The sequence below is a fragment of the Peromyscus eremicus genome, unplaced genomic scaffold (assembly GCF_949786415.1).
Source record: "Peromyscus eremicus unplaced genomic scaffold, PerEre_H2_v1 PerEre#2#chr22_unloc_1, whole genome shotgun sequence".
Taxonomy (NCBI): Eukaryota; Metazoa; Chordata; class Mammalia; order Rodentia; family Cricetidae; genus Peromyscus; species Peromyscus eremicus.
Genome location: NW_026734286.1, coordinates 9665204 through 9735655, shown reverse-complemented (window position 1 = coordinate 9735655; position 70452 = coordinate 9665204). Strand labels below are relative to the sequence as shown.

Sequence of the window (70452 nt, the reverse complement as noted above, 5' to 3'; positions counted from 1 at the left end):
TCACTTTCCCCCCTTTTTTTTTTTTTTTTTTTTTTTTTTTAGCTTTGGATCGAACCCAGGGCCTTGCACTTGCTAAGCAAGCACTCTACCACTGAGCTAAATCCCCAACCCTCACTTTTTGCTCTTTCCCTGAATCTGAATCTCTTGGTTTCACCTGGTTGACTGTCCACTGAGCCCCGGAAATTCTCCTGTCTCCACCCATTCGGCACTGGGGTTACAGATGTAGACAAAAGGCCACACCTGCTTTTATGTGTTTGTGGGAATCAGAACTCAGGTTTTCATGCTTGCACGAGGGCTTTGTGCCCTGAGACATCTGCACAGCCCTGACTATTACAGTCTTGTTTTATTTTGAAATTCTCGTGTGTCTCAAGCTGGTCTCAACCTCTGTGGTAGCGAAGGCCACTCTAGACGACACGAGACCCTGTCTAAAAGAAGATGGCGGTATGTATGCTTGTGTACGGGAGAGGTGGCTCCGCAGTTACGAGTATTTGTTGCTTTTGCGGAGAACTGGGTTAAGATCCCAGCACCACATGGTGGCTCACAAACTAACTCCAGTCCAGGGGAGTCTGATGTCCTCTTCTGGCCTGTTGGTACTGCATTCACATGGTGTATAGACATACATTTTAAAATATGGTTTTAGGGTTTCTATTGCTGTGAAGAGACACCATGACAACAGCAAATAACCCCCCCCCCTTTTTTTTGGTTTTTTGATACAGCGTTTCTCTGTGTAGCTTTGCACCTTTCCAGGAACTCGCTCTGTAGACTAGGCTGAGATCCACCTGGCTCTGCCTCCCAGGTGCTGGGATTAAAGGCGTGCGCCACCACCACTTGGCTTTTTTTGGTTTTTCGAGACAGGGTTTCTCTATGTAGTTTTGGTGCCTGTCCTGGATCTCGCTCTGTAGACCAGGCTGCCCTCGAACTCACAGAGATCCGCCTGGCTCTGCCTTCCAAGTGCTGGGATTAAAGGCGTGCGCCACCACTGCCTGGCCACAGCAACTCTTATAAAAGACAACATTTAATTGAGGTGGTGGCTTACAGTTTTAGAGGTTCAGTCCATTATCATCAATGGTGGGACATGGCAGTGTGCAGGCAGACATGGTGCTGGAGAGGTAGCTGAGAGTTCTATGTCTTGCAGGCAACTGGAAGTAGTCTGAGACACTGGGTGGTATCTTGAGCATGTATGAGATCTCAAAGCCCATCCCCACAGCAACACACTGCCTCCAACAAGACCACACGTACTCCAACAAGGTCATACCTCCTAATAGTGCCTGAAACCTTCTGGGGGCCATTTTCTTTCAAACCACCACAAACACCCATGCACATAAAAGTAGTAATTTTTTCAAGTTCACAATTCACATCTTAAACTCCAGGTAATCTCTTACCTGTGAGTACAATTTAAAAAATTAAGCTACACATGTGCAACAGACATTGGCACAGAAGAAATATTCCTATTCCAGGAGGGAGAAATGGGGTCACAGCTAAGAATAATAAGACCAAAGAAGACAGGAACCCTGCAGGATGGCCCCTACCCCTTAACTCCATGTCTGCCACCTGCAACTCGGACAGGATCATTTGGGCTACAGAAGGGTCAAGTGGTCTATGGTGGATTGAATGAGAACAGCTTCCATAGGTTCACATGTTTGAATGCTTAGTCAGTTAGTGGAACTGTTTGGGAAGGATTGGGGGTGTGGCCTTTCCAGAGGGGGTGTGGCACTGGGGTGGGCTTTGAGGTTTCAGAAGCCCCCACAGCAGGACACCAGAGAATCAGTAGTCCCAGGTCATCCTTGTCTACAGTGAGTTTGGGGCCAGTCTAGGCTACATGAGACTATGTCTCAGGTTATTGTTGGATTCTTTTTCCATCTCTCTCTACTTTAGGTCTTTAAGTTGGGGCCTTGCAATGAAACCGGGTCCCCTGTCAACCCTTCCAAGGCTAGAATTAAAGGTAGGCTGCCATACCATGTGCAATTTATGGACATTCTGGATATGTGAAGGCTAGTCCTTTGCTAGTGGGGTAAGGACTTTTAATTGCTGAGCCGTCTCCTCAGCTCATGAATAGCTCTCTTATTTATCTATTAATTTGTTTAGTTGGATAGTAAGTTAGTTGACTGTGTTTGGTTGCTTTGGTTGGATCGTGAGTTAGTTGACTGTGTTTGGTTGCTTTGGTTGGATGGTGAGTTAGTTGACTGTTTGGTTGCTTTGGTTGGATGGTGAGTTAGTTGACTGTGTTTGGTTGCTTTGGTTGGATGGTGAGTTAGTTGACTGGTTGCTTTGGTTGGATGGTGAGTTAGTTGACTGTGTTTGGTTGCTTTGGTTGGATGGTGAGTTAGTTGACTGGTTGCTTTGGTTGGATGGTGAGTTAGTTGACTGTGTTTGGTTGCTTTGGTTGGATGGTGAGTTAGTTGACTGTTTGGTTGCTTTGGTTGGATGGTGAGTTAGTTGACTGTGTTTGGTTGCTTTGGTTGGATGGTGAGTTAGTTGACTGTTTGGTTGCTTTGGTTGGATGGTGAGTTAGTTGACTGTGTTTGGTTGCTTTGGTTGGATGGTGAGTTAGTTGACTGGTTGCTTTGGTTGGATGGTGAGTTAGTTGACTGTTTGGTTGCTTTGGTTGGATGGTGAGTTAGTTGACTGTTTGGTTGCTTTGGTTGGATGGTGAGTTAGTTGACTGTTTGGTTGCTTTGGTTGGATGGTGAGTTAGTTGACTGTTTGGTTGCTTTGGTTGGATGGTGAGTTAGTTGACTGTTTGGTTGCTTTGGTTGGATGGTGAGTTAGTTGGGGTACATGTGGCATGCCTTGCATGTGGAAAGCAGAGAACAACTTGTAGAGTTGGTGCTCTCTTTTCCAGGGAATTAACTCGGGTCATCAGGCTCAGCAGCAGGGCCCTTTATGCATGGAGCCCTCTGGCTGGTCCAAATGTGTATTATTTCTAGCGACACATAATTCAACGTAATAACTGAACTCAGCTTTGAGAGTTCCATACGTTGGGCTCCATGTAACAGAATCCTCCCAGACCTGACCTGTGGGAGGGAGGGGGTCACCGTGCTTGCTGCGCCCTCCAGGGACAAAGTCACACATAGTGCCTGTGGTAGCAAAGGTAACAGAATTTTCCCAAGGCTAGCCCTGAGGAAATTCCTCCCAGAGTCCTGGGAAAGACCCTACATCTGGTGTGGGGTTTTCTGAGGGAAAGAAATCTACATACACCATGCTTTTTTTGTCCATTACTTTGTTCCTCTATGACAAAATTATATCTATACAGCTTCAGCTCCTTCCTCACCTTCAGCTCCTCTCTGTGCCCACTTTTCCTGTCCTCATTGTTTTAGTAAGCTCCTATGCTTTTGACCTCATCTTCGTCCTCTGTCCCTCCGTCCTCCATCTCGCCTTCCTAGTGAAGAACCAAAGCACCTGCATTTCTTTTTTTTTTTTCTTTTTTTTTTTTTTGGTTTTTTTTTTTTTTTTTTTTTTTGGTTTTTCGAGACAGGGTTTCTCTGTGTAGCTTTGCGCCTTTCCTGGAACTCACTTGGTAGCCCAGGCTGGCCTCGAACTCACAGAGATCCGCCTGCCTCTGCCTCCCGAGTGCTGGGATTAAAGGCGTGCGCCACCACCGCCCGGCAGCACCTGCATTTCAAGCAAGCCCCTCACCCTAGTTTGAAACAGGCCTGAGTTTCAAAAATTCTCAGAGCTGCTGACATAGGTCCCAGGACAAAGTCAGGATATTTGAAGAGCTATCTGGTAGCAACTGATTAACCAAATGCCCCAATGCCGGAGGTAGTCTATAAAGTTTGACAAACAACCAGTTAAAACTACAAAGTAAAATATCACAGAAATTCTGAAAAGCCCCTAAAACTTGAGCCAATCAGAATTGTACCGTACTGGCACCCCTAAATGATGTAACCTTGTGGTTTTTGCCTTTAAAAGCTGAGCGTGCAGAGGGTGGGCACCTCCTCTAGCCTCCGCTGTATTAGGGTGCTTGACTGAGGTCCCTGTCACGTGGCTTGAACTGCTTCAATAAACCTTGCTTTTGCATTTCGGTGAGTTCGTATCTCTGGTGGTCTCTTTGGGGGTCTTGCACTCAGGGCACAACACTAACTCCTTACCCCTGGCCTTGATAAACTCTACAAGAGATCTGCTTTACCCTCTACCAATCTCAGTCTTCCTCTCCTCTCTCTGGCCATGTGGTTCTGTCTTTCCTCTGGAATTCTGCTCCAATCCTTACTGCACCTGGTTATGCAAAAAGCCCTCTTGTCCTTAGTCAATCTCTCTGCCATGCCCCTAGCCTGAGGGAAGGGGATGGTCTGAGCTTCATTTGCACAAGAAACAAAGCTATGCATCTACAACCTGCTTGTCTCCTAGGTTCAGCAGGGGAGTTAGTTACCTAGAGGTTCAGTGGGTCTGAGAAGCTGAACTGTTTGCCAAATGGTCTAGTAGTATATGGGCACACAAGAAATTCATAGCAAGGCTCAGCTGAATATTAAAGCTGTATAACACTAAATATTCTGTGATAAATGGCTTCCCATTTGACGGATCCTTGGTCTGTCAAAATATAGCTTTAATACACAGCTGAATATAATACATTCTTGTGGCCAGCAAGATGGTAGAATCAGGGTCCCAGAGCCATGGGAAGTGTACAAAGAGTTAGACGTTTTAGCCATGCATAAATATCTAGAGAAGAGCCAGGCTTGGCCCACGCTTTTAACCCCAGCACTCGGGAGGCAGAGGCAGGTGGACCTCTGTGAGTGTAAGGCCAGCCTGGACTACAGATCGAGATCCAGGACAGCCAGGGCTGCACAGAGAAATCCTGTCTTGAAAACCCAAACAGAACAACAACAACAAAGAGCAGATGACGTACTTCCAACACACATTGGCACAGGATACACATTACCATTCCAATAGGAAGGAAAGGGAACAGAGTAAGGAAATACTGGATTAAAGCAAGACTGAAAACCAGCAGGGCAAACTCCAAACCTGCATCTCCCCGTCTGCTGTCCAAGTGTGCACAGCTCTGCCCCTTCCGTCCCTGCGGCTGCCGCCTCCCCTCTGGAGCCGGTTCTGTGCTGGGTCTGCAGCTCTCTCTGACCCTTGTCCCACGGTTCTGACATCTCCAACGTCACGGGGTCTGCACTGCATCCCAGGCTTCACTTTTACAGCTTCCCTTGATGGGCTCAGGGCCTTTTACACAGGGACTGCCCTCTGAAGCCTCAGGCTGAGAGACACTGTCAGTCTTGGGTCCTTCATGCCACTAAAGCCAGTGTCCGGTGGACGGATGACTCTGCCTGCTTGGGACGGACATCCCCCTCTTCCCGCTGTACAACAACATCCGGGCAGCTTTTGTTTGCAATTGCTCTTTAGGAACAGGAAACTCAGGTCAGGCCTTTTCATTTCTCCAGCTGGAACTTCGGCTGGGTGGGGTCCTGTCTGAGGATGCCCTTCCTGCCCCAGCGCTGGTGTGTGTGTGTGTGTGTGTGTGTGTGTGTGTGTGTGTGTGTGTGTATGGTGGTGGTGGTGGTGGGAGGCTTCCCACCAGCTGGTTCCCAGGCTCACCCAGAGGAGGCCACACATAGCTGGGTCCTTGCAGGTCGAACAATACCCCAGAGGCCAAGTTGAGATTCACCCTTCCCAGGTGTCTCTAAGTTTGTGTCAAGTTGATAAAAACAAAACCAAACCAACCAACCAAACAAAACAAAACACAAACAAACAAAACAAAACAAACAAACTAATAAACCCCGAACCATCACACCAAACCAAACACCAAATGTGGGATGCGGGAGGGCACCGTCTACACAAGACTGTTGGCTTTTCAAGTTTTGCATAATTTGGAATTTCTGATACTTCATAAACAAAAAACAAACTGCTCTAATTTATTTTAATAGATGAAATAATCCCAGCAGGAAAAGTAGAAAATGTGATGGACGGGCTCCCACATTTGTTATACTGAGTTCATGAAAATCTCAAGCTGAATAAAAGCTATCATTCATTGTCCAAACAGCTCCCTAAGAGATATTTTCCACTATCCACTGGATGGAAACTGAGCTGTTTCAGTCAGGGGTCACTAGAGCAGCACAGCTGTGTGTGCGTGTGTGTGTGTGTGTGTGTGTGTGCACGCACGCGCACATGCGTGCGCGTTCGTATGTGCGTGTGCTTGTGTGTGCGCACGCGTGTGTGCATGCGTGTGTGTGCGAATGTGCATGCGTGTGCATGCGTGTGTGTGTGCACGCGCGCGTGCGCGCGCACACGCACTAAGTCATCTCTAAGACGGTGACACCAGCCAAGAGCCACCAGACACAGAGAACCAGTTCCTGGTCATGCAGACTGGAGCCCCGGCTACACAGTATTCCACCATAGCTGTCTCTCTCTGGGGGCTGACAACCGGTAGTTGTCACAACGTGGGCTTCCTCAGTAGTCCCAATCTGGCACCAGAAGGTCCCTGGAGAGCCATCAGTCCCTATTCCACGATGCATGCTTGGGGACACCGGTCCTGCCACCACCAGCAGCGGTGGGCAGGTCAACCTGGCGGCCAGAGGGAGACGATGTTTCCCATGACCAACTTTTTATATCTGGGCTGCTGCCAACGGCGTGGACCTTTCCAGGCCAGTCAGGGCAGTCGGGGTAGCTCTTGAGGTGCACCCCCCACCCAGGTGGTTCTAATCTGTGACAGGCTGCCATCAGACAAAGCATAATTCAAGCCTACCTGTGTATCAAAGCCCACCACAGAGGCTGTAGCGGCCACGGCTCAAGCTGTAGACAGCTTGCTCCCCCCCGATCATGAGACGTGGGGTTTGGATCCCAGCACTCATGGAAAAGCTGGGTTTCTGCTGCGGCCTACAACCCTAGTTCTGAGTGGGCAATGGCATGGGGGTCATCGCACTTGCTTCTGGCCTCGCTGAGAAACACATGAGGCCCAGGTTCGGGGAGAGAGCCTGCCTCAAAGGGATCGATAGGGGACCCTGACACTCATTCTAGCCTCTGCATTTGGGCACATGGCCCTACACATGCATGAGCACATCTGTGCACACACACATGTGCACACTCACAGCCATGAATAAAAACACACATGTCAGGGCTGGGGATGCAGCCCGGTGGAGATGTTTGTTTAGCATTGCGCAAAGCTCTGGGTTCCATCCACGGCACAACTTCATGGGATTGCTTCTCTGGTGTCCAGCTGCCTCTGGAACACTGTGCAGGAGTCCCTTTGCAGGGTGACCCACACTGCATGCCTGGTGTTTTGCAGGGTGTCATTTCATGTGTCTTTTTTTTTTTTTTTTTAATTTTTTGAGACAGGGTTTCTCTATGTAGCCCTGGCTGTCCTGGAACTCACTCTGTAGCCCAGGGTGTCCTTGAACTCACAGAGATCTGCCTGCCTCTGCCTCCCGAATGCTGGGACTAAAGGCGTGAGCCACCACTGCTCACTGGTGGAATTTTCTTTGGGCCACTAACCCAAATAAAGACACAGAGACTTATTATTATGAATGCTCGGCCTTAGCTTAGGCTTGTTCTAGGAGGAAATCTGAGAGGAGAAAGATCAAGGAACGAGAGAGGAAGCAGGACCAAGAGGAGGAGGAGGACCTCAGGGGCCAGTCACCCAGCTACACAACCAGCAACAGAGTAAGAAAGATACAGAGAAACAAGAAGGTAAAAGTCCAGAGGCGAAAGGTAGACAGGCTAATGTAAAGCTAAGAAAAGCTGGCAAGAAAGTCAAGCTAAGGTTGGGCATTTATAATTAAGAATAAGCCTCCATGTGTGATTTATTTGGGAGCTGGGCTCCCCAAAAGAGCAAAAACAAAGAACAGGTGCATGTTACTATGTCTTCGAAAAGCTGAGGGATGGCTGATGGTCCCCCACACTCCTTACATAGACGACTTCTCTCCAGTGCGTGGTATCACGTGTCTTTGGAGTTTCTCTCCAGTGTTTTTAGCAAAGAGAGACACCTGTAAGTCTGACCTCAGTCCTGGCACTGTTTGGCTGTGTCCAGGGTGAACCTCGAGAGATGAATATTGTATGGAGACTTTGCTGGGTTTGGAATGTGTCACTCACGGTGGGGGACTTCTTGGTCCAGGTGAAGATTTGGAGCCATATATAAAAATGCCTCCAGGGGCTGGAGAGATGGCTCAGCAGTTAAGAGCACTGGCTGCTCTTCCAGAAGTCCTGAGTTCAATTCCCAGCACCCACATGGTGGCTCACAACCATCTGTAATGAGATCTGGTGCCCTCTTCTGGCATTCAGTTGTACATGAAGACAGGGCATTCATGTAAAAAATAAAGAAAAAAAGAAAAGCTGAAAAAAAATGTCTCTATAACAATTTCTGTGGTGTCTTTCCATTACAGTTGCCACTACAAATGGGAATTGGGGGGTGGGGGTGGGGCTGGGGAGATGTGGGGGTGGGGATAGAGCAGGGATCACTGGTACTCCCAGGGCAGCATTCAAGATCACCCACCCTGGACTCTGATTGGACCAAGCTGGTGATGTCAGTGCTCCTGATTGGGCAAGTGTCCAGTCCCCTCTACCCACCCCTCTGAGCTACTAGATATCACTGGATATAGTGACCAGGAGCTCCTGCCCCAAGCACCTATGATCAGTCGGTTCTCCAGGCTCAGCCACTGAAGACTGAGTGACCAGCTTGTCTAGATCATGGGTGGGTGGGGAACCCTCCTCTGTAGTGGGATGGAGCCCTGACCAGGCATCGAGACAGAGACACAGAGACAGCAAGAGATGGGACAGTCAGAGAGTGATGTAGCAAGCTGCCAGCTCACAAATAACGACAGAGACGTATTAATTATGAAATCTCGGCCTCAGCTTAGGCTTGTCCCAGTACCTCTTATAACATTAACCCATTTATAATCTATGTTTCACCTCACGGTTTTTACCTTTTTTTCCCATTCGGTATGTCCAACTCCCTCCATGTCTCGGCATCTGACGCACACCTAAATTCATCTCCTGCCGCCCCCCCCCCCCCAAGTCCTGCCTATTCCTCATGTCTAGCTATTGGCTGTTCGGCTCTTTATTAAACATATCACAGCAATATATCTTTACACAGTGTACAAATATCCCACAACAGAGACACGGAGAAACAGAGATAAACAGGTCAGACAGGCAGACAGACAGACAGACACAAGGGAGACAGCGGGAGAGCAACAATTCCCTGAGTGTCCTTACTTCTCTGACCTCGAAACAGTGCCAAGCTGGGCACAGCAGCTGGGTTGACCAACCAGACGCCTAAGAGCTGCTGGGACGTGGCTCAGTGTAAGCATGAGGACCTGGGTTCAAATCCCCAGGACTCACATAAAAAAGGCAGGCCTTGCCAGGGCATGGTGGGCCACGCCTTTGATCTCTGACCCCAGGCCCGCCAGGGATACATAGTGAGACTGTCTCAAAAGAAGAATGTGTATGAGAGGCAGGGGGCTGGAGACATGACCCAGTGGTCAGAGCATTGGCTGCTCTGGCAGAGGACCTGAGTTCTAGTCCCAGCACCCACATGGTGGCTCACAACCATCTGTAACTCCAGTTCCCGGGGACCCGACGACCCCTGCAGTCACCAGGCAGCCACATAGGAGGATCAGACATACATGTGGGCAAAACCCACATACCAAATCATAAAACCAGGCACGTCCTGGTAACCGCAGTGCGCAGGAGGTGGGAACAGGGGAATGCCTGGGGCTCGAGGGCCAGCCTAGCCTAAAGGGTGCGCTCTAGGCTCAGTGAGACCTTCTCAAAAACCATGTGTAGGGTGATGTGTAGGCATAAGAGACTCCTAGCAGACCCGTCCCCAGGCCTTAGGGAGGTCGGGAGGACAGCTGCAGAGGAAGATGTCACAGGAACGGTCTGATCCACAGATTTGACCATCTTGGGGTACAATGACTATAAAAAAACCTTAATTTTTTGGGACGGGCCGGCTGGGGACTCTAACACATTCAGGCAAATAGAGCAGGCCGGGGCTGGTGAGAAGGCTCGGCTGGGAAAGGCAGCCATGCCTGATGACCCGAGTTCCATTCCTGGGAGCCATCTGGTGGAAGGAGACACCTGACCCCTTCAAGTTGTCCCGACTGCCACACATGAACCGATACTGTACATACAGACACACAAACACAGGTGTGTAGACACAAGTACACACACAAACGCACACGTGCACATAAAGGAAATAAGTAAATGTAATAAAATTTAAAAGAAATGAAAGGAATTCTGTGTTTATTGCATTGGGGGCTTCTGGAAGCCTGGGGCCCTCAGTGCAGATGGGTCCCTTGTCCCTCCTATGCATAGACAGGTCCCCGGTGGCTCTGGGTCAAGGGGGTTGGGGTGGAGTGTGTGGCTGCCCCTCGGGCACATCCTGAGTCACAAGTGGGTTGTGGCGGGTGGAGAGGCACGCGAATCCCCAGCCCTGGGACACAGCCTCTTCCACCCGCCGTGGGACTCCCTGTGTCCCGCGATTCCACGGAGGAACCCGGACAAGGGACACAGTGAGACTCGGAAGGAGCTGTGCTGGGTCTGGTGGCGTCCGCATGCCATCCCTGCTACTGTGGAGGCTGAGGGTGGGCAGGGGGCTAGCTCCAGGCCAGCCTGGGCTACAGCAGCAAGTTCAAGGCCAGCCTGACCGACTTAGGGAGCCCAGGTCTCAAAGAAAAATTTGAAAAAGGCGGGGCATGGCATGTGCCAGTCTGGGCTCAGTCCCCAGCACATAAAAATCAAAACAAAAACCCCCAACATGTGTGGTTCCTACAAGTACCCCTCCCGCCCCACACACTCGGGTCAGCTGGGGACAGCCTCGGTCTTCACTCTTTTGGGGGGCCTGTGGGGTACAGGACTGTCGGGCTCTGGCTTACACGGAGCGTGCACCGAGCCATTGAAATGCGCAGGGGGCTCAGCCTTGGGTGCAGCTGGGCGCGGCAGGGGTGGCAGGGCCTTGTCCAGCACACGGGGTCCTTCCCAGGTGGGGATCTCCAGCCCCAGATGCTTCATGAGCCTGCTCATCACCTCGTCCACATAGCCGTGGATGCGCAGGTCAGCCTGGCGGTCCTGCGGGAATGAGGGATGGTCAGGCCGGGGCAGAGGACACGGCAGGGGAGACGGGGCCACAGGGCAGGGCACGGGCACATACGTGTTTTGTGGGCTGTAGGTTGACAATGACCAGACGGCCTCCCCGGCGCTTAGTGGCAAGGGGCAGGTTCCCACTGGGGCGGATCTGCAGCGAGGTGCCCAGGGTGACTGACAGGTCTGCGTTCCTGGGAGCAGGAAGCAGGGAGGGGCTGGAGGCGTGGTCAGGGTGAAGCCCCGCCCAGAATCCCCAGTGAGGGGCTGGGGGCGTGGTCAAGGTGGAGCCCTGCCTAGAATCCCCCAGTGAAGGGCTGGGGGCGTGGTCAGGGTGGAGCCCTGCCTAGAATCCCCCAGTGAGGGGCTGGGGGCGTGGTCAGGGTGGAGCCCCGTCTAGAATCCCCCAGTGAGAGGCTGGGGGCGTGGTCAGGTGGAGCCCCGCCTAGAATCCCCCAGTGAGAGGCTGGGGGCGTAGTCAGGTGGAGCCCCGCCTAGAATCCCCCAGTGAGGGGCTGGGGGCATGGTCAGGGTGGAGCCCCGCCTAGAATCCCCCAGAGAGAGGCTGGGGGCGTGGTCAGGGTGGAGCCCCGTCTAGAATCCCCAGTGAGGAGCTGGCTCTGTGCAGAGGACTTTTTATTAGTACACACAAGGCCCAGTATTCTCCCCAGTACCACAGAAACCCTGAAAACAAGAAACTAAACAAACCTTCCAGTCATCCTGTGTTCTCCTTTGCATCTATCCTGCCCAGGGTGTGGGTGACGCAGGGGACCCCTCTGCTGTCCCACTCCTGAGTCCTGACCTTCTGTGGAAGTCTATCCCATGCTCCCACCCAGGGAGCGCAGGGTGGGTCATACCTGCTGGCCTCGTCAGCGAGCATCAGGTCCCGGTCAGGCAGGGCGTCCTCCCAGTCCAGAATGGTGTCCCTCAGCTCCCCCCTGCGGCAGGTCAGGGAAGGGAGTCAGGGCCCTCACCTCCTGACAGGTGCAGGTGCGCGGCAAGTCACTCACCGACAGGCCCGGAGTCCCCTCGCCTTGGCCACCGTGCAGAGCCGGCCCGTGGCCTTGAGACCCATGGTGCCCACGACTGTGTCTCTCACGTACTGCCTGCACAGGGAGGAAGCGGGGTGGTGGAACCAGTGTACTGGGGTACAGGCTCAACCCCTGGGCCACACAGCAAGACAAACAGCTGAGGGACAGACAGGCTCAGTCTGGCAAGTGCTCGCCATGCAAACATAAGGCCCTAAGTTTGGGTCACCAGAACCTATGTATGGAAGAGGGCACAGTGGAGCAGACTTACACCCCAGTGCTGGGAGGCCGAGACGGGGACCCCGGGAGCTCACTGCCTACTCGGCTAAACCAGCCAGCGACAGGTTCTGAGAGGCCTCAGAACACAAGGACAGGGACTGAGTTAAGGCACCCACATGTGGGGGGCGGGGGAGGGAGGCAGCTAAGCCCAACACGATGGCTCACACCTGCGATCTCAGCACCCAGGAAGCTGAGGCAGGGGGATGACGGATTCCAGGCTAACCCAGGCAATTGAAAAAGAACCACTAAAGAGGGACTCAGGGGCACAGCTCTTGCCTAACACCCTGAGGCTCTGGTGTAAAGTCATGTTATCCTCCAGCCCGGAGCCACGGGGGGTGGGGGGTAGGGGGGAGGTGGGGGTGTGCGTGGGGGCAGGGAGACCCCTCATTTCCTAGGGCGTGGCTTGTGTCACCCCATTTTGTAGCTCCTTGCTTGGGGGACTGCAAAGGAAGGATCTGTCTACTTCCAGTCTGTTTTCATCGACTGTCCCTGGAGACAGGGCCACCTCCCAGCCTTCCCTAGGGCCGTTTTAGGGCCCCTTAGCCAGCTCAGGGGAGGAACCTGGGCGTGCCCCACCCTGGGAGAGCCTGGCTAGGCCCCGCCCCTCCTGGCCTTCACATGCTCACTCACTGACACTCACGTCTTACACTTGGGACATTCCTCTACAAACATGTTTCCGTGGAGCTCCGCCAGCTTGTCCCTGTGGAAGAGGATGCGAGTCAGGACCTTCCCCAAATCCTGAGGCTTGGGCCAGCTGCTCAGCCTGCCTCCTCCTCCAGAAAGCCTTCCTGGACTGCTCACCCACAAGGTCCATGGACTTCTCTTTCCTGATCCTCACATCAAGGGAAGATGCCCCAGCCTGTCCCAGTCTGAGGAATTGTTACAGAAAGAGCTGACCTTATTTTTGCAAACACACAAATACCTGCTCCCCACTACAAAAATCTGTTGTCCAGACGGACATGGTGGCACAAGCCCTTAATCCCAGCACTCAGGAGGCAGGCGGATCTCTGTGACCTCAAGTCCAGCCTGGTCTACACAGAGTGGTCCAGGACATCCAGGGCTACACAAAAAAACTGGCTTAAAAAAAGCCATTGGGGTTGGGGATTTAGCTCAGTGGTAGAGCGCTTGCCTAGCAAGCGTAAGGCCCTGGGTTCGGTCCTCAGCTCTGGGGAAAAAAAAAAGGAAAAAAAAAAAAAACAACAAAAACAAAACAAAACAAAAAAAAAACCAAAACACAAAAGCCATTAACGGGCTGGAGCGATGGCTCAGTGGTTAAGAACACTGGCTGCTCTTCTGGAAGGTTGCTGAGTTTAATTCTCAGCACCCACATGGTGGCTCACAACCATCTGTAATGAGATCTGGTGCCCTCTTCTGGCCTGCAGGGATAATGCAGACAGAACACTGTGTGTGTATGTAAATAAATAAATATTTAAAAAAAAAAAAAATCTGTTGACCTAAGAATGCCTGTCTAGAATCCCCAGTGAGGGGCTGGGGGCGTGGTCAGGGTGGAGACCCGTCTAGAATCCCCAGTGAGGGGCTGGGGGCGTGGTCAGGGTGGAGCCCCGCCTAGAATCCCCAGTGAGGGGCTGGGGGCGTGGTCAGGGTGGAGCCCCGCCTAGAATCCCCAGTGAGGGGCCGGGGGCGTGGTCAGGATGGGCGTGGTCAGGCAGAGTGCCCTGCTGACAAGTGCTGGCCTGCTTGGGCTCTGCCCTCTTTCCATCTCCGATAAAATCCGTGAGGACGGAGGGTGCAGCGGAGCCCATCTGACCTGGGGAAGCCGGAGCGCACGTGCAGCCCGTCCACGTTCTGGCTGACCAGGAAGCTGAGGAAGCCCACGCGCTCCAGCTGCACCAGGGCCATGTGGGTCGTGGAGGGCCGGGCGCTCTCGAAGGTGGTGTCGAACTTGGGGGCCAGGCCACGCTCCTCCATGGTCCACACGCCGTGGGGGCCTCTGAGGGCGGCGAGCAGAGCGAGGGAGAGAAATCGGTACAGAAGTCACGTTCCCGCCCGCGGACTCCTGCCGACCCTGCCCCACGGGCAGCCAGGTGGGCAAGGGCTCTACGGAGAGGGTGGGGCGTCTTCACGGAACAGGCCTGGGGGTAGGCGAAGCCCGGGACCCCACTGGGGCCGGGGCCGGTTTCCCAGAGTGCTTTGCAGCGTCCACTACAAACTCCAAAGGTGGCACTTGCTGGCATCCCTTGCAGCTAGGCCCTCATCCGGGTGTGTTCCGGCTGGTGGGCATGCCAACATGTGAGCCCTGCCTCAGTTTCCCCTCCGTGTTCACAGACCTGAAGTCGGGGATGCCAGAGGCGGTGCTGATGCCGGCGCCCGTGTGGAAGACCACCCTGGAGGACTCCCACATCAGCCGCGCCAGCTCCCACACTTTGTGCTCCAGCTCCTCGGGCGGGTCGAAGATCTGTGGGGTCAGAGGGCATAGGGTCAGCACGCGACGCCCACTCCCCTTGGCCCGCTTCGGGTGACACCCAGGGACGTCACTTCCGGCCCGACTTTGGATAACCTCGGTCTGTCCCAAATCAAGATGCGGGTTTGTCTACAGGCGAGACGAGCCTGGCACCTCAGCACTCACGCAGGAGGCTCGCTGCGAGTTCGGGGCCAGCCTGGGGTACCGAGCGAGTTCGGGGCCAGCCCGGGGTACAGAGCGAGTTCGGGGCCAGCCTGGGGTACCGAGCGAGTTCGGGGCCAGCCTGGGGTACCGAGCGAGTTCGGGGCCAGCCTGGGGTACCGAGCGAGTTCGGGGCCAGCCTGGGGTATCGAGCGAGTTCGGGGCCAGCCCGGGGTACAGAGCGAGTTCGGGGCCAGCCCGGGGTACAGAGCGAGTTCGGGGCCAGCCTGGGGTACCGAGCGAGTTCGGGGCCAGCCTGGGGTACCGAGCGAGTTCGGGGCCAGCCTGGGCTACACACAGAGACTCCTCTCCCACCCCAACTCCCACTTCTCAGAAGCCACAAAGACTGACCGCCCGGCCCTGGGGTCCCGGCTCACAGGGGTGGGGGCGGGGGTGTCCCCGGAGGGGTGCCGGCTTCCGGTCGCCACCCCGGGGCTGGCGTTCGGGTCCCGGTCCCGTGTGTCCCCCCGACGCCCAGGGGCGTCCCTCCCGCCCCCTCCCTGCAGGGAAGTCCTCCCCATTGTCTAGACGCTGTGCCTCCTGCTGTTCCCACAATGCCCCGCTCCTCGGGCCGCCCGTCCCGTCCGGGTCTCCCGTCCCGCCGGGGTCTCCCGTCCTTCGGCGGCCCCGACACCGCGGCCCTCACCTCCGGCAGTCCACACTTGCCCTTGTCCGCGTACGGGGACAGCCCGGCTGCATAATTCACCGACATCGTCGCCGGCACTGCCGTACGCGCGGCACAATAAAGTTTCCCTTGTTGAGGCCGCTTCCGCCGGAAGTGGGGAAGAGGACCCACCTTCCCTAGAGACACCGGTGTGTGTGGGTGTGTCTGGGGGTGGTGCTGGCGGCGGCGGAAGAGGCGTTCTCTCCAGAGTGCATGCGCCGCGCTGACGCCGCGCTGACGCCACGCGCGCCATCTTTAGTGCTGGCAGCTGACTCGGGCGCCTTCCCCAGGCCTGGCCGGGGGCTGTCCCGGACCAGGAAGTTGATGTGACCACTCACTGGAGCCGAGGCAGGAGGATTGCGAATCCCAGGCCAGCCCGGCTGTGTAGAGACCCTGTTTCATAAAAGGGACAAAATCACCAACAAAACCCATTAAAACAAACCCCTTTGGGGCTTTCGCTCAGTGGGCAGAGCCCCGCCCCGCGTGCATACAGCCCCGGTGGGAGTTCAAAGCCAGCCTGAGACCTTAGGGCGGCTTTGGGTCTCTGCTGTGTGACGCTCAGCCCGTCTCTGCCCCTCTCTGGGCCACAGGCCAGAATGAATGGGAACTTGGGGTTTGCAGGCCCAGCAAAGACCTCCGGACTCCGATCTTTTCTCGGCTTTGTTTCTGGGGTGCATCTCCCGGGATAGCACAGAGCATCAGGTCCCCCGAAGGGAGCGAGTCCCATGTGTGACACAGAGGTGCGCAGAGATGCAGAGAGACAGATGGGAAAGGAGATTCTGGGGTCACGAGGACTTCCCGTGAACCCCTCCCGTGGCCATCTCTGCAGTGGGAGGCACCGTCCTGACCCTTGTGCCTGGTGGTGGCCACAGACAGGACCAGGCCGCAGTGATGGTGCTGGGAACCCGGGGGAGGGGCGGCACGTGACCACGGGAGCCTCCTGATCCTGGCGGGGACCCCCGAAGGCTTCCCGGAGGTGGGAGCGCACAGGCCGGAGGGAGAGGCGGTCCTCGGGGCTGCCCAGCTGAGCACGCTGGCCAACGGCAGCTCCTCCCTCGGCTCACCCCATCCCCCTGGGCGGGTGCCCCCCCAAACCTGATCGGGTGTCACCCCGACTCCGCTACTGGCAGCTCGCACCTGGAGCGAGTAACCAGAGAGGCTGTGGTGGACGCAGGGCTCTGGCCTGGAGTCGCCTGAGGTAGGGAGATAGGCTGGGGAGGCCCGGGTGGACACGGCCCTGGGTCCCGAGGAAGGGGCGGCCTGGGGCTGCGCCACAGCGGGCTGCGTGCGACGCCCCGAACACACGCACCCACACGCTCGTGACAGGCGCACGCGTCCCACCAGACAGCCGCGGCCCTGGCTCAGTGCGCACCCTCCTCCCTGAACCATTGTGGGGACCCACAGGTCACTGGACCTGTGCTACGGTCACCTCTTCCAGGAGGCCTTCCCCATCTCCATGCTGCGATTCTCCTGACTGGAAACCGGTGGACGAGGCTCCTGGGTGTCCTGTTACTCACCCTTGGGTGTGATTGAACTTTATAGTTGGGGGGGTGAGAGTGAACTGTCACATTGAGTGTAGAGGAGGAAGGATGGACGGGTGGGAGGGTGAATGTGTGGATGGATGGGTGGGTGGGTGGTGGATGGATGGATGGGTGGATGGGTGGATGGATGGGTGGATGGATGGATGGGTGGATGGATGGATGGATGGGTGGATGGGTGGATGGGTGGATGGATGGATGGATGGATGGATGGATGGATGGATGGATGGGTGGATGGATGGATGGGTGGGTGGGTGGATGGATGGGTGGATGGGTGGGTGGATGGATGGATGGGTGGGTGGATGGATGGATGGATGGGTGGATGGGTGGGTGGGTGGATGGATGGGTGGATGGGTGGGTGGATGGATGGATGGATGGGTGGATGGATGGGTGGATGGGTGGGTGGATGGATGGATGGGTGGGTGGATGGATGGATGGATGGATGGGTGGATGGATGGATGGATGGGTGGATGGATGGATGGATGGGTGGATGGATGGATGGGTGGGTGGGTGGATGGATGGGTGGATGGGTGGGTGGATGGATGGATGGGTGGATGGATGGGTGGATGGATGGATGGGTGGATGGATGGATGGATGGGTGGATGGGTGGATGGGTGGATGGATGGATGGGTGGGTGGGTGGATGGATGGATGGATGGATGGATGGATGGGTGGATGGATGGATGGGTGGGTGGGTGGATGGATGGGTGGATGGGTGGGTGGATGGATGGGTGGGTGGGTGGATGGATGGATGGATGGGTGGATGGGTGGGTGGGTGGATGGATGGGTGGATGGGTGGGTGGATGGATGGATGGATGGATGGATGGATGGATGATGGATGGGTGGATGGATGGGTGGATGGATGGGTGGGTGGGTGGATGGATGGATGGATGGGTGGATGGGTGGATGGATGGATGGGTGGATGGGTGGGTGGATGGATGGGTGGATGGATGGGTGGATGGATGGGTGGATGGATGGGTGGGTGGGTGGATGGATGGATGGATGGGTGGATGGGTGGATGGATGGATGGATGGATGGATGGATGGATGGGTCTGCCCTGAATAGATTGCATTTGTTTACCAAGAGCAGTGACAAGTGTGACTGGCCTTCCTACCAGGGACTGTCTGTCCAGTGTCTCCTCCCCTCTAACTCCAGGAGTAAGAAGAGTGTTACTGGGCAAAGCCTGGTGACGGCTCCTTGCTTAGAAGGCAGGTTAGAGGTGGAGGAAGTGACCCAGCCGAGGAGAATGCAGGAAGTCCACTTGGGGAGGTAGAGTTCGTTCTGTCTGGGGGACAGCACATGGGGTTTCATGAACAGGAGTTCCACAGAGAAGGTGGGGGGGGGGATTATTGGCATCAGTGATTGTACAAGTTCAAGACTGCAGAGCAGTGTCATGGTGATGCCAGTTTACTGTCTGTCAGCCCCTTCTGGTGACTGCGCTGAGTACTCACAGCTATGGGTCCGAGGAGGGAGTATCTCCTCTGTTTACAGTTGAGGACAGTTCTCAGAGAGGGCAAGTAACCTGCACGGGGACACACAGCAGAGAGGGCTGGCAGTGTGAGATGAGCACAGAGGCTGTGCTGTGCAGGGTGCTGTGCAGGGTGCTGTGCAGGGTGCTGTGCAGGGTGCTGCGGTGACCGCCCCAGCACCCTCCCTCACTCCACCCACCCCTTCCCTTGAGACAGGACGAGAGCCCCCAGCCAGCGTGATGAAGACCCTCCGGGCACGGTTCAAGAAGACAGAGGTGAGTCTGCAGGCCTGGGGGGGGGGGCGTGAGCCCTCAGTCCCACCCCCTGCTGGAGCCCCTACTGTAACTCAGAACCCAGGGCTCCGCCTTTAGGCCTCCCCCGGACCCCCGCCCCCCACCCCGTGCCCCCAGTGACTGTCCCAGCAGCTTCATGGACCAGTTTTTATTTTTTATTTTTTATTTCTGTTAACCAAATGTTAACCCCCCACATGGCTCTGCTGACTCCATCCCCAGGCCGGGTCACAGTGGTCACCGTGACCTCCTCCAGGGATGGAAGCAGGGCCTTTGCACATGCCAAGGCGTCAGTGAGATACCTCCAAACTCTTCCCACCCCTGTTTTTATTTGAGTCCCGCGATCCCAGGGGGATTCCCAAGTGCTCTTCCCCGGGAGCCCCAGTCCCACCCTCACACTGGTTCTTCAGGGAATGAGCTTATATTGTCTGCATTTGAGAGACGAAGGGAGGGCTCAGAGAGGGTGTGGAAGCTGCTCCAAGTCACACAGCTCACAAGCGTCCTGCCTCCTGCGGGGGCTGGGCATCTGTGGGTGTGACCTGCATGGGGAATGGGGATGGAAGGGTTTGTTCAGAGAGAGAGAGGAGAGAGGGCAGGGCGGGGCGGGGGGGGGGAGAGAGAGAGATCACTTTCCTATACCGTTAAGGCTGGACTGGCCTCCCAATAGTTTCTGCCTGGTCCCTCAGTTCCTCAGATACACTTTTCACAGAATCCCTGGGAACCACAGCCGGTTGGAAACCCAGTCACCGCAAAAGCCGAGCAATGGGCTGGCAAGATGGCTCAGTGGGGAATGGTGCTTGCAGCCAAGCGTTTTCTGTGTAAATGAAGAGTTGCCTGCCTCCAGGGCTGAGGGCTGCGCACCACCTGTGTGCAGTACCTGCGGAGGCCAGAAGGGGGTGTCAGGTCCCCAGGGGCTGTACCACATGTGTGCAGTACCCACGGAGCCTGGAAGGGGAGGACTCTGGTCCCCAGAACTGGAGTCATAGGCGGTTGTGATCCCTGTGTGGGTGCTGGGAACCCAACCGGGTCCTCTGCAGGGGCAGCCGGTGCACTAACCTCTGAGGCACTTTTCCTGAGTTTGATTCCCAGAACCCACTGGTGGAAGGTAGAAAATGACCCCACAAAGGTGTCCTCTGACCTCTGCCTCCATGTACCTGTGCACGCACCCACATCAACGTAAGTTTTAAATTAAAGGAGAAAATACCTTTTGAAAAGCTGAATTGGGCCAGCTGTGATAGCGCACGCCTTTAATCCTAGCACTCGGGAGGCAGAGGCAGGCGGATCTCTGAGTTCGAGGCCAGCCTGGGCTACAGAGTGAGTTCCAGGACAGCCAGGGCTGCACAGAGAAACCCTGTCTGGAAAAAAGACCCACCTATTTTAAAAGCTGAATTATTTCGAAATCTTGCAGCCCACCCCTGATGAGAGATACCTAGCTTGGGATGGGGCGTGGGTGTGTTTCCGCGGGGCGCTGAAGGGGCAGCATCGGGGTGGGAGGGGCGGGGGCGCTGGGCCAGCCTGGGCAGCAGACGGGAGGCCTGGCCGGCCCCTGCCCGCCCTTATCCGGTTTCCGGCTGCAGCCAGAGTGGGGCTCCGCTTTTGTCATAGCAGCCCCGAGGGAAGAAAGAGAATACCCGTGGCTGCCTTGGAGGCCTCCCTGGCGCCCTGGGCTTCTGGGTTTCCTCCTGGGGTGGCCAAGCGCCAGGCTGCATCCCAGCAGGTGTCCCTACGCTGTCCCGCCAGGCTCCAGCAAGGGCGCAGCAGGCTGTGGGCCTGGGTTTCCCTTGGATAGAATGAGAACCACCTTATCTGGGGCCCCCTCGCTAACCTTCCGGCTTTATTTGAGGAAAATCCCTCCAGATTTGTTGGTCCTGACCTTGTAGCCCAGGCTGGCCTTGAACTACCAGAGATCACCTGCCTCTGCCTCCCTGGTTCTGGGATTAAAGGATTAAAGGCTTGCGCCACCATGCCCGGCTCTGTTCTCTCTCTCTCTCTCTCTTTCTCTCTCTCTCTCTCTCTCTCTCTCTCTCTCTCTCTCTCTCTCTCTCTCTCTCACACACACACACACACACACACACACACAAGTTGGCACATGTGTATGTGTGTGTGTGAGTGCGCTAGCATATGCAAGCATGTGCTAGGACTCCCCACAGAGAATGACACACCAACCCAGTGCCCAGTGTTGAGGGACAGGGAGGCAGGACTCGCTTGTTAGGGAAACCACATTTGTAACTGTGCAAGGTGACTGGGTGAGCTCCTCACGTCACCCCAAGTTCTGCCTGTCTGGGAACTCCACATCTCACAGTTCCTGTCGTGTGTCAAAGACATCTTCTATAGTGCCAGCTACACGCACAGAAGCCACGGAGCCTGCTTTGGCTCCGAGTCTCCAAGGCATCCAGTAAGTCACTCAATAAATGCTGCACAGCAGAGCCTCTGCCCGGGGTGGCGACGTGGTGCCCACTACTCTGCCCCTCCTCCCCGAGCGGCAGGTGGTGGGATGCCTCTGTGCGTCCTGCGTGCCAAAGCGGGACAGGTGCCCACAGACCCTGGAGACAGAAACGCGGGCTGCGCCCTATTCTTTCAGTTGATCTAATGATGTGCGCAGGCCCCGCTTCTTGCGTTGGGTGAGTGAGGCGCGGCTTTTACTGTGTTCTCGCTGTGTACCAGGCGGGGTGGTTCGTCCCGCTCAGCACGGCCCTCCAGAGCTGTGTCTGGCGAGTCCACCTGAAACCCGCTGCGCATGTGAGGAGGGCGGAGGCCCCAGCAGGTGAGGTATAAGTCAGGCCCATAGGTGGATAGTGGCAGGGCACGTGAGTGAGAGCCTGGAGGGAAGCGAATGATGGATGGATGGATGGACGGGTGGGCCAGAGGGGTGAGTGGGTGAGAGGATGTGTGAGTGTGGGGAAGGATGAGTGAGCCACCGGATGTGCCCATGAAAAGATGGGTCAGTGAATGGGGGTGGTGGTGAGGGAATGAACGAGAGAATGAAAAGGTGAATGAGAAGATTAACAAATGTGTGAATGAGTGTCGGAGAGAATGAATGTGTGAACGAATGAATGGAAAGATAGGCCTGAGTGTATGAATGAATGTATGAGACGACTCAGATGATGAGTGAATGAAGGATGGGCCACCTGCCAGGCAGGGAGAAGCCTGGTGAGGGGTGGGGAGAGGTGGGAGGGGCCTGTGCCTGAGGAGGAGAGCGGGGCCACCAGTCCTGGGGAGGTGGGCGTGGTCTGGTCTGGTCCTGCCCCCACCCATTCGCCATGAAGCAGCTGTGCCTGTGCGCAGCCGCCTCCTTCGCGGTAGGCATTTGGGTCCCTCTGCGCCTTCCCCTCCTTCCCGGGAAGATGCTCGGCGGGGGCGGGGGCGGGGGTGGGGCAGCTGCAGGGCGCGGGGCCGACGTGGAGGACCGTGCCAGGGCCTCTGTGCGGGCGCGGTGTCGGCCGGGCGTGGCGGGATGCAGGTGTCGGAGGACACTGCGGGCAGGGACTTGGGAACAGCCATGCTCCTGGGCAGGGAGTTTAGGAACATTTGTGGCTGCAGCTCTGCGGGCCAGGCCTTGATGCCACGGGGGACGATGGGACCTTGGCAGAGCGGTTGTGAAGGGCGGGGCGGGGGGGATGGTTTGGGAAAGGCTGGTCACCCTGGCATTCGGAGGCTGAGGCAGGGGGATCTTTAATTTGAGGCTGACCGACCACATAGTGAGACCCTGTCCCAAAAAACTTAAAAGACAGTAAAGTAACTGTGGACGAGGGGCGTGGCGGTGGGTCAGTGGGTTAAGCTTAGCACCCTCAAAGCCTCGGCTTCCCTCCCCAGCACTGTGTAAACCAGGTGAGATGGTCCACACCTGTCATCCCAGCCTTGGGGAGGGGGAGGCAGGAGGATCAGGAATTCAAGGTCATCCTTGACTCACAGGGAGTTTAAAGCCAGCCTGGGCTACAGGACACCCGACCCTGCCTCAAAAACAGAGCTGGGGCAGTGGAGACCTGCCTTTAATCCCAGCAGTTTAGGGGCAGAGGTAGCAGGCCTAGCTCTGTGAGTTCTAGGCCAGGCTAGCCTGATCTACACAGAGAGATGCTGCTTAAAAAAAAAAAAAAAAAAGGTGGGATTCTGTCTTACAAAACTGGCTTTGGCTTAAGGCACAGTGAGGGGAGGTGGTTTGAGGATTGACATTTGGAAGGCGCCTGGTAGTGGGCCTGCAGACACGTGCTGGGGGATGCAGGTTTTAGAGACGCTGTCTCGAGGCCCCCAGCCAGGACCACCTACCCCACAGCTCCGGCTCAGCCCCACCGACCTCGGCTCCTGCCCGCCCTGTGGCCCGTGCCCTATCCCGAAACCCGCAGCAAGAGGCAGGCGCCAGGCAAGTGCCCAGGAGTGGGTGGGTGAGAGCCCGGAGCAACTGCCCTTGTTTCTTGGTGGGGAGGGGACAGTGACCCACTCAGTCCCACGCACCGTTGGGTGTGCCACCGCAGGGCCAAGACTGGGGCAAAAGTGACCAGCGCCTGCTCCAGGCCGTGGAGAACAACGATGTGGCCAGAGTGGCCTCGTTGATCGCTCACAAAGGGCTGGTGCCCACAAAACTGGACCCCGAGGGCAAGTCTGCGTGAGTGCCCAAGCCCTGGGACCGGGTGGCCTTGGACACTCTTCTGGGAATGACCCCTAACCTACCCCTCCAGGTTCCACTTGGCAGCCATGAGGGGTGCGGCGGGCTGTCTGGAGGTGATGCTGGGTCAAGGCTCAGACGTCATGAGCACAGATGGAGCAGGTACTTCCGGACCTGCCCCCGGTGGACGGTAGGGTGCTCAGCTGTCCAGCTCAGGGACCACAGGGCCAACTGTAGGACCTCACTGTCCAGATCGAGGCTGTAGCTCAGTGAGTAGGACACTCACCAGACACGGGGCAAGTCCTGGGGTCCATCCTCTGCACCGCTGGCACACACCTGTCATCCCAGCACTTTGTGTGGCGGCGCAAGGATCGGGAATTCAGCTGTATATGAACTGGAGGCCAGCCTGGGCTGTGTGAGACTTTGTCAAAAATAAAAATTAAAAAAACCCTTTAATCCCAGCAGCATCTGGGTGGCAGAGGCAGGTGGTTTCTGTGAGTTCCAGGCCAGCCTGGGCTGCATAATGAGACCCTGTGCGGAAAGACAACAGACAGCCACAAAAAGATCTATGGGAGCAGCTGGTTTTAAGAAGTAGCTGAGTTTGGAAGTTCAGGCTTGGGAGGCACCTGGAGGACACTTCCCGTCTCTTCTCCCTTCAGGTTACAATGCCCTTCACCTGGCAGCCAAGTATGGGCATCCTGAGTGCCTGAAGCAACTCTTGGAGGTCCTGATGCCCATTCTCTGATCACACGGAACTCCAGCTACTTCCCCAAACCCCAGCTGCTCCTGGTCCCCCAGCCCTGTCCCTTCTGTTTACTGTCATCAAAATAGGGTCACCTGGGGGGCTGGAAGATGGGTTCTCAGGGGAAGGAAGATGGGGAAGGGTAGAGAAAGAGCCAGAGGGGCTGGTGAGGTTGCTCAGTGGTTATAACACTGGCTGCTCTCATAGAGGACCAGGGTTTGATTCCCAGCACCCTCATGGAGGCTCTGTGATTCCAGCTCCCAGGGACCCTACACCCCCTTCTGGTTTTCTTAGGCACTCGTGCACACAGACAGACAGACAGACACACAGATATCACGCAAAATTAAAAGTAGATCTTAAAAATAATGAATATGTGGGCCAGAGAGATGTCTCAGCAGGCGAAAGCACTTGCTCCAAGCTCGATGACCTGATTTTGTTCTCTGGGAACCACATGGATGGAAAGACCAGACTCCCACAGGTTGTCTTCTGTGCCGAGTGCCAGCGAGCACACACACAGAAACAAAGGCAATAGAAACTTAAAGAAAAGAGCCTGAGATACAGCAGAGCCCCAGGGAGCAGGGAGGGCTGGGGAAATCAGTCACTCAGGAAATAGAGATGACATTACCTGTCACTCCTTCCCAGGCTTCCTGCGTGGTGGACATTGAGGACAGCAGTGGGTGGACAGCCCTTCACCATGCAGGTGGGTGCAGCCAGGGCCTCCCAAATTCAAGGAAGGCTCTCTGCCAGTGGACCATGCCCACAGCCCCTCACTGGGGGGTTCTAGGTGGGGCTCCACCCTGACCATGCCCACAGCCCCTCACTGGGGATTCTAGGCGGGGCTCCACCCTGACCACGCCCACAGCCCCTCACTGGGGGATTCTAGGCTGGGCTCCACCCTGACCACGCCCCCAGCCCCTCACTAGGGGATTCTAGGCTGGGCTCTGTCTCTGATCTGAAGCTGCAGAACTTTTCTTAGCTTTTATGAATGTGTGTTCATGTATGTAGCATGTGGAAGTCAAAGTACAATCTAAGGGTCACAGTCATGCGTCTTCCACCTCCTCTGAGACAGTCTCTCTGAACCTGGCCTCCACAATTTAAGCTAGGTTGGGTGACGAGTAAACCTTGGATCCTTTTGCCTCTGCCTCCTCGGTGCTGGGGTCACAGGTATGCACCCCCGCACCTGACTTTTACCTGGGTTTTGAGGATGGAACTCAGTCTTTTATGGACTGAGCCATCTTCCCAGCCCTCTCCTTACTTATTTTGATACAGAGTCTCTCTTTGTAGCCTAGGCTAGCCTTGAAGTCTGGAGGCCTCTGCCTCAGCCTCTGAGTTGCTGGAGGACTGATGTGGGCCACTGTCTCCAGTTATTCCTCTTGTTCTGTGTGCAGCCCAGGGCTCAGCTTGAACTGCACTCACCATCTGAACCAGGCCCCTTTGCCACGTTGCACAAAGAAGTTGGGCACATGTACCAGTGGGGGAACCCTGTTTCTTGTACCTCAAAGCCTGGCCTGTGGGTGGACAAAGTAGGGTGCCCAGAACCCCAATTGTTTCCAGAATCTCCTGGGTGCCTTGAGTGCAGGCAGCTTGTCCAATCCAGACTCCGTCCTCAGAGCAGCCAAGGACTGATTACTGGAACCCAGGAGCGCAGGGTCCAGGCCTGCAGGACCCCTCCAAGCAGGACCTCCTGCTCCAGGGGACAGCACTTGGGTTTGCTCTGGGAGTGTTAGTTACTAAGTCCCCAGGTAGAGTGGCACCATCAGGTGGTGTTCATGCCCACAGGTACTCTAGGGATGTCTTAAAAAAATAAGTTGCATTTGCTTGTTTATTGTGGGGGTAGGGACATCTTTGTCACAGTGCTTGTGTGGGAATCAGGATGACTTTTGGGAGTGGGTTCTCTCGCACGGCAGGTGTGTCCTGGGGATTGAACTCAGGTCAGTAGCTTGGCAGCAAGCACCTTTACCAACTGAGCCATCTTTCTGGCCCACTTTTGAAAAAGTGGTCTTTGTTTAATTTTAAACTATTTATTTATTTATTTATTTATTTATTTATTTATTTATTTATTTATTTATCCAAGACAGGGTTTCTCTGTGTAGTTTTTGGTGCCTGTCCTGGATCTCGCTCTGTAGACCAGGCTGGCCTCGAACTCACAGAGATCCACCTGGCTCTGCCTCCTGAGTGCTGGGATTAGAGGCGTGCGCCACTACCACCTGGCAATTTTAATTTTTTTTAAAAAAATGTATTTAAAATTTTTTTATGTGTACGAGTGTTTTGCTTGCATGCATGTCTGTGCTAGGCCAGAAGGGGGCATCGGGTCCTCTGGAACTGGAGTTATAGATGATTAGGAGCTGCCTTGTGGGGGCTGGGAACCAAATCCAGGTCCTCAACAGCAGCCAGCTGCTCTAACCACTGAACCATCGCTCCGGCCCTGAGATTTGAGTTGAGGCGTGGTCTCATTCTGTAGCCCAGGCTGGCCCCTAAGGTGCAGCCATCTTCCAGCCTAGGCCTCCCAGCTGCTGGTGTGACCGGTGTCAGGCGCCACACTGCAGTGAGTTCCAGCCCGGCCCAGGCTACAGGCTGAGACCCCAACACTAAGGTGTAGTAGCAGGCAGCTGCTTCTCCCACCGACTCTCTCATCTGTCTTTCCCAGCGGCTGGTGGTTGTCTGTCCTGCTCAAAGCTGCTCTGCTCTTTCAAGGCACATCTGAACCCCCGGGATCGGGTGAGCTGCTGGGGTCTTGTGGGGGGATACAATACAGTCCTTGCGGTCGGTGGCCAGCAAGGGCGGCTTCCCAGGCATCACCTGCGAAGCGTGGGGTGAGACTCCAGGGCAGCCATGACTCATGCCGTCTCATCCTCCCTCCCAGTCGGGTGCCACACCCCTCATGATAGCAGCCCAGATGTGTCACACAGACCTGTGCCGCCTCCTCCTACAGCAGGGGGCTGCAGCAAATGACCAGGACCTGCAAGGCAGGTGGGCACCTCCCTCCCAACCTTCCATCATATGCTGTGTGACTTGGAGCAGGTATCTGGACCTCTCTGAGCTGGGGACCTAGGAAGCCTCTTTTTAACCTTCCTGGCCTGTGTGTAGAGAAGGGTTCAGGGGGTTGGGGACAAACCTCTGCCCCCTCAGCAGCCCCTTTACCCCCACAGGACAGCCTTGATGCTGGCATGTGAGGGGGCCAGCCCTGAGACCGTTGAAGTACTCCTGCAGGGTGGAGCCCAGCCAGGCATCACCGATGCACTGGGCCAGGACGCCACTCACTACGGAGCCCTGACCGGGGACAAACTCATCTTGCAGCTTCTACGGGAGTCTGCGCAGCGCCCTTCACGTCCCAGTGGTGTGCAAGCCATCCCCCCCCCCCCCCCCCCGTCTCCTTCTAGGCAGTTTCTGATCATCCCCTTATTTGCTTGTTACTGATAGTTTCAAGGTACCCCAATCTGCTGGGTCATGAAAATTTTCATGTTTCCTCAGCTCAGGGCAGTTTCAAGGAGCCCCAGAGGACTTAAGAGTGGTCTGAGGGTTCCCTGGGATTTCTTGGGTCCCCCTTAGTATGGAGACTGCCTTTCCAAACAGGTGACAACCCACACCACCCCCCCAACTTGGAAGATGCCCTGCCCGAGTCTCCGAGAGTTTTGAGGCCCTCCCCACACAGATCCCACCTCTGTAGGTTTCTACCTTAAAGTCCCTGATTCAGAGGCTAGGTTTTGTGGTGCATGACCAGGAGGCTAGAGCACGCAGATCTGAGTTTGAGGCTAGCCTGGGCTACAGAGTGAGACCCCCCTCAGAACAACAACAAAAAGCCCTAGTGTTTGGGAAGCTGAGAGAGCCCTCTGAGTACCCTGGGCTGGCCAGCAGCCTCCTGGAGCTGAGAACACAGAACTGGTCCTGACCCTGCTTTCCCTCTCCGCCAGCCTCTCTAGAGGATGACTCCGGAGAGGCATCGTCTCAGGTAGGAATCCGGAAGGAAGGCGGGACATTCCCTGCCCCTGCCCCATGCACACACTCACTCCCCCATCCCAGTCACCCCACCCCAAAGGAGGAGACAGCAATTCTATCACCTCTACTCTGGGATCTGCTGCCACCCAGTGGCGGTCACGTGAATACCAGCAATCCTGCACACCGGGACAGCGGGGCCTGGATGGGAGTTGCTAAGAGCTGATTTGGACAGAGGAAAAGACGAGCCTGGCCTCTTTCCCCGCCCCGCCCCGGGTCTTCTGTGTCTGAGGCTTCACAGGGGATAGAAAATGTCACAGAGGACAGTGGAGCCAGGGAAAGGGTCCTCAGCGAATAGTGGGAGATAGGATGAACAGGGTGGACTAGGGGTCCATCACAGGAAGTCAGGGGGGAGCTGAGGCTGCTGACGGCTGGGGGGCTGGTCACGGTGGAATCCCTGAGCGGATCCTGACTCAGGCCTCGTGTCCTACATCCCCCTGTGCCCACACCAGAACTCGGTGTCCAGCCACGAAAAGCGAGGGGCCCCCAAGAAGCGGAAGGCACCCCAGCCTCCAGCCAGCACGCCTGTTCCCGTAAGAGATGGGGTTGGCCTGGGGTGGGAGGGGGCTCTGCCTCACACTCAGGATGGTGCAGCCCTGGAGACCTCACCTAAAGTGGCTTCCCTTGGTGGGGAGGAGACAGGACGATCAGGATGCTTATGAGGAGATTGTCCGTCTGCGCCAAGAGAGAGGCCGCCTCCTACAGAAGATCAGGGGACTGGAACAGCACAAGGAACGGAGGAGAAGGGAGGTCAGGAGGCTGGAAGGCCCGCGGTCTGGGCGTGGGGAAGCATTCCCCTACACCATACCCCTACCTTCCTCCCCCTCCTTCTCCCTCTGCTCCAGACACTCCGTCCCTCACCGGCCTTCCACATGCCGGGCCTGTCCTGCCCCGGGGCCTTTGCACATGGTGTTTGCAGTAGAGAATTGCTGTCTGTCCGGCTGTCCCCAAGGCTCCCTTCCTCACAGTCTCTGCTTGTTACTGACCGACATCTCCCCAGCCCACCTTATTTAAAATCGTACCCTCATTTTCAGCTCCCTTCGTTTCCACCACATTCCTCCACCACTCAAAGGCATGCCCCTGAGGGCAGGCTCGGGTGAAGGTGCCAAGCTCAGGGTGGATAAATACTGGATGAATGGCTGGCCCATGGTGAGGAGTGAATGAATGAATGAGTGAATGAATGAATGGCCTGGAACAGGGTCTGCTATGGAGCAGGCACTGGGCTAACACACCTTGAGTGAGTGAGTGAGAGAACAGAATGGGGTCTGGCACACAGCATGAACGCTCAGTCAGAGTGGCACACAGTAGGTGCTCAGTGTATGTGGAGAACAGTCATGGCTGCCAGACACTAGGTGGTGCATGGCTATCCAGCTCTGTCCTGCTCCGTCCAGTCCCAACCACTTCTACCTGCAGCCCCTGGAAGCAGAGGCCAGCTCAGTGCACAGCCTGGAGAGGCAGGTAGGTGGGGAGGGCCAGTGCTTGGCAGGGTCCAGGGAGTTCGGGTCCTGGGTCGTCAGGTCCTTAAGTGCTGATGTCGACCTCTGCAGGTGCAGGAGCTGCAGCAGCTGCTGGCGGAGAAGCAGGAGGAGAAGGAGAGCCTGGGCCGGGAGGTGGAGAGCCTACAGAGCCGCCTGTCCCTGCTGGAGGTGAGCGGGAGCCCGGGAGGGCGGGGCCAGAGGGGTTAAGGTGCTGCTGAGTGGACAGGGCAAGAGTCTGGGTTCGCAGGAGTCTGGGGACGGGACCAGAGGCTGGGTGGGGGTGGAGTCTGGAATGGGAGTAGGGGTGTGTGGAAAGTCTGAGGACAAGGGCAGGCTGGGGCTGGGGTGGGCCATCATCAAAGTGTGTGGAGCCAGTGCTGGGAGGGGCAAGGGGCGGGGCCACTGCAAGGAATGGGAAGGACCATGGCAGGGGTGGGTGGAGCCGGGGTGGGTGGGCGGGGCTTGACAAGTGGGGCCCGAATCTCTGTCAGTGTCAGGTGGGATCTTTTGAGGTGCCAGAGTTTCATGCAGGCACCATGGTGCATCCACAATGTACTGGCCACACACGACTTCCACAAACCCACATAGCTATGGAGATTTCTCCAAACACGCAAAGATGGCCACCGCACTGACACACGCATCCCACATGCCCCACAGGTATAAATCTTCCAGTCACACACGGTTCACATCCCTCAAACCTACACCCACATACTGCTCAAAATGTGCAATTGGAATCAGCGAGATAGACCAGCTGATGATGTGGCATGCTGCTCACCCTGCTGACCTGAGTTCACTTCCCCACACGATGGAAGGAGAACCAAATCTCAAGTTGTTCTCTGACCGCCACCTATGCATGTGGCATGTGTGCATGCCCGTGCAGACACACACACACTAAAATGTGATAAAATATAAGTGAGTAATTACACAAACATGCATAGAGAGGATCCTCTATTGGGAAGGTGCTGGGATTCAAACCCACAGCCTTGATCATACATTAGGAATGTCCCTCGGTGGTGAGTGCATGTGCAAAGGCCCTGGTCCACGCTGGCATCGTAGTAGAACGTGGAAGGGCATGTTGGATGTCCAGTGAATAAAGCCACAACCAGTCGGGTGTCTCCAGGGTGCTGGGTAGATATATGAACACCCCAGTTTTGGGAGGTGATGGGGGTATCAAGGGGCAGGACCTGAAGGTCGACTTTGAACCACACACCTAGAACGAGAGGGAGAACACCAGCTATGATGTAGCCACCCTGCAGGACGAGGAGGGTGAGATGTCTGACTTTCCAGGTGAGTTCTGACCCCCCCCCCCCACACTGCTGCCCATCTGGGCTTCTGAGGGGGTGGGGAGGACAGAGCCATGGCCTCGCACGGAGGGGCGCGATGCCAGGGGAGTGGCACATGCACTGTGAGTGCCCCCGCCTGCCCGAGGCCGTGCTGGGTCCCCTGCTGAATGGCTCCTGACCCCTGTCCCTGATGGTGTGTGCTCCCAGCCCGACTCAGGGCTGTCCCTGACCCCGCCAGGAGCGGATGCTTTGTTGTCAAAGCCTCTCCGGCCGGCAGCTGAGGAGCTGGTGGCGTCCCTTCAGGAGCAGGTGGCTCGGCTCACCAGGCAGAACCAGGAGCTGCTGGAGAAGGTCCAGGTGGGGGAAACTGAGGCGGTGCACAGCTCTGGGGATGTGGGTGTGGGCGGGGAACGTGGTAAGGCTGCCTCTTAGCCCGCCTGCCTCCCCGTCCCCAGATCTTTGAGGAGTTTGAGAAGGACGAGGTGCAGACAGCGGAAGACAGTCAGCCCGAGGTAGTCCCTCTGGTCTTGTATGACTCCCTGAGGGCAGAGCTTGCGCAGCTCCGGAGGCAGCACGAAGAGGCCATGCATGCGCTGCAGCAGCAGCAGCAGCAGCAGCAGCGGGAGGTGACCAGGGGTCATGGGGCAGAAGAGACAGCACACAAGGAGAGCGAGGACAAGGACACCACCTCCCAGAATGGACCCAGTGTCCCGGAGCTCAATGGCACCACGTATCCAGAAACCACAGCCAATGGCACCGAACCCCAAGCCGGAGGCTCCGTGGGCGTCGGGAACACAGAAGCCAGTGCTTCAGAAGTGGCACCCACAGAGCCCGAGGCTGCAGGCTCAGAGGCCACGGGGAAAGATGGAGTGGCAGTGGAGGTCGTGGACACTAGAACCACCGTGGCTCAGGCCCTAGATGTGAACGCTGAAAGTGAGCTGGAGGCAGAAGTCACAGGAGTGAAGGAGAATCCAGGGATGAAGGCTAATGGAGAGCATGTGGTGCAAGATGGGCTCACAGGGACAGGGACTAGAAACATGGAGGCCACCGGAGAAGAGGCCACGGTAGTGAAGGCCACAGAACTGCGGGATACCGGAGTTCAGGCCACAGGAGCAGAGGCTGTGGCAGTGAAGACCACGGGAGTGCAGGCCACAGTGGCAGAGGTCATAGGAGTGAAGGTCACAGGAGTGCAGGCCACGGTGACAGAGGACACAGGAGTAGAAGCCACCGGAGCGCAGGCCACTGTGACAGAGGCCAAGGGAGCAGAGGCTACGGGAGCTCATGCCACCACCCTGGAGGCCACGGGGGCACAAGCCACAGACACCATAGGAGCGCTGGCCACCATGGCAGAGGCCAACGGAGCCGAGGCCATAGGACTCAAGGCCACGGAAGCGGAGGCCACCCGCACAGAGGGCCCCTGCACCGCGGCCCTGCACCCGGGGGCGGCGGCGGCGGCGCTGCAGGCCGAGCTGGAGACCCGGATCCGCGGCCTGGAGGAGGCGCTGCGCCAGCGGGAGCGGGAGGCGGAGGCCGAGCTGGAGGCCGCCCGGGGCCGGTTTGCGGAGGCGGAGGCGGAGGCAGAGGAGGCGGCACGGGGGCGGAGCCGCGAGCTGGAGGCGCTGCGGGAGCTGCTGGCCACGGCCACGGCCACGGGCGAGCACGCACGCGCGGAGGCCGCCGAGCTGCGCCAAGCGCTGTCGGCCTCCGAGGCCCGGGCCGCCGACCTCAGCTCCGCCCTTGACACGGCCCGCGAGGAGCTGGAGCGCATGCGCGGGGCCTCAGTGCCCGCGGACGAGCACGAGCAGGCGCTGGGCGCGCTGCGCGACCACGTGACCCGCCTGCAGGCGCAGCTTGCGGAGCTGGCGCGCAAGCACGAGAAGACAAGCGCCGAGGTCTTCCAGGTGAGCGCCGGTGTCAGGCCGCCCTTACGGTGTCTTTCCGCGTGGGCGTGGGCGTCTCTGCACATGCGCAGTACCCGCGAGGCCGGAAGAGGGCGTCCGATCCGCTGGGACTTTGGACATGAGTCGCAGTGTGGGTGCTGGGAACCGAACCTTGGTCTTGTGCAAGAGCAGTTGGTGCTCTAACCGCTTTGCCGTTTCTCCAGCCCTCAATATTTCTGTTTTGATTTAATTTGTTCTTCTTTTGTGTGTGCACACACTGTATGGTGGGGAAGTCAGATGGCAGCCTGTGGGACCCAGTCCTCTCCTTCCGCCGTGCGGGTCCTGAGGACCAAACCAAGGCCGTCAGGCTTCCGGCTGAGCCATCCCGAGCCCTGGTCTTTCTTTTCTTTCTCATTGCTTTTTGGGGTTTTGTTTTTATAACAGAGACTCAAGTAGTCCAGGCTGACCTTGAACTCATGACCCTCCTGCCTCCACCTCCTAATAGGGATGACAGGTCTCACCCCGACCTGTTTATACAGCGCTCTAACCACTGAGACCCATCTGAGCAGCAGACTTGGTGATTTACAGCCGCACGCGGAAATCTGTCACAACAAAACAAAACAAAACAAAATGCAAACAAAAATCTCCCTTACAAGGGAGATTTTGTGTGTTTTGAGGCAGTCTCTCTCAGTTGTCTGGGCTGTCCTTGAACTCACATGTAGCCCTCAAACTCCTGATCCTCCTGCTTCAGCCCCCTGAGTAGCTGGATCTCAGGTTTGCACCACCGAGTGTGGAAGCTAGGACACAGAGAAGCTTACCTACCTGTCCAGGGACACACAGCTAGTAACCAGAGGTGCATGGCAGGACCAGAATGTTCCTAGGGCCGGGTGGGAATTCAGAACCTTCCTGGAGGTGGAAAGCCATCAGCTCAGCATGGAAGGGTGGGGAGAGCCCCAGGATCCAAGCCTCTTTGGGGTCTAAATGTCCCGAGAGTCACGTGTGGGCTTGGGCTACAGGTGCAGCGTGAGGCATTGTTTATGAAGAGCGAGAGGCACGCGGCCGAGGCCCAGCTGGCCACGGCCGAGCAGCAGCTCCGGGGGCTTCGTACAGAGGCCGAGAGGGCACGCCAGGCCCAGAGCCGTGCCCAGGAGGCCCTGGACAAGGCCAAGGAGAAGGACAAGAAGGTGGGTTCCCTCGTGCTCACTGTTGGAGCCCCCTCAGCCGAGGTTACACAGAACGGAAGAACCTTCTAGCTGCCGCTGTCTGGTGAAACCAGCCCATTTATCACATGGGAAAGTCAGATGCTCCAACTGACCACTGTAACCATGGTAACTGGTGTGGCTCGCTCATTGTTCTAATTATCCATTTGAAGTAACAGGAACAGAGAGGCAGATCCACTCACACAAGGTCACGCCACTAAATGGATCATAAGTTGAGATTCCAACCCAGATTTCCCACCTGTAACTTTTAGAAGATTTTTAAATTAAATGTACTTCTTTAGTTGGGGTCTGGGGCATGCATGTGTGGAGGTCAGAGGACAACTTACCTGCATCTGTGTTCTCCTTCAAGCATGTGGGTCCCAGGGATCGAACTCAGTAGAGACACAGGCTTGTCAGCATGTGCCATTACCCACAGAATCACCTCACGGGCCCCCAGCCGTATCTTTTTTCCTGTGTGTTCTTTGTGTGCATGTGCATGTGTGGAGGTCACAGGTCATCCTTGGGCATCCCATAACGTGAGATTAAAATCCAATTTGTGCTTATGGGTTACTGAGCATCAGTTCCAGACCCTAGTGTTCCCCGGATGGGCCAACAGGGACTGGAAGAGCAGAGCAGGGTGGTTTTCTATGGAGGGCCAAAAAGACAAAGTATTTGCTGAGCTGTAGGTTGTCTGCTTCCTGTTTGCTGTGAGCAGACAGGGCCATGTGTCGATAAAACTTTATTGATGGACATCCAAATGTGATTTGGAATCCCTTCAAGGGTCACAAAATAGGTCTCTCTTTGGGTTTCTTTTTTTTTTTCTCCCCAAACATTTGAAAACTCGAGGAACGTTTTCAGACCTTTGGCTGTATAAGTACAATTGCCAGTCAGCTCAACTCCTGGCCCAAATCAGTGACCCTTTACCAAGCTGCCCAGGAGAGGTGCAGAGGTCCCTGGTCCCTGCCTGGCTGCTCACGGAGTTCCCCCACCCCTCCAGATCACAGAACTGTCCAAAGAAGTCTTCACACTGAAGGAGTCTCTGAAGATGCAGCAGACAGCCCCTGCCAGCGCCAAGGAGGAAGCCCTGCGCAGCCAGGTGGTAGCCATGCAGCAGCGGATGGAGGTGCCACTCTGCGGCAGGGGAGGGGTGATGGGAGCCACAGATGGAGCAGTCAGGGTACAGACGGGGATGGCTGGCAGGGTCCAGGCTGGTCAGGGCACCTCAGGGTCACTTCCCTGACTCAGGCATCAGCAACCACTGAACATGGGGTTTTACCTCAGGTGGAGGTATGTGGGTGTGTCTCGCTGTGGATGGGCCTCACCCTCCAAATTCTCTTCCCATTCCTCTCCTTCTCCCCCCTCCCACTCCCCTTCCCTCCCTCCCTCCCTCTCCACCTTTCTTTTGAGCCAGGGTCTCATGTGGCCCAGGCTGACCTTGAGCATCAGATCCCTCTCTCTCTCTCTCCCGTGTCCCCAGGAGGAGGCCCGGGAGCACGGTGCTGTGGTGACTCTATACCGCACTCATCTCCTGTATGCCATGCAGGTGAGTCCCCTGCCTCTTGACTCCATCTCAGGGTGCCAACCTGGCTTCATCATTCCTCTGCCACTGCCTGGGCCTCAGTCTCCCCTTCCTTTTGGGACAGGCTTGTGGGTTCTGGGAACATCTCTGTGTACAGACCTGTCTCGTGAAGTGTTGACCCCCTTGGGTTTGAGTGGGGGGGTTTCTAGGGCACAGGGGAGCACCCCGCTGGTGCACCAGGGTTTGTCTCTGCCTCTGTCAACCCCTACCCCACCACAGGGACAGATGGATGAGGACGTCCAGTGCATTCTCAGCCAGATCCTGCAGATGCAGCGGCTACAGGCTCAGGGCCGCTGAGGACACAGCTCAGCCGTTCAGTCTCCATCCTTCACCTCTGCAAGCTGAAGCTACAGAGACCACCTTCCCCATTCCCCCAGGGTGATGAATGGAACTCATCATGCACTGGGAGGCCAGCCTGGGACCTCACCAATGGTGCCCAGCTGACCTATCACTCCATGGCTCCCAACACTCCCCATCTGATATGTTACAACTACCAATATGCCACCTACATCACAACCGTCCAGCCAGGAGTATAAGCTCACTGCAAGAGGGAGACATAACCAGTGTGGGATACACAGTGAGGGCAGGGGAGTTCAGAAGAGAGTCTGATATTCTGGACCCAAAACACAGTTATGTCAATAAATATGAGTGTGATACGATATTTAAAGAAACCTGGAAATAGTGCTGTGGCTCAAGGGTAAAGCCCCTGCCTAGAATCCCCCAGTGAGGGGCTGGGGACGTGGTCAGGGTGGAGCCCCGCCTAGAATTCCCCCAGTGAGGGGGCTGGGGGCGTGGTCAGGGTGGAGCCCCGCCTAGAATCCCCAGTGAGGGGCTGGGGGCGTGGTCAGGGTGGATCCCTGCCCAGAATCACCAGTGAGGAGCTGGGGGCGTGGTCAGGGTGGAGCCCCGCCTAGAATCCCCCCAGTGAGGGGCTGGGGGCGTGGTCAGGGTGGAGCTCTGCCACTGCTCTAGAGGCAGTGAGACTTGGGACAACGGAGCTGATATTTTAGGTGAACTGAAATCTAATGCAATAGCCAACTTTATTCAGAGCCCCTGACAATATGTCAGAGGGTTAAGAAAGGTCACATGAGCACAGCCAAGACTGCACAAAGAAAGCCTTTCTCTTAAACCAAAACAAAACAACAACAACAACAACAACAACAACAAAAAGAATGTAGCTGGAAGTTTTCCGGTGTCCCTTCCAGCCCTGAGGTCCCACAGCTGCTTATAAAATAATCACTCAGAGGCTTATATTAATTACCAAGTGTATGGCCTATGGCAGGCTTCTTGCTAGATAGCTCCTTCATCTTAGCCCATTTTTATTAATCTGTGTATCTCCATGTGGTCTGTGGCTTTACCTGCGTCCCATTACATGTTGCTCCTTGGATGGTGGTTTGGTGTCTTCCCTTTACTCTCCTTTCTCCTTTCAGTATCTCTCTTGGATTTTCCCACCTGGCTCCATCCTGCCCTGCCATAGGCCAATGCAGCTTTATTTATCAACCAATCAGAGCAACACATATTCACAGTGTACAGAAAGATGTCCCACAACAAAGGAAGAAAGAAAGATCAACTGAGTAAAGTTCTCATGAGTCCCAGCTGTATACAATCACAAGGACATGTCACAAATGGCAAAAACATGTTTTCTGTGGGGACATAAACATTTATTTGAATAACAGCATCAAGCAATAATGAAAAATCTTAAGTAGACTCATTCCTACCCTCTACACCTGGGAGGAGCACAAAAACACATTCCATGTTTTGAAGAAAGTGAGTTCATAAGACTCTTTACTGTATTCTTAGTGTACTCAAATACTCAGAATCCTCCTCACATGACTCCATTCCAGAACTTTGTTCTGACAAGCATGAGCTTATGCAAGACTTACTTATCCCAAACTTTCTATCTTTTTCTTCTCATCCTGTTATGCCCAGATTGAGGGGACCCCCAAAAGACCACTACAGAGACTGAATTCCATATGTAAAAGCAAAGAGCTTTTCTTTTCTTTTTCTTTTTTTTTTTTTTTGTTTGTTTTTTTTGAGACAGGGTTTCTCTGTGTAGTTTTGGTGCCTGTCCTGGAACTTGCTTTGGAGACCAGGCTGGCCTCGAACTCACAGAGATCCGCCTGGCTCTGCCTCCCGAGTGCTGGGATTAAAGGCGTGCGCCACCACCGCCCGGCCTAGAGCTTTTATTTTCAAGCTCAGAGCTTGAACTCTGTCCGATGCAGCAGTGAGAGCAGAGAGCCCTGAGCCCAGGCAGGGTGGGATTTTCCAGGGTTCAGGACTCTGATTGGCTGACATTTGTCTGGGGGTATAGGGAATATTTGGAATGTCAGATATTCCCCCTTAGATGCAGGTTCTCCCTGGGTAGGGGTCAGCTTATGGCTTTTCCTAGGTCCAGGTGTTGCCGGCTAGAAGCTGTGTCTGAGCCTCTAAATCTGTCATGGCAGCTGTGTGGTTAAGCTGTTTTGGCCCCCCTCACATTTCCCCCTTCACAAGTACCAATGAGAGGACTCAATCATGAGTCCTATCTGCCCAGGGGTTTAAGGGTATTGGGACATAAGACTATTAGCTAACAAATTTTTCTAGCACAGTGACATCTGTATCTTGCCATTCTTAAGACCCCATAGTTCTGATCTTTGAGTACAACCAAATTATAATCTTGAATAATAATTTTAAGGCCATATGATACCTCTTTGGTTCTGCACAAAGAAGGTCAAGTGTCTTATATTATTGCAGAACCATTTTAGTTAATAAATTTATCAATTGGCAATTCTGAACCTAATTTCCTGGTATATCAATGGGCATTATAGTTAGCCATTTTGTCCCCTATGCCAGGGAGTTTCCTTTTGACCCAACATTTCAACTATTTTCAAAGGGAACATGGGACGATGTACTCTCTTCTGGAACTGCTTCTAGCTGACGTTGGGATGCCATTGTCAGGGCCCCCAAAAGGCCGAAAGGCTAGCCAAAGGCTGGGCAATGGGGCATCTGTCAGAAACGTGTGTCTATCTGACCCTGCAGAGACAGGGAACAATCAGATTGGCTGGGCTGGTCCATGTCAGCTTTTAGCAAGTCCAGAGCTCACAGTTGTCTGGAGCAGCGTAGTCAGCAACTGAAGCTTGGAGGTGTCTGCCAGCCAAGTGGAAATCTGTTGAGACAACTTAAACTAGAAACAGAAGTTAAAATTTATGAACTTATTTGAAACTTTTACTATAGTCATAGTAATTGGGAAGGGTAGGAGTCCCAAGACCAGGAGAGAGAAAAATACCATCCTTAGGAAGAGACAAGTGGGGAAAATTTAAGCTGTACTTCTCTAGAGTCCTTCTGACCTTTGTGAAGTGGATTCAAGTTTTATGACTCTTTTAATCCTCTAAGACCTATATGAATTATCTTACAAAGTGACATAAAACTTTTAGATACATTAGCATTACCAATCTGTACTGAAATTCATATCATAGACAAAGCAGGTAATGGGGATCTGTAAAACAGCAGAAGTGGACTCATACCTTTGAGTCCTAGCAAGAACTACAGATTTGGGTTAAAAACATGTGTATTTTCCTTCTGTCCAGAGAGCTAGGTATAAATTAATTTTTTTTTGCCTGATGAGAAGCATTTTTAAGTTTATATTTAGATGACAACCAAAATAAATCTAAAATGTTTAGCTTGTAACTGAACAATAAGTAGTCATTGCTCTACCACCTTATCATAACTCTATTAAATGTTAGGCTCTGAACTGTTATATATAGGAGGGGAAAGCAATCCAAAACATTTTTCATAATTTAAATCATTTTTTAAAAACTTTTTTTTAAAGATTTATTTATTTATTATATATACAGTGTAATGTCTGCATGTATCCCTGCAGGCCAGAAGAGGGAGCCAGATCTCATTACAGATGGTTGTGAGCCACCATGTGGTTGCTGGGAATTGAACTCAGGACCTCTGAAAGAACAGCCAGTGCTCTTAACTGTTGAGCCATCTCTCCAGCCCCCATAATTTAAATCATTTATTTATATCCTTATAACTTGCATTTATATCTTAAATCATTTTCTGAGATCCTCAAAGCTTATAAGCTTTCATGTCCTCAGACCTTTATATATCTTAAAACATTCTTAGACCCTCAAAACTTGCATAGACTTTTATGTCCTCAGACCTTTTTTTTTCCAGACCCATATTTAAACCTTTATGACTTACTTAAACTTTCATGTCTTAGAACATTTTCTTGAAAATGAGCTAACAAGCTGGCTATAGCCTTGCAGAAGGATCTGGTTGTCTGATGCTGCCAAGCCGACAAAGTTATAGCTAGCCTAGCCATCAGTACTATCAGAGATTTGTGAAGGATAAATTTAAGTGCAGACGAAGCAGCTTCCAATTCTACAAATGATAGGAACTAGTCCATACCCAGCTCTCCATAGCATTGGAGGCATAAGTATCAGGACAGCTTCCTGAGACACAGAATCCACCAGCTCTGATTGGACCAGAGCTAAGATTGAGCCCAGTGTGGCCCCCTGAGACACAGACACAGCAAGCACAGATTGGACCAAACAAGCAGCTTGCTCAGACACTGGCACCCCTTGCACCGATTGGAGGAAGAGATGGGTAGATGCCAGTGCAAAAATACATACAACAACATAAAGGGCAATATGGCATCACCAGAACCTAGTGGTTCTACAACAGCGAGACCTGAACATCAAAACGTAGAAGAAGCAGAAGAAAGCAACCTAAAAAATAACTTTATGAAGATGATAGAGGCCTTTAAAGAGAAAATGAAAAATTCCCTTAAAGAAATTGAGGAAAAGACAAACAAAAAAGGGAAGAAATCAATAAAAACCATAAAGAAGGCCAAGAAAATCATGACAAAGTAATTAAACATGTGAAGGAAACAGTGCAAGACTTGAAAACTGAAATAGAAAAAAATGAAGACACAAACCCAGGGAATGCTAGAAATAGAAAATCTGAGTAAATGAACAGGAACTACAGATGCAATCATAACCAACAGAATACAGAGATGGAAGAGAGAATCTCTGGCATAGAGGATACAATAGAGGAAATAGATTTGTCAGTAAACAACAACAACAAAAAACAAAAACAAACAAACAAAAAACACCAAAGTCAAAAAAGTCATAACACAAAATGTACAGAAAATCTGGGACACCATGAAAAGACCAAACCTAAGAATAATAGGGATAGAAGAAGGAGAAGAATACCAACTCAAAGGCACAGAAAATATATTCAACAAAATCATGGAAGACAACTTTCCCAACTTAAAGAAGGAAATACCTATGAAGATACAAGAAGCTTACAGAACAACAAATAGACTGGATCCAAAAACAAAGCCCCCTTGCCACATAGTAATTAAATCACTAAACATACAGAATAAAGAAAGAATATTAAGAGCAGCAAAGGAAAAAGGCCAAGTGACTTACAAAGGCAGACCCATCAGAATAACACCCGACTTGTCAATGGAGACTCTGAAAGCCAGAAGGTCATGGACAGATATAATGCAGACACTAAGAGACCACAGATGCCAGCCTAGACTAATATACCCAGCAAAACTTTCGATCACCATGGAGTGAACAAGACATTGCAAGACAAAACCAGATTTAAACAATACCTATCCACAAATCCAGCCCTACAGAAAGAACTAGAAGGAAAACTCCAACTTAAGGAAGTCAGATACGCCCGTGAAAACATAGGCAATAGATAACTCCATAGCAGTAAATCCCAAAGAAGGGAAATACATACATACTACCACAAAGATAACAGTAATTAACAATCATGGTCATTAATATTCCTTAATATCAATGGACTCAATTCACTTATAAAAAGATACAGGGTAACAGAGTGGATACAAAATCAGGATCCATCCTTCTGCTGCATACAAGAAACACACCTCAACTTCAAAAACAGACACTACTTCAGAGTAAAAGGCTGGGAAAAGACTTTCCAATCAAATGGACTTAAGAAGCAAATGGGTGTAGCTATCCTAATATCTAACAAAATAGACTTCAAACTAAAATCAGTCAAAAGAGATTGGGAAGGACATTACATATTCATCACAGGAAAGATCCACCAATAGGAAGTTTCAATTCTGAACATTTATGCCCCAAATACAAGGGTACCAACATATGCAAAAGAAACATTAGTAAAGCTTAAATCACTCATCAAATCCCACACATTAATAGTGGGAGACCTAAACACCCCACTCTCACCAATGGACAGATCTGCCAGGCTGAAACTTAACAGAGAAATAAGGGAACTAATAGATGTTATGACTCAAATGGACTTAATACATAGCTACAGAACATTCCACCCTAACAAAAAAGAATATACTTTCTTCTCAGCATCCCATGGAACTTTCTCTAAAATCGACCACATACTCGTTCACAAAGCAAGTCTCAACAGATTAAAAAAAATTGGAATAACCTCCTGTATTTTATCAGATCACCATGCCTTAAAGTTAGATTTCAACAACAACAAAAATTACAGAAAGCCTACAACTGCAAGGAAACCAAAAATTCTCAACTGAATCACCAATGGGTCAAGGAAGAAATAAAGAAAGAAATTAAAGACTTCTTAGAATTCAATGAAAATGAGTGTACTATATACCCAAACTTATGGGACACTATGAAAGCAGTGCTAAGAGGGAAATTCATAGCACTAAGTGCCCACATAAAGAAGTTGGAGAAATCTCACATTAGTGACTTAACAGCACACCCGAAAGCTCTAGAACAAAAAGAAGCAAACTCATCCAGGAGGAATAGACACCAGGAAATAATCAAATTGAGAGCTGAAATCAATAAAATAGAAACAAAGAGAACAATACAAGGAATCAATGAAACAAAGAGTTGATTCTTTGAGAAAATCAACAAGATAGACAAGCCCTTATCCAAACTAACCAAAAGGCAGAGAGAGAACATCCAAATTAACAAAATCAGAAATGAAAAAGGAGACATAACAATAGACAAGGAGGAAATCTAGAGAATTATCAGGTCATACTTCAAAAACCTGTACTCAGCCAGGCTGTGGTGGTGTACACCTTTAATCCCAGCACTTGGGAGGCAGAGCCAGGTGGATCTCTGTGAGTTTGAAGCCAGCCTGGTCTACAGAGCAAGATCCAGGACAGGCACCAAAATTATACAGAGAAACCCTGTCTCAAAAAACCAAAAACCAAAAACCAACCAACCAACCAAACAAAAACCAAAAAAAATCCCCCTGTACTCCACAAAATTGGAAAATCTAAAAAAAAAAAAAAAAAAAAAAGAACAATTTATTTTCTGGATAGGTACCACATACCAAAGTTAAATCAAGACCAGATAAACAATTTAAATAGATTTATAACCCCTATGGAAATAGAAACAGTCATTAAAAGTCTCCCAGCCAAAAAAAAAAAAAAAAAAAAAAAAAAAAAGCCCAGGACCAGATGGTTTCAGCACAGAATTCTACCAGATTTTCAAAGAAGAGCTAATACCAATACTCTTTAAATTGTTCCATACAATAGAAACAGAAGGACCATTAACAAACTCCTTCTATGAGGCTACAATTACTCTGATACCCAAACCACACAAAGATGCAACCAAGAAAGAGAATTACAGACCAATCTTTCTCATGGACATTGGTGCAAAAATACTCAACAAAATATTGGCAAACAGACTCCAAGAACACATCAAAACAATTATTCACCATGATGAAGTAGGTTTCATCCCAGAGATGCAAAGATGGTTCAACATACAAAAATCTGTCAATGTAATACACCATATAAACAAACTGAAAGAAAAAAAAAACCACATGATCATCTCATTAGATGCTGAAAAAGCCTTTGACAAAATCCAACATCCCTTCATGATAAAGGTGTTGGAGAGAATAGGGATATAAGGAACATACCTAAGCATAATAAAGGCAATTTACAGCAAGCCAACAGCCAACATCAAAGTAAATGGAGAGAAACTCAAAGCAATTCCACTAAAATCAGGAACAAGACAAGTCTGTCCACTCTCCCCATACTTATTCAATATAGTACTTGAAATTCTAGCTAGAGCAATAAGTCAACAAAAGGTGATCAAGGAGATACAAATCAGAAAGGAAAAAGGTCAAATTTTCTCTATTTGCAGATGATATGATAGTATACATAAGTGACCCCAAAAATTCTACCAGAGAACTCCTACAGCTGCTAAACATCTTCAGTACTGTATCAGGATACAAGATTAACTAAAAAACAAAACAAAACAGTAGCCCTCCTATATACAAATGATAAACAGGCTGAGAAAGAAATCAGAGATACATCACCCTTTACAATAGCCACAAATAATATAAAATACCTTGGGGTAATTCTAACTAAGTAAGTAAAAGACATGTATGACAAGAACTTTAAGTCATTGAAGAAAGAAATTGAAGAAGATAATAGAAAATGGAAAGATCTCCCATGCTCATTGATAGAATTAACATAGTAAAAATGGCAATCTTACCAAAAGCAATCTACAGATTCAATGCAATCCCCATCAAAATCCCAACACAATTCTTCATAGACCTAGAAAGAACAATACTCAATTTCATATGGAAAAAACAAAAAACCCAGGATAGCTAAAAGAATCCTGTACAATAAAGCCACCTCTGAAGGTATCACCATCCCTTACCTCAAGCTGTACTATAGAGCTACAGTAATAAAAACAGCTTGGTACTTGCATAAAAACTGACATGTGGACTAATGGAATCAAACTGAAGACTCTGACATTAACCCACACACCTATGAACAACTGATTTTTGACAAAGAAGCCAAAATTGTTCAATGGAAAAAAGAAAGCATCTTCAACAAATGATGCTGGCATAACTGGATATCAACATGTAGAAGATTGCAAATAGACCCATATCTATTGCCACACACAAAACTCAAGTCCAAGTGGATCAAAGACCTCAACATAAATCCAGTTACACTGAACCTGAAAGAAGAGAAAGTAGGAAGTATTCTTGAATGCATCGGCATAAGAGACAACTTCCTAAGTATAACACCAGTAGCACAGACACTAAGAGAAACAAATAATAAATGGGACCTCCTGAAACTGAGAAGCTTCTGTAAGGTAAAGGACACAGTAAATAAGACAAAATGACAGCCTACAGAGTGGGAAAAGATCTTCACAAACCCCACATCTGACAGAGGGCTGATCTCCAAAATATATAAAGAATTCAAGAAACTAGACATCAAAATACCTAACAATCCAATTAAAAAATGGGCTACAGAGCTAAACAGAGAATTCTCAACAAAAGAATCTCAAATGGCTGAAAGACATTTAAGGAATTGCTCAACTTCCTTAGCCAACAGGGAAATGCAAATCAAAATGAATCTGAGGTACCATCTTTTTTTTTTTTTTTTTTTTTTTTTTTTTTTTTTTAAAGATTTATTTATTAATTATGTATACAGTGCTCTGTCTGCGTGTATCCCTGCAGGCCAGAAGAGGGCACCAGATCTCATTACAGATGGTTGTGAGCCACCATGTGGTTGCTGGGAATTGAACTCAGGACCCTTGGAAGAGCAGTCAGTGCTCTTAACCTCTGAGCCATCTCTCCAGCCCTGAGGTACCATCTTACACTTGTCAGAATGACTAAGATAAAAAAACACTGAAGATAGCTTATTTTGGAGAGGATGTGGAGCAAGGGGAACACTCCTATACTGTTGGTGGGAGTGCAAACTTGTACAGCAACTTTGGAAATCATTATTTTAGTTTTTCAGAAAACTGGGACTCAATCTACCTCAAGACCCAGCTATACCATTCTTGGGCATATACCCAAGGAATGCTCAATCATAGTATAAGGACACATGCTCAGCTATGTTCATAGCAGCATTATTCATAATAGCCAGAACCTGGAAACAACCTGGATGCCCTTCAACCGAAGAATGGATAAAGGAAATGTGGTACATATATACAATGGAGTACTACTCAGCAGTTAAAAACAATGACATCATGAAATTTGCAGGCAAATGAGAGAAAGTAAAAAATATTATTTTGAATGAGGTAACTCAGACTCAGAAGGACGAACATGGTATGTACTCATTCATATGTGGATACTAGATATAATGTAAAGGATAACCAGACTACAACCTACAGCTCTAGAGAAGCTAGCTAACAAGAAGGTCCCAAAGAGGGACAAATGTATTGCCCTGGGAAGGGGAAATAGATGACATCTCCATGAGTAAACTGGATTTGAGGGGTGGGCAATGGAGGTAGGAGATGGGAGATGAGAACATAAGGGAATGGGATGGTTGAGATGGAACAGATGGAATGGGAGAGCAAGGAAAGAGATACCATGATTGAGGGAGACATCATGGGAATAGGGAGAAACTGGGTGCTAGGGAAGTTCCCAGGAATCCCCAAGGATGACTCCACCTTACACTACTAGCAATCCAGGTGCCTGAACTGGATTACCCTCGTAATCAGATCAGTGAAAACCCTAACTGTCATCATAGAGCCTTTCTCCAGTAACTGATGGAAGCAGATGCAGAGATTCACAGCCAAACACCAGGCAGAGCTCCAGGAGTCCAGCTGAAGAGAGAGAAGAGGGATTCTTTGAGCAAGGTAAATCAAGATCATGATGGTATCATCAAGGTAAATCTACAGAGACAACCAAACTAGTGGGAACTCATGAATTTTAGATCAACAGCTGTGGAACCTGCATGGGACTGAACTAGGCTCTCTGCATATCGAGACAATTGTGTAGCATGATCTGCTTAAGGGGCCCCCTGGCAGTACTGAAAGACCCTAACCCTTCAGGCTTACACCCCCAAGCTTCAGAAAGAGAGAAACTTCAAGCACCAGGAAATGAGAAAGTAAAAATCTAGTTCCAAGGGTAACCTGACTCAGCCACTACTCAATCACCCCTGCCACAATGTAACAATGTAAAAAGATTTCTGTTAAGAGATGTGCTCAACTGTAACTGGGATAGTTGCAGGTGTTCCAGGAAGGACCACTGTGACCTTTGTGTAAGCTCCACTCCTGCCCTGATACCCCCCTTGAGGTATCAGGAAAAATGTACATGCTGATGTGACTGTACCCACTCTGTGATCAGACCATGATCTTGTAAAACGAAATCGTATGGAAACTGTAATCTTATGGGTTTTGTGGGTTTTTCCTTTAAAAGCCCTCATGGGGCTGCAGTAAGATACGACTCTTGCTCTTGGAGCAGAGAAGCCCTTCTGTATAGAAGCCTTAATAAATTCCTCATGCTGTTGCATCAACTGAACTGGAGTCTGGGTTCTTGGGGCACCCACTTGAGGCCCTAAACCTTTGGGGTCTAACAGTAGGATCAGAATCCATCTCTGATGCATGAGCAGGCCTTTTGGAGCCCACTTCTATGATGGGACACCTCTCACAGCCTTGAGGCAGGAGGAGGGGCTTGGACCTGTCTCTATTAAATGTACCTCTTCATGGGATGCCTTACCTTCTTGTAGGAAAGAATGGGGACCAGGTTGGGAGGGGGAGTCTGGAGAGGCAAGAGGAGGGAAGAGGGAGATCTTTGGTATGTAAAATGAATAAAAATTTTTTCTTAATTAATAAAAGAAAAAGAGTCTTCAATCAATCTCTCCTGAGTTGTACCTTTTGTGTTCTAATTTTTTGTAACTCTATCTTGTGCCCTAAGTAATTAATAGAATCTCCTCTTTGTATTTTTTCAGAAGCAATTTGCAGTCCCCAGTGAGGCAAAACTTTCTTTATTTCTTCAAACTTGTTTTCTAAGGTACTTAATTTTGGATCAGCTAATAAGGTATCATCCATATAATGGTAGATTATAGATTGTGGAAATTGTGTGCAAATTATTTCTAATGTTTTTGCACAAAATATTGGCACAGGGTAGGGCTATTTAACATTCCCTGTGGGAGGACCGTCCATTGATATCTCTTGACTGGCTGGGAATTATTATAAGTATGTACTGTGAAGGCAAATTTTTCTCCATCCTTTTCTTGTAGAGATATGGTAAAGAAATAGTCTTTTAAGTCAATAACTATAGTAGGTCATTCTTTAGGTAACAGAGAGGGCAAGGGCATCCCATTGTATAAGGAGCCCATAGACTGAATTACTTTATTTTTAGCTCTCAGATCTGTCAGTATTCTCCATTTACTAGATTTCTTTTTAATAACAAATTTAGGAGAATTCCAAGGGCTGGTAGATTTTCCAGTTTGTTGAGCATTTAACTGCTCCTGAACCAGCTGTCCTGAAGCTTGTAGTTTCTCTTGTATCATAGGCCATTGTCCAACCCAGGTAGATTTATCCATTAGTCATTTTTTAAAATTACTTTATCTTTATATATTTAAATAATTTATTTAACTTTATTTTATGTGAAATGATGTGAAGGTATCAGATGCCCTGGAACTGGAGTTACAAACAGTTGTAAGCTGCCATGAATTGAACCCACATCCTCTGGAAGAATAGCCAGTGCTCCTAACTGCTGAGCCATCTCTCCAGCCCCCTCCATTAGTCATTTTAAAGGGCTGTTGGTACTTCTGAGAGTTCAACAGCAGTTGTGCTCTGTTTATGTACAGCCTGAATGGTTTTTGGCTGTTTTTATTTTAAAGTATTTTATAACATTATTCCCAGAAACATGAATTTGTGTATATTCCACTTTTGAGATTGGAGGAATTTTAATCTGGGTATTCCATTGCTGTAACAGATCTTGGCCCCAAAGATTCACTGCTATATTTGCCACATATGGTTTCAACTTTCCTCTTTGTCCTTCTTGCCTTATGCATTCAACCCATCTCCAACTTTGTTTAACCTGAGATAGGGTTCCAATCCCTGGACATCTACCTCTTTAAGAGGCCAATTTAGATGCCATGATTTTGGTGTAATTATTGTCACATCAGCACCTGTGTCCACTAATCCTTCAAAGACAATGTTATTAATCTGCAATTTAAGCTTTGGTCTTTGTGTATTTTTAGAAGTTTGCCAAAATATTTGTTTTATGGTGTTTTTTGGAATTTTTGATTCATCTATCAAAATTGTTCTATCATCCAGTGCAGTATCATTCTTTACATTAGGCACTGGGTTATTTAATTGTCCTGGGGAGTAATTTCCTCTACAGTTATTGGAAACTTTTGGACCACGTTTGATTTTGGGGCTTGCAAGAGGCCCCCTGAGGTGTTTCCCAATGGTAAAGGGTTGCCTTGTGTGTCTCTTGTTGATCTGCATTCATTGGTTTAATGTTGACCTTTGCCACATCTTCAGCATAATCCAGAAGGTTTGGGTCTCCTGTTTGTGTTATTTCTATAAGAAGCATTGCTTCTAGGAGCACCCCATGTATAATTTCTTCTTATATGACCTGGTGTACCACAGTTCAAACATTTGTTACCTTGATACCTCCTTGCACCTTTGGAAATTGCCTCTTCTATCCAAGCCTGATTACCACAGTTAAGAGACTCAACACCATTTGTATGTTGAATCCATTCCTCCATAGATGCTGACCTGACCTTTGAAGGTATAGGTATTCTTTTGCTTTCTGTATTATCATTATCAAAAGCAGGATTGAGTTAATACTTGTCTTAATTGTGGGTCTAATATTGCCTTGTTTACAGTCCTGGTCAGCCTTGGTAAAAAAAATCAGTAAATGGTTCTTTTGACTCTTAGAAAACTTTTGTATATAGCTCAGTTGGTTTCCCTGGTTCTGGAATTTTTCCCCAAGCATTTAAAGCTGCTGTATGACATAGGGATAATGTATGCTCATCCAAGGTAGTTTGTACATTTAAATCAGTGAAACGGCCCTCACCAAGAATTTGATCTTGGGAGATCTCAAAACCTCTGATTTTACCTTGCTGTTCAAGGGCCTTAGCCTCTTCTCTAAACCAACTTTTCCATTGTAATGCTGGCTGTACTCTAATACAGCTGAAATTAACTGATTCCAGTAATCTGGTATGATTCTATTTCTAGAAGACCACATATTTAACACCTGTTTTACATTTGTTGAATGTATTCCATAGGTGACTGACTACTGCTTCCTTAATTTTTTTTAAAATCTCTCATATGAATAGGTTGTCTGATATATTCTATATATTCTTCAGGATGTGTATCATCTGCTGGCTTCTTACGGATGGTGATAGGATAAGCCATTTTATAAGAGCCACCTGGCAATGTTATTACTTGTATGACTCTGCCCTTCTGTTTATTAGTTCCTTTATTATCCTTACTGAGAGACTCCTCCAGAGCTTGAAATCAATTAACTTCTGCCTGTTTCTGTGTTTGAACTTCCTCTGTTGTGAAGAATTCTAGTGATTTAATGGAATCATATGATCTTTTATGTTCATCACAAACATATGATTCCACAGACTTTATTCTATCAATTAGTGATGATATTTCCTCCTTAGAAATTATCTAAATGGCATTAAGATTGCTCTGAAGAGTTACTGTGTCAGGAGCCAAGTAGCCTAACTGATTCTCATGGGAAAAAGCTGTGTATCCAACCTTCCATTAACACTTTCAATAGCAACCATTTTTCAACAAGACCACAGTATGTACCTTTTGATCGACTCCCTGAAACATAATGGTTTGCTATATGGTCTGTTGGTTTGCTATATGGTACCTTTTGATCGACTCCCTGAAACATAATGGTTTGCTATATGGTCCGTTGATCAGGCCCTGGAACAAAGAGACCTTTTCCTGAACCCTACCTTACCCTAACTTCCTCCTAGTAACTTTCCATACCCCTATCCACTTCTCCTAGCTCCCAGCATATGTAAGCCTGACTCCCCCTGCAATAAACGAGACCTTGACACAACTCAGACTGACTTTGTCTTCCTTTACGCGCCTGGTCTCCTTTCTCTCTCGCCCCCATTGATCTTTCAGGAGGTGCCTCCTTGGGTCTCATCAAATAACCTGGCCCGTGGGATGGGTCAAGTGGCGCCCGAACGTGGAGCTCGAGGCACGGTGACCTGCCGGACGATGGACAATGGCAGGGGCCCCGGAGAAGATCAAGGTAGAGACGCCTGGACTGCATCACTTGTGCAACGCGGGAGAGTCTTGAGGTAAGTGTGTCGTCCCATCGATCATGGGCAAAAATTTATCTAAAGAGGCTGTTTTTCTAAAGGAGATGAAAGGTAATCTTAGGGAGAGAGGAATAAGAGTTAAAAAAAAGGATTTAATAAAATTCTTCCAATATGTGGAGGAGAAATGTCCCTGGTTAGTGATTAATGGACCAGGAATTCACCCTTTGACTTGGAACAAGGTTGGAAAAGATATTAACAAATTGCTCAAAGACGGGGAAAATGTCCCCGATGCCTTTTTTTTTAGTTTTTATGGTGTGATTAGAGATGTTTTAAAGGAAGCAGAAGGAGACGGGCGTGTTTCACATTTACTAGCCCTTGCAGAGGATTTTCTCTCAGCCTCCCCCTGCCTGACACTCGATAATGAGTCTGGAGGTGCGGTAGCCACTCTGTTAAAAAATGAAAGTAAAACAAAAATGGCCGCTTCTCCCCAATGGAGGCTCAAAAGAACATCGAGATCACGGGTGACCCAGCAGCCGCCCCGGTCTCGCGTGCCCCCTCTCTTATCGATGAGCCTGTCCCTAATGAGTTAACACCCCCCAATAAAGCCACCCACTGCCACTCAATCTTGTAAAAAGATCTACCCTGTCATTTATAAAAATGCGTCAGGTGATGAATGGCTTGACCCCTCGTCTGAAGTAAGCTTGGGAGAGGAGGCAGCACGCTATGAAAAAGAAAGATATGACCCCTCTCCTTTTACTCAGTCCCAGATCCTATTTGGTGAGAGGCGCCTTCGTTGGCCCCCCCTGCCTCCCTATGTCCCTCCTATTCCCAATGCCCTGAAAGCCCCTACTCATAGAGAAACAGTGCTGGGACAAATGGGCTGTGCTATACCAGGAATGCAGGGTCTCTTAGAGACCAAGGAATCTTTTCTAAACCAGATCACCAATTTAAAAGATGTTCTTTCTATGAAAAGAGAGTTGAGGGATCTTGCCCAACAGATACAGTAGTTACAAGCTGACCTTACAGGAGAGGCCAACACCACCTTTCCCACCGCCTCTGGTAATTCCCATCACTCAGACTCCCAGTCGAAGGCCAAACCAAAAGTAGAAAAAATCAAAAAGACACTGCCCACTGTTTCCCTCTCCTTCCCAGTAATGACACGCTCTGGTACTCAGTCCCAGGACGCAGGGGAACAAGTTGACACCACTCAGGATAATGATGAGGACGCTGAGGGTGCAGAGCAAGGCGCCTCAGCCTCCGAAGGGGAAGAGGAAGAACCAACAGAGGAACAGGGGGGTGGCACTAATGGCCAGGTCATATATAGAAAGCTAAAAATCAAGCCGGGCGGTGGTGGCACACGCCTTTAATCCCAGCACTCGGGAGGCAGAGCCAGGTGGATCTCTGTGAGTTTGAGGCCAGCCTGGGCTACCAAGTGAGTTTCAGGAGAGGCGCAAAGCTACACAGAGAAACTCTGTCTCGAAAAACCAAAAAAAAAAAAAAAAAAAAAGAAAGCTAAAAACCAGGCATTTAAAAGATTTGCATTCAGCAGTGAAAAACTATGGTATCAACGCCCCCTTCACAAGTTCAGTCCTTGAAGGGCTGGCTCAGGGGGGAAATTTGTTGCCTCATGAATGGAACAAAGTGGTACAGTCAGTGTTAACTCGAAGTCAATTTTTGACCTGGAAGGCTGAATTTATAGATAGAGCTGAAACACAGGCCATCATAAATAAAAAGGGCTCCCAGACGGCCTCATGGTCTTCAGATAAAATTATGGGAAGGGGCAAGTATGCCACAGAGGAAAAGCAACAAAAACTCCTAGCAGGGCTTCTGGTATAAATAGCCCAGGCAGCGATGGCTGCCTGGGGGGCTGTGCCCGCGACAGGGGCAGCCACTACTTCACTGTCTAAGATAGTCCAAGGCAGCAGTGAACCTTACGCCCAGTTCGTTGCCAGGCTACTAGAAGCAGCTGAACAAATCCTGGGAGAGGATGGGTTGGAAAATATTATGGTTAAACAATTGGCCATAGAAAATGCCAATGCAGCCTGCAGAGCAGCCTTAAGAGGCAAAACTAAGGCCATGGATCTCAATGGCATGATCAAGCTATGTAATGAGGTAGACTCCTTTGATCACAAGATCTCTAAATCCATTAGTATGGCCATAGGTGCCGTGCTTCAGGCGCCCAGGACATTTCGCCAAAGAGTGCCCTGGCACCCAAGGTGAAGGATCCTCTTTTAATAATAATCTAGATAATCCACCCCCAGGGCTCTGCCCTCGATGCAAAAGGGGGCGACATTGGGCCAAGGACTGCCGTTCCAGGACTGATATTAATGGCCAGCCATTGTCTGCGGTATTGGGAAAGGGGATGCGGGCCCCGTTTTGGGGCCCCACCCATCCATTACAACCCCGTGTAAACCCCAATAACCCCTTCAGCAACAATCAGGAACACGGGATCCCGCTGCCCCAGACAGCCTTGGCTCAGCTTCCTCAGGCCTATCCCAAGCCACACCAGGAAGTGCAGGATTGGACCTCTGTTCCCCCACCGCCCGGGTTGTAACTCCGGAAGAGGGCACGGTGATTATAGAAACTGGGGTCCTTGGCCCTCCCCCGCCTGGTATGTTCTTCCTAATTATAGGCCAAGCCTCCAGCTCACTACAAGGGCTCTCCATTGTTCCCTCCATAGTAGATGCTGATTATCAAGGAGAGATAAAATGCCTGGCCATGGCCTCTCGGGGTCCTATCACCATCCCCGCAGGCCACCGCATTGCACAGGCCCTTCCTCTCCCGATGGTTGGATGATTTTCTCATAAGGGTCCAACTCGTGGTCACTCAACACCAGGATCTTCAGATATATTTTGGGTACAACAATTAACAGAGGGCCGGCCTATACTCAACCTCTCCTTGGAGGGGAAGCAATTTTCGAGTATTCTTGATACAGGCGCTGATGCCACCATTATAGCGAAAAAATACTGGCCTGATTCATGGCCACTGGAACCCACTGCCACACATTTAAAGGGAATAGGCCAAATCCAAAATACATTACAAAGCTCTAAATTCTTAAAATGGAAAGACCCTGAGGGAAATACTGGAACAATAAGGCCCTTTATAGTTGAGGGGTTGCCAACCAACCTGTGGGGAAGAGACATTTTGACACAAATGGGGGTCATTATGATGAGTCCCAATGATAAAGTGACCCAAATGATGCTAAAGACAGGCTTTCTGCCTGGCAAAGGGTTGGGGAAGTTTGAACAAGGACGAACTCAGCTCATCATGCCCACTCCTAAGCTGGATAAAAGAGGATTGGGGACAGACCTTTTTTCCTAAGGACCACTGTTCCTCCTGCACGCCAAGCCGATAAAATAACTTGGAAGTCAGACGATCCGGTTTGGATAGACCAGTGGTCCATGCCTCAAGAAAAGGTACAGGCTGCCCTTCAGTTGGTGCAGGAACAATTAAAACAAGGGCATCTTGAACCTTCCACATCTCCATGGAACACTCCTATTTTTGTGATAAAGAAAAAGACTGGAAAATGGAGGCTATTGCAGGATCTCAGGGAAGTAAACAAAACCATGGTCCCCATGGGAGCGTTACAGCCTGGGTTGCCATCTCCTGTGGCCATTCCCAAAAAATATTTTAAGATAGTCATAGATATCAAAGATTGTTTTTTCTCTATCCTCCTGCATCCTCTGGATTGCAAACGCTTTGCCTTTTCTATACCCGTTGTGAATCATGTTGGGCCTAACCCTCGATTTCAATGGAGAGTATTGCCCCAAGGAATGGCCAATTCCCCTACACTATGTCAAAAGTATGTAGCTCAGTCTATAGATCCAGTGAGGGTCCAGTACCCTGAAGTTTATATTATACATTATATGGATGATTTGTTAATAGCAGGAAAATCTGAAGAAAAAACACAAAATGTAGCTCAAAAGATAATTACCACATTTCAGGACCGAGGATTTCATATAGCTCCAGAGAAGATACAAACCCAATACCTGTAGCTAGAGTTTTCCTGCCTGGCCCACGGTCAGGGCAAATCTTTCTCACCTGCCAGTCCCACAGCCACTCAGACCCAACCAAGTAAACACAGAGACTTATATTAGTTACAAACTGTATGGCTGTAGCTAGAGTTTTCTCTCAATTCTCCTCTCTGTTAGTCCCGCCTATACTTCCTGCCTGGCCACTGGCCAATCAGTGATTTATTTATTGACCAATCAGCAACACATTTGACATACAGACCATCCCACAGCACTTCCCCCTTTCTTTTCTTAAAAAGGAAGGTTTTAACCTTTATACATCTCCAAAGTCAGCTTGGTACATTTGGGAATTTGGGCGTAGCTTCTCTTACTACTTCCTGCTGGAGAGGGGCGCTGTATCTTATGGGGACACAAAGAATATTTTAGAATTATGGAGTAGTCCATGAGGGTGTATCGTCTGAGCCAGTTGCCTTGAAATGGTTCTGGATGTTGGATCATCTGGGCCATGGTGTCATCGGAGACCTTTCAGGTGGTCTTGGCTGGTCAAACCTGATGTATCTTAATCTGGAACAAATCCATAGCCTCTGGCTTTCTGTGGAAACAAAAGCAGAGCCTCCTTTCCAAAGCAACATATCCTTACATCCAAATTTTGAAGTCAAGGTACCTTTAAAATATACATTTTGGCATAACTCAACAGCTTTTGTAATCAAATGTTTTTCTTCAGTTACGAATATCAAAGAGAACATAATCCAGATTCTCTGTGTGGTAGCCATCTTTACGTGGCTTATTTTTTTATATTAGCTTGAGCCTATTGCTTTAAACTGCAGCCTTCTTAACCTGAAACGGCACTGGCGCTATGGCTGCTGGCTCCGCCCACTTCAGCTTCCCAACATGGCGGTGGTACGTTTTCCGCCAGCTCTGGGAGCCATCAACTCTCAGAAATAGTGGGTCTATGCTTCTATCAAAGCAGCGTGTAGCCCAGAAACCTCTTTTTTTTTTGTACTAGCAAAGGCTAAATCCACCACACAGCTTAATGTGCCACTTGTAGAGGCCTCATTCCCGCCATACTGCAGGTCGAGTATGCACACCAGGAACCCGCCATAGTAGCTGAAACACGCAGGCTGCCACTAGCTTGAAAGAGACAACTAGGAGCTGTTTTTAGCTCCGTTTTAGAATCTTTTTACTCAGGTTTTAGGTGGAAACTCTTGCCAACACGTTGGGCGCCATTTGTAGCTAGAGTTTTCCTGCCTGGCCCACAGTCAGGACAAATCTCTCTCACCTGCCAGTCCCACAACCGCTCAGACCCAACCAAGTAAGCACAGAGACTTATATTGGTTACAAACTGTATGGCCGTGGCAGTCTTCTTGCTAACTGTTCTTACAGCTTAAATTAATCCATTTCCCTTAATCTATGCCTTGCCACATGGCTCGTGGCTTACCAGGATCTTCACATGCTGTTTGTCATCATGGCGGCTGGCAGTGTCTCTCTCACACAGCTTCCTGTTCTCTCAATTCTCCTCTCTGTTAGTCCCGCCTATACTTCCTGCCTGGCCACTGGCCAATCAGTGATTTATTTATTGACCAATCAGCAACACATTTGACATACAGACCATCCCACAGCAGTATGGCCATGGCAGGCTTCTTACTAACTGTTCTTACAGCTTAAATTAATCCATTTCCATTAATCTATACCTTGCCACATGGCTCGTGGCTTACTGGCATCTTCACAAGCTGTTTGTCATCGTGGCGGCTGGCAGTGTCTCTCTGACTCAGCCTTCCCCTTCCCAGCTTTATTCTCCTCCTTGCCCCGCCTATACTTCCTGCCTAGCCAATGGCCAATCAGTGTTTTATTGACTAATTAGCAACACATTTGCCATACATCCCACAGCACTTCCCCCCCCCCTTTTTTTTTTTTCAAAAAGGAAGGTTTTAACCTTAACAAAGTAAAATTACATATAATTTGGGAATTTGGGCGTAGCTTCTCTTACTACTTCCTGCTGGAAGGGGGCGCTGTATCTTATGGGGAAACAAAGAAAATTTTAGAATTATGGAATAGTCCATGAGGCTGTATCGTCTGAGCCAGATGCCTTCAAACCATTCTGGATGTTGGATCATCTGGGCCATGGTGTCATTGGAGACCTTCAGGGGGTCTTGGCTGGTCAAACCTGATGTATCTTAATCTTGAACAATTCCATAGCCTTTGGCTTTCTGTGGGAACAAAAGCAGAGACTCCTTTCCAAAGTAACATATCCTTATATACAAATTTTGAAGTCAAGGTACCTTTAAAATATACATTTTGGCATAAGTCAACAGCTTTTACAATCAAATGTTTTTCTGCAGTTAAAAATCCCAAAGACAACACAATCCAGATTCTCTGTGTAATATCCATTTTTACGTGGCTTATTTTTTATACTACCTTTACTGTCTCTTTAATGACTTTATTTTTTAAAACTATGTATTTGTTTCTATAACTCTATATATCACCTTTTTTGTCTCTTTCAAGCCTACGTATCTTTTACACACATTGTAAACTATTACATCTGAATCTGTCTTATTGTGAATCTCTTGCCTTAAACTGCAGCAGCTGTGGCTGCTGGCTCCGCCCACCTCAGCTTCCCAACATGGCTAGTTTACCACCAGCTCTGGGAGCTATCCTGGGTCTATGCTTTTATCCAAGCAGTGTGTAGCCCAGAAACATCTTTTTGTTTTGTTTTGTACTAACAAAGGCTAAATCCACCATGCAGCTTAATGTGCCACTTGCAGAGGCCTCATTCCTGCCATACTGCAGGTCGAGCACACACGATAGGAACCCACCAGTAGCTCAAACCGGCAGCTGCCACTCATTTGAGAGAGACAATTAGGAATCGTTTTTAGCTCCGTTTTAGAATCTTTTTTCTCAGTTTTTAGGTGGAAACTCTTGCCACCACGTTGGACGCCATTTGTAGCTAGAGTTTTCCTGCCTGGCCCACGGTCAGGGCAAATCTTTCTCACCTGCCAGTCCCACAGCCACTCAGACCCAACCAAGTAAACACAGAGACTTATATTAGTTACAAACTGTATGGCCGTGGCAGGCTTCTTACTAACTGTTCTTACAGCTTAAATTAATCCATTTCCATTAATCTATACCTTGCCACATGGCTCGTGGCTTACCGGCATCTTCACAAGCTGTTTGTCATCGTGGCAGCTGGCAGTGTCTCTCTGACTCAGCCTTCCACTTCCCAGCTTTATTCTCCTCCTTGCCCCGCCTATACTTCCTGCCTAGCCAACGGCCAATCAGTGTTTTATTGACTAATTAGCAACACATTTGCCATACATCCCACAGCAAATACCCCTTCCTGTTTTTAGGGTTTGAGTTACACCCGGACCTCCTCTATACACAAAAAATCCAGATTAGAAAAGGTACACTTCGTTGTCTCAATGATTTTCAAAAGCTTTTAGGGGATATCAATTGGCTGCGACCCTATTTAAAAATAACCAAGGGAGAAGTACGCCCCCTTGAGGATATCCTCAAAGGAGACTCCAACCCTCAATCTCCTAGATACCTTATGGTGGAGGCAGAGAGGGTATTACAAAAGGTTGAAACGGCCATCACTCAACAACACACGGGATATTTTGACCCAACTCTCCCATTGTATTTGATCAGTTTTTCTACAGATTTTGCCCCTACAGGCCTGCTTTGGCAAGAGCCCGTACCCTTACTGTGGATACATCTTCCTGTTACTAAAAGAAAAATCCTTCCCACCTACCCTTCCCTGGTTTGCCAATCGATAATGTTAGGAATAAAAGCCTCCACTCGATACTTTGGGCATGACCCTGATATTATTGTTATGCCATATGATAAAGAGCAACTTGAATGGTTATGCACCTGTAGTCCTGACTGGGCCATCCTTGTCTGCACCTATGAAGGAAAACTTGACACACAGATGCCCAGTAACAGACTCCTACAATTCTCCTCCCTTACTCCTTTTGTTTTTCTTAAAAATACCCGAATGGAGCCCATCCCGGACTCGCCTGTGCTTTTAGATGGGTCAAGTAATGGTAAAGCTGCTTATGTCCTCAATGGCCAAAATAAGGTTATGACAACCCCTTTTAAGTCAGCTCAGCTGGTGGAGCTATATGCTGCCCTCGCTGTCTTTAAAAATTTTGAAGATTGCCCCTTTAATTTGTATTCAGACAGTAGATATATGGTAGGGGCTTTACTGGCTTTAGAAATAGTCCCAATAATCCAACCCATTACTCCCACCTTCCAAATGTTTCCTGAATTACAAAAATTAATCTGACAAAGGTCGCTACCCTTTTATGTTGGCCATATTTGTGCCCACACAGGCCTACCTGGACCTCTAGCTCAGGGAAATGAACTTGCCGATTCTGTTACACGTTCTATCTTGATTTCTCACTTGGAACATGATCAGGTAGCAGCCGCTCGTGAGGTGCACCGCCTTCATCACCTCAATGCTCAAACTCTGAGACTAAGGTTCTCAATTACTAGAGAACAGGCTAGGGAAATTGTAAAAAACTGTAAAAATTGCCTGATGCTCTTACCCGAACCTCATTATGGAGTAAACCCCAGAGGGCTTATACTTGGACAGCTATGGCAGATGGATGTCACCCATGTTCCTTCTTTTGGCAAATTAAAGTTTATACATGTTACTGCAGATACTTTCAGTGGATTTATTTGTGCCTCTGCTCATAGTGGAGAAGCCACCAAAGATGTTATCAATCATATGTTACATGTCTTCACAGTGCTAGGTCAGCCGAAATGTATAAAAACTGATAATGGTCCTGGATATACTAGTAGCAAATTTAGACAATTTTGTTTACAATTAGGAATTAAACACATCACTGGAATATCCTATAACCCTCAAGGCCAGGGTATTGTGGAGAGAGCTCACCAAACTTTAAAAAATACTCTTAATAAACTTAGCTCACAAGAGACACTATTTCCCCTTAAGGGAAACCACAAAGCTTTGCTTTCTCACGCCCTATTTGTATTAAATTTTATGACATTGGATGCTTTCGGAAAATCTGCAGCTGAGCGACACTGGCACCCAGAAACCAAACAAGGATATGCACAGGCTCTTTGGAAAGATCCAATAACTGGAAAATGGGGCGGTCCTGATCCAGTTATAATCTAGGGAAAGGGGTCTGCATGTATTTATGACTCCAAGGGAAATGGGGCTCGTTGGCTACCAGAAAGACTGATTAAGCCTTACTCTGCACAGATTGCCTCCCTAGACTAAGGAAAAAATAACTGTTATGTCCAGGACACAACCTTGAGACAAAAATTCTCTCTTTTTCTTTCAGAAATGCCTCCGGCTTGGAAAATAAAGGGAGCCACGGACATCTCAATGGCAGGACCTGTTCATCACGAGCCTCGGAAAACCAACCCCTGCTTCATCATTTGCTTACTACTCTTCCCCTTCCCCTCTCCTGCATCTCCAAGGAAAGCCCCCATGCTATTAAAAAGCTTACCTGGCGAATTTTCACAGTAACGGGAGAGGAGGTCTGGAGGGTTACTGCAAACCATGCTCCCTATTCCTGGTGGCCATCACTCACTCCTGACTTCTGTCAGCTGGCTGCAGGATTGGATTCTTGGGATATACCTACTATTGGCCAACACCAGTTAAATGGTACAGGAGGTCAAATGATTCCAAACTGCCATCAATTTCCTCACAGTCCTAAAACTACTTGGACAAGCCCTTGTGGGACATTCCATGATAATAACCCTGCCGTGATGACTGCCCCAGGCTGTGTTAGTCCTACAGCTCATTGTAGGTTAGCACAATCTGACTTTTATGTCTGCCCTAAGGATGGTAGAAGCCGAGCCACGGCTGCCAGATGTGGGGGATTCGAGACCTTCTTTTGTGCTCGATGGGGTTGTGAAACTACAGGGGCAGCTTACTGGAAACCAACTTCATCTTGGGACCTTATTTAAGTTACAAGGGGATACAGTAAGCCTAGCACAAATAGACATTTTTGCTTTAGCTCCTATACTGGGGCAGCCCATCATCCCGGGCTATCATTACCTTTAAACATAACCTTCACCCCTCAGGGTAGGGCGAATCGAGAATGGCCCTCAGGAAAAACATGGGGACTCCGCTGGTATCTTGATGGCACAGATAAAGGAGTCATTTTCAAGATCTTGCTAACAATAGAAAACCTGTACCCAAAGTAGGTAGGACCCAATGTAGTTCTCTCTGACCAAAAAGTTCCCTCCAATCATGAAAAGGTGCCATCACCTCCTTCCCCCTCACCTCATCCTCTTCCCTTTCCCTACCATACAAGCACCATGACTACCATCGTAGACTCCAGTAACGGCACTCTTCTTACTCCTTTTGGAGGAACAGGAGATAGATTGTTTAATTTGGTCCAGGGAGCTTATCTGGCCCTAAATGCCACAAATTCAAACAAAACCTTGGGTTGCTGGCTCTGCCTTACCTCCAGTCCCCCTTATTATGAAGGAATCGCCTTTCAGTCTACTACCAACAACCTCACTTCCCCGAGCAATAGGTGTCAGACTAAGCCACATAAACTAACACTCCCTGAAGTCTCCGGACGAGGTTCTTGTTTGGGCAAGATTCCATCGACCCATAGTCACCTCTGTAAACAAACTCTGACACCCTATAAAGGGAGCTATTATCTCGAAGCCCCCAACGGGTCCTACTGGGCTTGTAACACAGGATTGACCCCTTGCATATCTGCTCAGATATTTGATGATTCCCATGAATTTTGTGTGATGGTCCAGTTATGGCCTCATGTTACTTATCATCAAGAAAGCTCAGTGATGGAATTCTTTGAGCAGAGAGGCAGATACACCCGAGAACCTGTGTCTATGACTATTGCCCTATTGTTAGGTGTTGGAGGCATCGCTGCAGGAATTGGTACAGGAACTGCTGCCCTCGTGCAGAGAAACCACCTTATGCAGTTACAAATGGCTATGACTACTGACCTAGAGGCCATAGAAAGATCCATCTCTGCCCTGGAGAAGTCTTTAACCTTGCTCTCTGAGGTTGTGTTACAAAATAGAAGAGGTCTGGATTTACTATTTTTAAAGGAGGGGGGATTATGTGCAGCCTTGAAGGAAGAATGCTGCTTTTATGCCGATCACACTGGGGTAGTCAGAGAATCAATGGATAAACTAAGAGAAAGATTGGCACAAAGAAAACGTGATTTTGAAAATCAAAACAATTGGTTTGAGGGCTGGCTAAAGGTGTCCCCTTGGCTTTCTACTCTGATCCCCACCCTCTTGGCCCCCTTGATCATTTTCCTTCTCCTCCTTACCTTTGGTCCTTGGGCTTTTCAACGACTAACACAATTCATCAAAAATCAGATCGATTCGGCCCTATCAAAAACTGTTTCAGTACACTACCATCGGATAGAAACTCGAGAGGAAACTATTGAAACAGGTGAAAGGCTCAGGTTCAGTGGCCTACGAACCTAAAAACCCCTACAACTAAAAGCTAGAGGGTACTCAATAACGGGAATAGTATGGGGCCTGTGCTGGGAGCACAACGTACAGAGGTCGCCAGAGACCGGCTCAACATGACACGTTGCCAGACACAGGACTGCACCCCATATAGCCTAAGACAGGGGCCCTCTCAATTTATGCCCTCTCGATTTATGACCAAAGCCTGCTTTGGCCATTTTATAGAAAGAAGGGGGAATTGTTAGGAGCCAAGTAGCCTAACTGATTCTCATGGGAAAAAGCTGTGTACCCAACCTTCCGTTAACAGTTTCAATAGCAACCATTTTTCAACAAGACCACCGTATGTACCTTTTGATCGACTCCCTGAAACATAATGGTTTGCTGTATGGTCCGTTGATCAGGCCCTGGAACAAAGAGACCTTTTCCTGAACCCTACCTTACCCTAACTTCCTCCTAGTAACTTTCCATACCCCTATCCACTTCTCCTAGCTCCCAGCATATGTAAGCCTGACTCCCCCTGCAATAAACGAGACCTTGACACAACTCAGACTGACTTTGTCTTCCTTTACGCACCTGGTCTCCTTTCTCTCTCGCCCCCATTGATCTTTCAGGAGGTGTCTCCTCGGGTCTCATCAAATAACCTGGCCCGTGGGATGGGTCATTACTGTTTTATCCATTAAATATTCATATGTATTATCAGTAGAATTAAATCTAGTTTTTCAGTTATTATTAATGGACTGAAGTTCTTGTGGTAAATTATCAGATTCCAAAGAAAGAATCCTTCTATTTAAGTCCTGTATCAGTCTCATTAATGTCTCATTTTTGCTGTTATTATTAAGCCTATTTTTCAATGATATGAGATGAATCACTATGCTATTTGCTATTGTGGTGAAGATTATATATGTCCCAGGAAGGTCATATATGTCCTGTAATATTTCATTCATAGTACAAACAAAAAAGTTTTCAAATATCTGAGTGGTGAAATTGTCTGCAATTTTTTGAGAAATATTTAAAATTTGTAAAGAAAAATTTTATTAATTTATTTATTAATCAGTTTAAAGTGTAAAATTATCAAGTAATTGCTGTGGGATGTTCTGTATGGCAAATGTGTTGCTCTGATTGGTTAGTAAATAAAACACTGGCCAGTAGTCAGGCAGGAGGAAGTATAGGCGGGACAAAGAGGAGAATAATTCTGGGAAGTGGAAGGCTGAGTCAGAGACACTGCCAGCTGCCACCATGACTAGCAGCATGTGAAGATGCCAGTAAGCCACGAGCCATGTGGCAAGGTATAGATTTATAGAAATAGATTAATTTAAGCTGTAAAAACAGTTAGCAAGAAGCCTGCCTCAGCCATACAGTTGTAAGCAATATAAGTCTCTGTGTTTACTTGGTTGGGTCTGAGTGGCTGTGGGACTGGCAGGTGTCAGAGATTTGTCCTGACTGTGGGCCAGGCAGGAAAACTCTAGCTACAAGTAATTTACTTCAGAAAAAAATCCTCAGAAGATTGTCCTATGTGTCCAGATGTTCCAGGTGTAATGAACCAGGTTAGGCGAATGTCTGGTTCATTCAATGATTTTTGGATGTAGTATCATTGCTTGGCCAGTAGGAGTTGCAGGTATAGTACCAAAACAGGTCTGGTGTGAGCTGACTCACGCTCCCTGAATGGGTTCCTGTGAATTAAGCACTCACTTATTGTAGTTGTGTGTGAAGATTTGAAGTCACATGATGTCACTGTGTGTGCTATTTACTCAGTCTTGTGGATCATTTTTTCATTCATAATGACCTTTTGTCATCAGTTTTCTGTTGTTGTTAGCAAAAATTGTTAGTCATTTTATTGGACTTTTGTTGAATCTATAGCTCAATTTGCATACTGAAATAATATTGAGGCTTCCTGTCCATAATTGTGGAATTTCTTTCCTTTTTTCAAGTTCCTTGATTCTTTTAATTTACAAATTTGTAGCTTTGGCTACAGATATTTGTCATATTTCTATGGATTTCTGGTTGTTTAATCCCTGGTGACAGAGATATGTGGATATTGTCTTTCTTTCTTTTTCTTTTTTTTGAGACAGGGCTTCCCTATGTAGCCCTGGCTGTCCTGTAACTCGCTCTGTAGACCTGGCTGGCCTTGAATTCACAGAGATCTACCTGCCTCTGCCTTCTGAGTGCTGGGATTAAAGGTGTGCGCCGCCACCGCCGCCACCACAACCACCAGCACCACCACCACCTGGCTGAGGGGTTGTGTTTTTAATTTACTGAACTTTCTTTCTTTCTTTCTTTCTTTCTTTCTTTCTTTCTTTCTTTCTTTCTTTCTTTCTTTCTTTTTTTGGTTTTTCGAGACAGGGTTTCTCTGTGTAGCTTTGTGCCTTTCCTGGAACTCATTTGTAGCCCAGGCTGGCCTCGAACTCACAGAGATCCGCCTGGCTCTGCCTCTTGAGTGCTGGGATTAAAGGCGTGCGCCACCACCGCCTGGCAAATTTATTTATCTCATGTGCATTAGTGATTTGTTTGCATGTATGTGTGTTCACCATATGTGTGTTTGGTGCCCACAGAAGATAGGAGGCATCAGATTCCTGCAACAGAATCTAGGGATGATTGTGTGCTATCATGTTAGAGTTGGGAACAAAACTAAAAACTTCTACAAGAGCAACAAGTAGTCTTAACTGCTGAGTCATCTTTACAGTCCTAAACGTGAGAGATTTTCAAAATCTTATGTGTGTGCATGCACATGTACACTCTGAAAAGTGAGTGCTGGGATTAAAGATGTGTACCACCACTGCCCAGTGTAATCATTGTTGTGAGATTCCATCATCTTTTTGGAGACTTCAGAGATTGCATTAGGTCAGATTATTCCTTTTCTTGATGACTTTTTTCTGGATAGTTCTCTCTTCTTCTTTGGATGCTTATTTGTCCAAAGGTCTTTAAATTCCTCAAGATGGTTGTTTTTATTTTCCTGGAAAGACAAAAACAAAACTCTCCCCAACCCTAACTTTGGGGAGTTTCCCTTTTGGCAAGTTATATCTGATTAAATGAGAAGCATTTCTTAGTCTTATAAGTTAATTTAGATTGAGTGGTCATGCTGTTTGATGAACTATCACCTCTTCTAATCAAGAGATCTCTCTTGTTCAAATCTGATTTTCATCAATTTTGGTTTATGCTTTCTCCTGAAATTTTTGTTTTATTTTCTAAAGCTGTTCTATCATCCAGAGAAGTATGCTTTTTTACAACAGGCATTAGCTCCTTTAATTGCTGTGGGAAGGAGTTTCCTCCATGGTGAATGAATGAACCACATTTGGCCTGGGAGTCTTCGAGAGGCACCCTCCAAGGCATTTCTCAGTGGCAAAGGGTTACCCTCTCTGTCCCTTGTTGATCTGCATTTGTTGGTCCAATGTTGGCCTTTGCCACACCTTCTGCATACTCCAGCAGTGAGGGGGTGTTCTTTTTGGATTATTCTTAGAAAAAACATTGTTTCTAGAAATGCCTTGCCTATAATCCCTTTTTAGGCGACCTTGTTTACCACAAATAAAACACCTGACATTTTGATTTTACTTCAAGCCTCTGGAAATCACCTCTCCTATCCAAGCATCATCATGGTTATGAGATTCAATATTGACTGTATCTCAGATCCATTCCTCTATGGGTGCTGTTCTTGCCTTTAAAGGCCTAGTTACCCTTTTGTATTGTACATTAGCATTTTCAAAAGCCAGAGATTCAATTATTATTTGTCTAGCTTCTGAATTTGCTATCATTCCATTTACTGCTGAAGTCAAGCTTTGTAAGAAATCAGTGAAGATTTCTTTTGGGCATTGTATAACTTTAGTAAATGACTCAGTTCTCTTTCCAACTTTTTCAACTCTGTCCCAAGCATTCAAAGCTGCTGCATGGCATAGAGACAGGGTGTGGTCATCATACGGAGACTGCCTTTGTACATTAGCGTAATCTCCCTCTCTAATAAGTTGGTCTTGGGAAATTTCAACACCTCTAGTACTACTTCATTGTTCAATGGTCCTAGCCTCGTCTTTCCACCAGGTCCTCCACTGTAATTGAGGATCAGGCTCCAATACTGCTCTCCAGTCTTGTGGGATGATTCTGTTATAAGTTGACCATGAGTTTAACATCTGCTTCACAAAGGGTGAATGTATACCATATGAGATTATTGCTTCCTTAAATCTTCTTAAATCTAACATTTCTACAGAGTCCATTCAGCTCTTACACAGCCTTGGGGTTATCTGTCATTTGGCTGTTCCTGTAAGGTGACTGGATAAATTAAGGTTTATTGGTTGAAAACGTTGGACTGTTCCTCTCTAATTTTATAATGTAATGATGAGGTTGGTCCTCCTTTAAATTCCTCTGTCTGGGTTGGAATATCTCTATGACCTGTTTTAATAAGTTTTCCTAAGGCCTGTATCTTGGTACTCCTATCAAACAACTTTTAGAGATAAACCAGGAATTATCAAACAGATAAGAATTTTCAAAATGATAATTAACGTTATGTCAATCCCATTTGGTTATCCCTTCATTTAATTGTTCCATTTTTAAACCATGCATTGCATAATCATACAGAGACCTAACTCTCTCCATTGTAATATAGTTTTCAATTTTTTAACATGGGGAAAAAACTCTCTTCTTTTTAAACTAATTCCCCCCTTTAAGAATTCCCGGTTGTCTCACCAAATCTGCTGCTGCTGGTGGTGAAGATGATGGTGAAGTGTGAGGCTGACTGTTGCTGTGTAGAGCAGTAGCCCAAGCTGGTGTCAAGGCAGCTACCTAGTGTGGCAGCAGCCTGGGGAGAGGGCCCAGGGAAAGCCCATAACCCACTGGGAGAGAAGAAGCCAAAGAGCCAGCCGTCTGTATGGGGGAACATGTGAAAGAGGCTAACTCCGGTTGTGTTTGGAGCATAAGCACCTGTGGAGTTTGTTGCAAAGAGGCTGCAACAGAAAAATCCCAAACTCGCTCTGGGGCTTGGGAAAAAAAAAAGGAAACGTAGCTAGAGGGGCAGTGACTCAGGCAAGACCCCCAGCGTCTAGCTCCAATGTATACTGGTGGCTGCAAAGCCATGGGCAAGCAGCTTTTTCATGAATTCATGGCCCAAAGGTTGGACTCCAGATGAAGCATGATCTTATTAAATAAAAACTTGGAGTCTGCTCTGGACACTCAGCCTCCTCACCGGCCTTCCCACACGGTGGGCTCTGTCCTGCCCCAGGGCCTTTGCACATGGTGTTTGCAGTAGAGAATTGCTGTCTGTCCGGCTGTCCCCAAGGCTCCCTTCCTCACAGTCTCTGCTTGTTACTGACTGACATCTCCCCAGCCCACCTTATTTAAAATCGTACCCTCATTTTCAGCTCCCTTCATTTCCACCACATTCCTCCACCACTCAAAGGCATGCCCCTGAGGGCAGGCTCGGGTGAAGGTGCCAAGCTCAGGGTGGATAAATACTGGATGAATGGCTGGCCCATGGTGAGGAGTGAATGAATGAATGAGTGAATGAATGAATGGCCTGGAACAGGGTCTGCTATGGAGCAGGCACTGGGCTAACACACCTTGAGTGAGTGAGTGAGAGAACAGAATGGGGTCTGGCACACAGCATGAACGCTCATTCAGAGTGGCACACAGTAGGTGCTCAGTGTATGTGGAGAACAGTCATGGCTGCCAGACACTAGGTGGTGCATGGCTATCCAGCTCTGTCCTGCTCCGTCCAGTCCCTACCACTTCTACCCGCAGCCCCTGGAAGCAGAGGCCAGCTCAGTGCACAGCCTGGAGAGGCAGGTAGGTGGGGAGGGCCAGTGCTTCGCAGGGTCCAGGGAGTTCGGGTCCTGGGTCGTCAGGTCCTTAAGTGCTGATGTCGACCTCTGCAGGTGCAGGAGCTGCAGCAGCTGCTGGCGGAGAAGCAGGAGGAGAAGGAGAGCCTGGGCCGGGAGGTGGAGAGCCTACAGAGCCGCCTGTCCCTGCTGGAGGTGAGCGGGAGCCCGGGAGGGCGGGGCCAGAGGGGTTAAGGTGCTGCTGAGTGGACAGGGCAAGAGTCTGGGTTCGCAGGAGTCTGGGGGCGGAACCAGAGGCTGGGTGGTGGTGGAGACTTGGTTGCGGGTAGAGGTGTGGGGGAGGGCAGAGACTGGATGGGAGCAGAGCAATCATTGAAGTGAATGAAGCCAGGGTATGTGTGAGGGCGAGGGGGGATGTACAGCGTACAAACAGCCAGCGGCGGCTGGGCCAGAGCCCAGAACGGGAAGAAGCCAAGCTAGGGCTGCAGGGGAGCAGGTGAAGTAATTGAGTGAGGGAGCAGAGAAGGCAAATACACCTTGTCGTCAGGATGAATATGTATAGTATAAAAGCAATTTTTTTTAAATCCAAAAGCATTAAAGGTCAATCTTCAGGAATCGCTGTGGGCTTAGGCAAACCAGGGTGTAAAGCTCGCCTTGTCCACACGGTGGCACTAACATTCCATAAGTCAACCAACAATCCCCATTTACCAGATTACTTTTAACTACAAAAGCAGGAAATTTCAGGGAGAAAAAGGGGGTTCTAGGTGGCCATTCTCATGAAGAGCCTATAACTGTTCTTTAGAGGGGACCATTGCGGTGTCCAGACAGGCTTGTAAGATTTCTGTGTAATTTTTTTTTTTTTTTCGAGACAGGGTTTCTCTGTGTAGCTTTGCACCTTTCCTGGAACTCACTTGGTAGCCCAGGCTGGCCTCGAACTCACAGAGATCCACCTGGCTCTGCCTCCCGAGTGCTGGGATTAAAGGCGTGTGCCACCACCGCCCGGCTATCTGTGTAATTTTAATAGGTGGTATTTTTCCAATGACCCCTATGAAAAACACAATCCATGTTTATGAATTTGTCCTTATGGGAATACAGGGTCAAAATCCCTTGTGAATCTTATTCTAGTAGCTTTCATTTTTAATATCCCATTCTTATCATTGGCCATTAGGCTTCTGAAGAATAGTTAGCATTTGACATGGGAATGTAGATCTCTGAATTAGTTTGCCGTACAAAGTCTTTACCCCAAAGATTAATGGAAACATGAGTAACAAAGGTTACAGAACTGCTTTAATGCCTTCTGGACCTATTTACTGTAATTTTGTAGCACTTGGTTTAATCTCCTTAGAGTGAATACTTCTCAACCCTATCAGGGTTGAACATACCTCCACAACAGGCCACCCAGTTGGCCTTCTTCTGTGATTATAATGGAGATATCAGTTCCATAACCAATCCTGTAAAAGTTTTTCCTCTTTTTTTTAAGTACAATAATGGTTTATCATTCTCCTTTAGTGTCGTGCTTAAAGGTACAGTTTTATCTGAACTACTGAATTCTCCCTCATAAAGCTAAGCACATTGTTTCTTGAAGGAACTATATAAGGCAATAATAACTGTGCAGTGTTCCTTCTGCTCTTATTGACAATCAGTGGGCACTGTAATCACGACAGCAATTTTCCCTGTATTATCTTCACTAATGACTCCTGTATGAACTACGATTCCTTTCATGGATAAACTACTGTGACCCAATAAAAGTTCAGTTATTCCTGGTCATACAGGTCCCCGATACCCTATGTGTAATCCTGTGTGTGTACATTGATGAGGGGAAATGATAGTAACTTTAGGGCAAGAGGATCAATAGCAACATTTCTTTGTGTACCAGCTTGTAATGAAAGAACAGATTGATTATAATCTAAAGCTGGCACAAATGTTATTGGTTTTTGGTATCAAAGGGGTCCAGCCCCTTTGTAGTCTTTTCCCAGAGTTCCAGAAGAGACACTGCCAGTGGTGAATTAATTAATCTGAGGGATACTTGAATAAATCTACATACAGGAACTCTTTAGTCCATTCACTTTATTCTCCTGAGTCAGTTCTCTCTCTACATAGCTTTCTTTGTGCTCTCATACTTAGCTCCTTTCTTGCCTGATTCTCTCTACACTTTTCTGCTGTTCTCTTTAAGTTCTATCTCAATTCTCCCATCTAGTTCTTCCCCATCTTGTTCTTCCCCATCTGGCTCTTCCTCATCTTCCATCTCGTTCTTCTAGTTCCTCTCTCTAGTCCTCCCAAGTCTTTGAGGTTTACAGTTATATACCCATGCAATAGTAATTCTCTGGCCAAGGCAAGGTCACCAGGCTTGAATTTGACCAGGGTCAAAAGGAGGGGAGATAAGATCCACACAAAGAGCAGTAATTTTCAGCCATCATCTGCAACCCAAAAGGGAAGTGACTGATGGGGAATGAATCAACTGAGGGCTAAATTTGGTTAATAGACCTGAGAAAGGGGATTTATGTGCTCAAACTATCTTCTTAGAAGTGGTTAGTTAAAATGTTAGGATTCTATAAGTCATGAGTGAAAATAAAACTGCCTTTTATTCCTTTGGAGTGGTATCTCTCTCAGCTTAACTTGGCTGCCCTTTTTCTGTCAGGGTGGGGGAAGTGTAACTAGGTAACTAGGCAACCTGTGTCACAGCTGGAGAGGAT

At 49.5% G+C, this 70452-nt stretch overlaps 2 protein-coding genes across 3 annotated transcripts; one reads left to right on the top strand and one right to left on the bottom strand.

Annotated features, from left to right (window-relative positions):
- Positions 1–10623: 10623 nt before the first annotated feature.
- Positions 10624–15756, bottom strand: Sirt6 (sirtuin 6). Of its 2 annotated transcripts, none has more exons than XM_059251848.1 (8): positions 15587–15756; positions 14606–14733; positions 14086–14268; positions 12958–13017; positions 12021–12116; positions 11868–11948; positions 11081–11204; positions 10624–10998 (listed from the first exon to the last, which is right to left on the bottom strand). In XM_059251848.1, exons 1-8 carry the CDS (start codon positions 15650–15652, stop codon positions 10732–10734), a joined length of 1005 nt encoding a protein of 334 aa, XP_059107831.1. In that variant the 5' UTR covers positions 15653–15756; the 3' UTR covers positions 10624–10731. The 2 variants fall into 2 exon arrangements, with proteins under 2 accessions (XP_059107831.1, XP_059107832.1); XM_059251849.1 differs by having other exon boundaries at positions 10833–10998; positions 11081–11164.
- A 6404-nt stretch (positions 15757–22160) lies between these two features.
- Positions 22161–36315, top strand: Ankrd24 (ankyrin repeat domain 24). Its single transcript, XM_059251663.1, has 21 exons — positions 22161–22322; positions 23120–23257; positions 23370–23500; positions 23574–23662; positions 24160–24224; positions 24885–24942; positions 26890–26960; positions 27106–27212; positions 27392–27579; positions 28154–28191; positions 28688–28768; positions 28878–28985; positions 29649–29693; positions 29783–29881; positions 30928–31000; positions 31235–31353; positions 31452–32897; positions 33893–34060; positions 35073–35198; positions 35553–35618; positions 35874–36315. The coding sequence occupies exons 1-21, from the start codon at positions 22161–22163 to the stop codon at positions 35949–35951; spliced, it is 3456 nt and encodes a 1151-aa protein (XP_059107646.1). The 3' UTR covers positions 35952–36315.
- The last annotated feature ends 34137 nt before the right edge of the window (positions 36316–70452 follow it).

Coding starts and splice junctions, on each gene's coding strand:
- Sirt6 (XM_059251848.1), bottom strand. CDS start 15,652: ATGTCGGTGAATTATGCAGCCGGGCTGTCCCCGTACGCGGACAAGGGC. Junction 14,269..14,605: donor TCTGGCATCCCCGACTTCAG/GTCTGTGAACAC, acceptor CGCCGCCCTCAG/AGGCCCCCACGGCGTGTGGA. Junction 11,205..11,867: donor CTCGCTGACGAGGCCAGCAG/GTATGACCCACC, acceptor TCCTGCTCCCAG/GAACGCAGACCTGTCAGTCA.
- Ankrd24 (XM_059251663.1), top strand. CDS start 22,161: ATGAAGCAGCTGTGCCTGTGCGCAGCCGCCTCCTTCGCGGTAGGCATT. Junction 26,961..27,105: donor ATCTGAACCCCCGGGATCGG/GTGAGCTGCTGG, acceptor CCTCCCTCCCAG/TCGGGTGCCACACCCCTCAT. Junction 31,001..31,234: donor TGAGATGTCTGACTTTCCAG/GTGAGTTCTGAC, acceptor TGACCCCGCCAG/GAGCGGATGCTTTGTTGTCA.